The 72,089-nt window shown below is 37.6% G+C and overlaps 2 protein-coding genes and 1 long non-coding RNA gene across 6 annotated transcripts in view; all 3 read right to left on the bottom strand.

Moving 5' to 3' along the window:
- Window positions 1–12,743, bottom strand: part of LOC149818400 (cellulose synthase-like protein E6) — a 42,623-nt gene extending 29,880 nt beyond the window's left edge. For 3 of the 4 annotated variants that reach the window (XM_089984998.1, XM_089984995.1, XM_089984997.1), the window contains exons 1-2: window positions 12,350–12,743; window positions 548–860 (exon numbers count right to left, since the gene is read on the bottom strand). In XM_089984998.1, the coding sequence (XP_089841124.1) occupies window positions 548–860; window positions 12,350–12,603 (567 nt within the window). In that variant the 5' untranslated portion in view covers window positions 12,604–12,743. Of the gene's footprint in view, window positions 1–547; window positions 861–3,271; window positions 4,652–12,349 lie in introns of those variants that run through there. The other variant, XM_089984996.1, reaches the window with a different exon arrangement.
- Window positions 12,744–30,206: 17,463 nt separating this feature from the next.
- On the bottom strand, window positions 30,207–41,867 carry LOC149818399 (uncharacterized). Its single transcript, XR_016427049.1, has 3 exons — window positions 41,159–41,867; window positions 31,502–31,574; window positions 30,207–31,092 (listed from the first exon to the last, which is right to left on the bottom strand). It is a non-coding gene; the product is annotated as an uncharacterized LOC149818399 (long non-coding RNA).
- Window positions 41,868–55,702: 13,835 nt separating this feature from the next.
- On the bottom strand, window positions 55,703–68,702 carry LOC149818398 (indole-3-glycerol phosphate synthase, chloroplastic-like). Its single transcript, XM_089986502.1, has 10 exons — window positions 68,422–68,702; window positions 67,106–67,342; window positions 66,837–67,013; window positions 65,733–65,807; window positions 60,131–60,175; window positions 59,835–59,999; window positions 59,189–59,267; window positions 58,081–58,163; window positions 57,857–57,925; window positions 55,703–55,888 (listed from the first exon to the last, which is right to left on the bottom strand). Exons 1-10 carry the CDS (start codon window positions 68,578–68,580, stop codon window positions 55,805–55,807), a joined length of 1,173 nt encoding a protein of 390 aa, XP_089842628.1. The 5' UTR covers window positions 68,581–68,702; the 3' UTR covers window positions 55,703–55,804.
- Window positions 68,703–72,089: the final 3,387 nt, after the last annotated feature.

Genomic DNA, 72,089 nt, shown 5'->3' with positions numbered 1-72,089 from the left:
GGGAAGAAGATCAGGTCATGCTTGACATGAGCTTTTTGCTCATGCCAACATCGTGACCGTCTGTTTGCATTTTGGATGAATGCCACGTAGCATATAACTGTTTCGTTGACTTTTTAACTTTTCAAAATACAAAACGGACGATGTTGGCATGTTCAGCATGACCTGATCTGCTTCCCCTCAGAGGGGGCTTATATTGTTGTGCAATCGTGAATTTAGCTACGTTACCATAATTTGCAGCATCTCTGCTGCATGGAAAATGGTTTACCCACCCACTTTTGCATTTTAAATACATGCCACAATACCATGCAGCCACTTGGTTGGTCAAACGCGGCTCGGGATCAAGTGCAATCACATTTCACCAGGAACAACGTGACCCCCTTCCTGACTGCAAGGCTCGTGTTAATGAGCCCCACAAAAGTTAGTGGAACCCACAGACCAGACAAGTGCTACCAGGTTAGCAGAGTATCACATTTTATGTGAAACGTCGTCACACACACACACAGAGAGAGAGAGAGAGAGAGAGAGAGAGAGAGAGAGAGAGAGAGACCTTCACGTCCAGCCATTCATCTGAAGAAGAGAGCGGCTGAGGTTTCATGGAGAAAAAGGCAGCCGGGGACCTTGGCTCTATCTTAAACTTCCGGCAGAAGGGAAGCCAATGTTTGGAGAAAGCAGAGGCCTCCAGGAGAGCATACAGTGTCAAGTCCGAGCCACCGTCGTCGGATAGATAAACGCTCAGCTTCTCCGGCGGGTAGTCATAGGCCATGAGAGACAACACAGTGTTGATGACGAGCAATGGTGGCTCCTTTGATGGATCTGCAGTGCACACAAAGTTGTCCAGACCAGGCAGCTCTTCTTCAAACCTGTTTCCACCAAACAAAATCATGATATATATATATATATATATATATATATAATGTGAGAACTAATGTGAACCAAAATTTTGTTCCATCGTATTGCACCCTAACCGGACTTTCCTCTAATAACATGTAAGTTGTGTTTGGATGGATAGCTCGAACATAGTTGCAATGAAATGCTCCATGGCCTTTGAGTCTCTCATTTCAATAGTACCAGTTTCAAGTAATGATTCAAAGCCAGTTTTGGGAATGCTCATTTCTCATCCCATGCCCAAAAGAAATGGGTTTCTATTGCATAAGAAACTCGTTTCTAAGTATGTATAGGAAACAGATCGCTTATATGAGTGAAACCACTACCAACTTATATGAGTGAAACCACTACCAAACCCAATTTCCTTGTGTGGTGTGGTCAATTATTGTAATATGTTAGTTAAAGACCGCCCCACTCAACTTAAGAAAAATGTAAGAAATCTCAAAATTCTTGATATAGTAATAGGGAGAATGTGTTAGTTGCTAACCAGTATATTTATATAAAGTATATTATTTAGAAGGTGGTAGCTGCTAACTTCTTTTCTAGTTAACTGCCGGCTAACCTGGTTTGATGTTTTCTTTACATTTGACCACACAGAAGTGTTCCACATGATCAATTTTACTAAGAAACGATACTTGGATCATATTTTTTCAATATAAACATAATGTTTTAAGCCTTTCGTTTTTATGAAATTTTTGGACTCATGATTTTTTAAACCGTATAAAAACCTACTTACGTATCAGATCCAGTAGTCGATTCTTCTAAAATCAAGCATGGCGAACATATCTATATGGTCAGATTTAAGGAAAACGTGAAGAAAACCTATTAAAAGCCTAATTAACTCACGGTTAGCACAAAAGGAGTGGTTTTCCCGTCTAAAATTCTAACCTCTAAAACCAATGCTACACAAGAAAAGAAGAAGAAAGCTTGAGGGCATTGAACGGCCAGGCTGCCAAAGTCATGTATAACTGCATCAACCAGTTTTTCCATAATCTTCTTCATTGTATGAATAGTTTCGAAAATCGTTTAAAGAATTTTTGTACATTTTAATATATTGATTCAGGTAAATATGGTTATTAAATCTAACATTTATTATTTTGTATAGGGGCAGAAACGTTGCCTCTTGATTTGGAGTAGTTGAGAGTTGAGGAGAGTCTTACCAAAGCCTCAACCGTCCCCTTAAATAATTAAAAGGTTTAACACTTTAAAATATTAATTTTTTTGGTCTTTTCTTTTTAATCACTATTTGGCTGCTTAGGTAAAGCTACCTGTATGCCTACTTAAAACTAGTATCAAAAGTTTTAAAAACACATTTCAGTTAAATTGTATCTGAAACTTTTGAATGCCTTACATACCCATACCAGTACCAATCCCCGCCCTCATCTCTGGACCTAGAATATATGGCATTGAGAACATGGACCCGATAATTCAGTGGATTGGATTAAAGATAGAACAATGTGAAATTTTGACAGAATTCCAAGTTAAATATGAAATTGTGTGAAATTGGACGTCATTTATAGGTGGTAATTGATTTTTGGAAATTGTGAGGCCATATATTTTACTTAGGGATGTAAAGGGTTCGGATTCGGGTCAGATCTAGGCATTATAAAGTTATACTTGATCAAGTTTGGCCTAATCGGATTCGGATTTGAATGAAAAAAGATAAAACCAAACCCACATCCAACTAGCTTAAAACATGGTATTTACACTTAATCGGGTTGGGTTTTTAGTCGGATTTGGGTTCGGGTCTGAATGCAAAACTTAATACCAAACTCGAATCTGAATTAGAGACCTAGTCGTGCTAGCTCTGCCTGTCGTTCTTACAATCACTGTCCTGACGACATAAAACTATGTGGGCTTACCCCTGGCCCTCAAGGAGTTGTCACGCTTTGTTTTGCGCAAGGGATGATCTCCATGAAATTTGAACCTAAACTGCCTGCCTAGCGGCCTAGGACCCATCCCACTGTGTCATACCCCTTTGGGGCAAAACCAAATCTGATTATTAATTGGATCCAGATTTAGCTGTCAAACCCGCTTAATAGACTCGGTTTCAGGTCAATCGAACCGTTTACATCCCTATTGTATTTGTTATTAATTCCCATGACAAAAAATTTTAGAAAACTGTAATTAATGAGAATTTTTTTTACTGCTAATTCTCCTGACGTCCAAACACAATTATAAGAAAAAAATAATATGAAAATCAAGAATGATGCATCTTTTTCATCATGGGAAAGTTGGTTTGGAACATAAGATTCCTCATTTAACTTGATTATAATGTGTTGAATTCCTGATTAGGGAAATCATATTTCTTGATTCCTAAATTTTTTCATGCTAAATCATCAAAAAGATCAGAAATAAATAAATAAAATATAATGCAAAAGCGTACCCGAATCCATCGTTGCACCGGTAGATCTTGATGGGGTCTGATCATCCAAAACCTTTATAGATGACCTTTCCTTCTTATCTAAACCTAATGAGAGAGGGACAATTTTTTTTCATGATGAGCAGGCAAAAGAGAACAACCATTATATTTGCTTTTGGAGACCATAATCTAATTGTAACCACCCTATAGTCTTCTTTCCAATTTAGTCCATCATAAAATTAAAAATTGATATATGAGGGCACATAAGGTATCTACACATTATTATAACTATATTTATAAGATGTCATATGACCCAACCGTATAAGATCACTTTAAATGGACCTTCACCTTAGACAGTTTATAATGAGTGATTAATTACATATGTAGGCCCACATGAAATATCTAACAATCTCCCACTTAGGCTACATATGTTATCATACAATGGTGCATTATACAATATCTTTATGAGCTCAAAAATACTGTCTTACCATATGACATCTTCAACAATTTGGTTCATTGATCATGTTAAAATAAAACCAAAGCAATCTTCATTACATTCATCATAAATAGACCCATCAATGATCACATATATTGACATAACCAACAACATAGATCAAGTATGGATGTGAAGCATGAAAATTATATGTAATGTAATCTAAACATGCCTATTTCCAACTGGTCCTACCTTATTCTTTAGTGAGATCACAATAAATGAGTACAGAATAAAACTGAAACCTGAGCCTTATATTGAAGTAATAAAATGAAACTTTATTTTATCTAAGAACATCTGAATACAAACTCTCACTAAACCAACATATCATTACATGATATAACACCCATTCGAGTAGTATGCTCGTAAAAGACCTTGGGTGGTAAACCATTGGTAAGCGGATCCGCAATAATAGAGTTTGTGTCAATATGTTCAATAAATATCTGGTCATTCTGCACTCTTTCCTTAACAACAAGGAACTTCATGTCTATATGTTTTGAATTTGACAAGCTCCTGTTGTTGTTGAAATATAGTATTGATGAATTATTATCACAAAACAACTTTAACGGTCTTTCAATATTATCTAAAATTTGTATCCCAATGACAAAATTACGTAACCATATTCCATGATTGGATGCCTTATAACAAGCTACGAACTCTACCATCATAGTGAAAGATGCAATGAGTGTCTGCTTAGTACTCCTCCAAGAGATAGCTTATATGGTCAACAGATAAACATAACCTGGCGTTGATCTATGACTGTCTTGGCATCCAGCAAAGTCAGAATCAGAATACCTACTCATCTCTAACTGATTCAACTTTCTATATGTGAGCATGTAATCCTTTGTTCTTTATAAGTACTGCATAACCTGTTTTGTTACTTTCCAATGATCCATTCTGGGTTACTCAGATATCTGCCTAACATCCCAATAATGTATGTTATAACAAGATGTGTACACACTTGAGCATACATAAGACTCCCTACAACAGATGAATAAAAAATCTTTTTCATATTCTTAACTTCAAACTGGTGTTTGGGGCACTGAACAAGACTAAACTTGTCTCCCTTAGCAACAAGGGTGTCACCTGGTTTACAATTCTTCATGCCAAATCTATCAAGAATCATTTTGATATAGCTCTTTTGCGATAATCCAAGAATACCTTGAGAACAATCTTGATGTATCTAAATTTTTAATACAAAAGAGGTGTCACCAAGATTTTTTATTTCAATTTTTTTTGTCAGAAATTTCTTGATTTCATGCAATAAGCCTATATCATTACTGGAAAGTAGTATGTCATCGACATATAAAATCAGAAAATGTATTTACCCCTACTGAATTTATGGTATATATATTCATCAACCACATTCATCTCAAAACCAAATGAGATGACAATTTGATGAAATTTATGATATCATTGACGGAAAGCCTGCTTAAGTCCATAGATGGATTTCTTTAATTTGCAAATCATTTTCTTTACATCGCTTGAGACAAAATATTCCAGTTGCACCATATATATTGTATCATCAATGTCACCATTAAGGAATGCAATTTTTGCATCCATCTGATGTAGCTCCAAATCAAAATGAGCCACAAGTGCCATTATTATTCTGAAAGAGTCTTTCGTGAAAACTGAAAAGAAAGTCTCTGTATAGTCAATACCTACCATTTGAGTAAACCCTTTTGCAACAAGATGTGCCTTATATCTTTCCACATCACCCTTTGAATCCCTCTTGCTTTTAAATATCCATTTGCAACCAATGAGTTTCACACATTTAGGCAATGGAACAAGATCTCATATGTCATTGTCTTTCATAGATTTAAACTTTTTATGCATGACATCTATCCACTTTTGAAAGTTAAAACTATGTATAGCTTGCTGAAAGTTGATTGGATCATCTTTCTTTAAGCCAATATCACCCTCATGTTCTTGGAGAAAAAATAATATAATCATTTGAAAATGCCCTTCTCCTCTCTCTAGTGTTTCTTGAGGTTTTTGAGTTTGTACTCCAAGAGTAAAAACTTGATTTTGGATAGAAAAATATTGAACATTGCCTTGTTCTGGATTTGTTGGAATAATGTCAGAAATTGAAATCTGATCATTGTCAACAACAACTGTAGGAAGAGAAATAGATTATTCTTCAAAAGCAATATCTTTTACCTCATCACCTCCATCAAACTCAACATCCTCAAAGAAATAAGTGTTTTTTGTCTCAAAAAATGACTTATTCATATGGTCATAAAATTTATAACCCCTAAATCTTTCAAAATATCTAATAAAATAGCAACTAACCGTTCTTGAGTTCAATTTCTTTTCATGTGGCGTATATGGCCTTATCTCAGCTGGACATCCCCAAATATGAAAATGCTTCATACTAGGCTTTTTGTCTGTCCATATTTTATATGGGGTTTTGGTTACTGCTTTAGTTGGTACTTTGTTCAATACATATGTTGCACTCTTTAGTGCCTCTCTCCAAAAGGATTCTGGTAAAGTAGAATGACAAATCATACTCCTTACCATATCCTTTAAGGCTATGTTTCGTCTCTCAGTAATACCATTCATGATAGAAGTACATAGCATGGTGTACTGTGGGACGATACTGCATTCCTCTAAAAATTTAGTAAATGACCCTGGACGTTGTTCACCTGATCTATCATATCTACTATAGTATTCACCACCACGGTCAGATCTGACGACTTTAATCCTTTTGCCAAGTTGAGTTTTAACTTCAGCCTTAAATGATTTTAACACATCTAGTGACTGAGACTTTTTATGAATCAAATATAGGTACCCATAACATTAATAGTCATTTATGAATGTAATAAAATATTGTTGATCATTCCAAGAAGCTGTACGAAATGACCCACAAATATCTGTATGAATAAGTTCTAAGAGGTTTGTTCTTTTATCGGTACCTATTTTCTTTATATTTTTTTGTTTTCCTTTTATGCACTCAACACAAATCTGAAAGTCAGTGAAATCAAGGGAATCAAGAATTTCACTTGTCATAAGCTTTTTAATTCTTTGTTTAGAAATGTGACCTAAGCGCTTGTGCCATAATAAACCAGAATTATCTTTGGCTAATTTTTGTTTTATATCATGTCATGAACTTGAATGCAATATTTCATGATATGAGACAACAATATTAAGTAAATATAGGTTATTGACCACAGATAAAGAACCAATTATAATTAGATTTGAATTAAGAAACAACTTAAACTGTCTATTTTTAAATAAATAAGAATAACCAAATTTGCCTAATGTGAAAATAGAAACCAAATTCTATCTAAATGATGGTACAATGTATGTCTCTTTCAAATCTAATAACAACTAATCTTTAATAATGACCTAAAAGTCCCTATTGCCTCAGCTTAAACTAATTCGCCATCGCCCACATAGATGAATCTTTCTGCGTCAATTGACGTTCGGTAACTTAGGTAACCTTATATAGACACATGTATGCGAGTGGTAGCACCAGAATTCATCCACCAAGTGTGCTTGGGTACAAAAGTTAAATTAACCTCAGAACAAACCAAGATAAGGAGGGTACTTTTCTTTTCAAGCCAAGCATGATATTTGATACAATCCTTCTTCATATGACCCTCACTCTTACAAAAGAAACAACTGAACTTTGTATCCTGATATTTCTTCAGTTTCTTCTGTGATGGAGAGTTTACTGTAGCTTTTTTATCTTTTTTTCTTTTCTTAAATTTGTCTTTAGAGGTAACTGCCAAGTGAGCACTTTCTATATTTTCTTGTTCCATCCTTTCTTCTTCTTGCATATAATGTTAAATGAGCTTATTTAGAGTTTATTTATCCTTTTGACAGTTATAACTAACCTTAAATTGACTATATTGTACATGAAGAGATATCAGAACTAAATGCACGAGTAAGTCCTCAGACAACTCTCACTTTAGTGCATTTAGTTTTGAAGCAAGATGAAACATTTTCATAATGTACTCCCTTATGTTCTCTTTACCTACATACTTCATTGAAAAAAGACTCGAAAGGAGAGTGCTTGTCTCAACCTTTTCATTTTTAGCAAAACGTTTTTTAATTTCCTCAAAGAACTTCTTGGCATTAATCTCTTTTGACATAGCGCCCCTGAAGGTTTTCGGAATTGCACATTTCATGATCATAAGACTCATGTGATTGGATCAATCACACTTCTCATAGTTCCTTTTATCTTCAGTGAAACTCCTATCTGTGAAAGCAGTGACTTCATCCTCTCGAAGTACAAGATCCAAATTCATACACCCGAGAACAATCATAATGTTCTTTTTACAACTTTTGAAGTTTGTGCTATTCAAAGCAGATATTGAATTGATATTTGCAGATATTATAGAAGCAGAAGAATTTACTGAATCAAGAACAAAATAAACTACAACAAGCTCACAATAAATATACATATTCACATGCATTAACATTAATTGACATATTCAAAATATGGTGAACCCCATCACAAGATACGCAACACAATATTGACATTTAGTCTTTGAAAAGAAATGTCAACTTGTAAGTAATACTCTTATTACAGTAATCAAATATAGATAATTAATCATGTCAAACAATAAGCCTTTCTTTAGACCGACTCATTATTTACATAAAAAACTGATAATCATCCTATATTTATTACTGAAAGTATATTTGAGCTCGGCCAAATATTAATCTTCCTTTGGGTTGATCACTATTCGCATGAATCTCAAATATATAAACATCTTAATATTCCAAACAAGTCAATCTTCACAAGAGATGTTATTTTGGTAACATGTTGTTTCAATCAACTCATTTTAGAATATTAGACCCTTATTCTGAAAAGAATACCATACTTCAAATTTAATATGCGATTACATACATATAAACAAAAAAAAATAAAGTCATAATCCAAATATGGTAAAAAATATATCTGAAGTCAACCTTCTAAAGGGACCCAAAATGCATACTTAATGGCTTGGACCTCAAAAAAAATTTATGAGTCTATAGCACATGCAAAGGGGTCTGGCCCATCGGGTCAGGTCAGACCAGACCTGACCCGACGTGGGCCAGATCTAATCTGTGGGTCAGACCACACCCGACCCGGGTTGGTCCCCTCAAACCAGATGGGTACTGAACCAGGCCGACTGCCTCACCCTGGTCACCCGGCGGTGGCTGGGGCGAACCAAAGGCCTCAGATCATTGTTGTCGGACGCCAATCGAGGGCGACTAGCCCCCCCCCCCCTCCTAGTCGATTGAAAGCACAGGGGAGGTCCAGATCAACCCTACCTCCATCCGGGGGCAGCCAAATAGTGTGAGGAGGGTCGTTCGGCCCTCCTCCACTTGCACCCTAACGCCGAACAAAAAAGGGGGGGGATCCCCCCCCCCAAACGAAACTGATGAAAGGTCGGGGAGGACCGTTCGGTCCTCCCCTCTTCCTTGTTTTCTGTGTAGGCATCCGACGATACCTATGCAAAAGACTGAACGATGTCCAGTGGCCTACGAGCACCGAAGGGGTGCGTCACCCCCACTGTTGGTCGTGGGTCCCAGCAAACCCCAAACCACACCGTCGGTTGCGATGGAAAATAAATTTTTTTTATTAACGACCCCTAATGTCGGCTGTCAAAACGGAAAACCAAATCCGATGGGATTTCGACGACCTAACAAAAATACAATGGCAAAATCAAATATTTTAACGATTTAACAAGAACAAAAGGCTTTGATACCAATTTTTGAATTCCCTATTAAGGAAATCATATTTCTTGATTCCTGAATTTGTTCATGCTAAATCATTGAAAAGATCATAAATAAACAAATAAAACATAATGTGAAAGTGTACCCGAATCCATCATTGCACTGATAGATCTTGATGAGGCTTGATCTTTCAAAACCTCTATAGGTGACATTTCCTTCTTCTCTAAACCTAATGAGAGAGGGATAATTTTTTTCTTGATGGAGAGGCAAAAAAGAACAACTACTATATATGGTTTTGGGAACCATAGCCTAATTGTAACCACCCTATAGTCTTTTTTCCAATTTAGCCTATCATAAAATCAAAAATTGACATATGATGACACATAAGGTATCTACACATTATTATAACTATACTTTATAAGATGTCATATGACTCAACCGTATAAGTTTACTTTAAATGGGCCTTCACCTTAGACAGTTTATAATGACTAATTAATTACATATGTAGGCCCATATGAAATATCTAACATAATGTACCAGCTCAAATCAATTTTTCCACGAGAAATTTAGAGGAAACAAATCCATATCCCTGATGGCATTGGTTTTTTGCTTAAACTTGGTGGTCAGCGAGATATTGTTTTCTCTAACATAGCTCCCATGCATAGTGATATGTGAAAATCTCACGATAATATTGAGAGAAATTGTTTGAAAGTTTAAAACACGAGATTTTCAAAATATTGTGAGATTTATGAAAAAACATAAATAATGTGATTTAAAAATGATATTTATATTTTAAATGGCTATTTATTATAAAAAAACCATGTATTTTTATTTTTAAATATTTTTTTAATATTTTATTATAAAAATATTTTTTATATTTTTAAAAAAAAATTTATTGCCAAGATTTTGCCAAAAATGCGAGATTTATGAAATATTTTCAATTTCTCATGAGTTTTTGAAAAACAAGATTTTGCCAAAAAAAAAAAACGTTTGTCACTATAGTCCCATGGCATTGGTTTTCAGCTGCCGTTGTAGGTTACCTACAGCTTTCGCCCAGATTGCCACTATTCGATCAACAGAGGCAATTTTTCAAATTGCTCGCTGTACAAACTGCGGCTGTTTCCTCTTTTTTGTTCTAGTGCCACAAGTTATTATTCAACATACCATTGGGTTTTGAATCTGCAACGTCCCACCACAAGAAGACGTGCACTGACAGCACCTACCAACCACGCAGAGCCCCGTTGGTACATAGGTCTCATAGCTACCAACATAGAAAACTCATGTTTGATTTAGTGGGCAATCAGATCTCCATTTTCATGTAAAACCCTGTTTGGAAACTTTTATAATCCCCAAAATTTGTGGTTTTAGCAAAACCACATGGTTGTTTGAGATAAATGGAACGATTCAGTTGCGGATTTACCGCTTCCACTTATGCCGAAAATGGAGTTTTTGAATTTCTCATGAGTTTTTGAAAAACAAGATTTTGCCGAAAAAAAAGCTGAAATTATTACTGGAAGCGCATTGGGAAGGTCATCAAATAGGCACCGGTACAAGAACTGGTGTAGTAATTGGCAACTACCACCTCATTTAGTTGGGAAGTGATGGAGGTGTCAAATATCACCCCAGTTCCATCATTTCCTGCAACTGCACCCATCCCAAACGACTTTGGCACTGAGTATTTTTCACTTCCCACTCCGGCTACCTCCGACTGCCTAGTTTTCATACAGGGCCTAACATGAAAATGGAGATCGAGAATAAACTCATTTGCCTAACACATAAGGCCTGTTTGAATGCCATGGATCTAAATTAGAGATCCGTGGACATGTTGATCAAGGACAGATTTTGGTGTGGGGTCCATATAGCCGATCTGACCTTCCCATAAACTGTCCTCAAAATGGCCTGAAATCCATTGATTTAGGTCGGATTGGGAGGGAATGGAGCCACACCAGAGATCCTAGAATAGAGCTTTGGTGGGCTTGAGATTTGGATCTCAAATTCTCAATTCTCGATAATAATCGGATCCTTGGATCTCCTTTCAAGCACACCCTATGCTAAAATGGTGGGTTGGGTTACAATGTTAATGGCCAACACAAGACGTGACGTGATCCCTGTCGAGTTTGAAAGTAGCTGTGGGTCCCATGAGATGGGATTATGTGATATTGGAATCATCATTGATGGTGGTGATTTTCAATATCAGCCACACATCTTGGTGGATCATTTGATCCAAAACCGGGTCCCACGGCACAGACATGTGTTGCTTCTTCTATCAGTCATTTTTACATAAAACGTTTTACCTCATCTTGCCCATAGGGGAAGACTGTAGATGAGGATCATCTTATTTGTAAGAAAAATGTTAAAAGCAAGGGATGAATTAAATTAATGGGGTGGTTGGATATTGTTCTTTAGTTTTTTTTATCATTGCCGGTTGTAAAGTCATCCTGATCCATCTCCAAAGCAGATCTAGTGATCGAGGCCGAACATTTTATAAGTGTTTGGCACCCAACCACTGGTTGCAGCGCGGACATTCCCCTGTTAAAAAGGGGTGACCCATGCTTTTCCTTCCTGTTAAAATGGACACACTTTTTTTGGATTTATAACCCTAAGAAACTGCACTCGCACAAAGACCTGATCGTGCTGGCTCAGCCTGCCATTGTGCCGGCAGCGTAAAACTCCGAGGCTACACAAGCACTTTAGAAATATTCATCTCGATCACCTATCCACGCCTAGCTATGTGGGTCTTACAGTGTCCAATATGAAGGATGGTACAAGTTGGACTGGTGCATACGTCTTTGGAAGCAAGGGCAAAGCTGTCAGTCTCCATTAGATTCACACCTATCCTGATCCCAGCCGATGATAACCAGGCTTTCACTTGGCTTAGTTTAACAAAAATAGTGACTATTAACAATCCCCATCGAGCATTAAGTATAGAACGTGAAAGAGTGTACCTCTGTGAGAGTCGATCTTTGAAGGTGCATCGATAGATGGGATCCCATCTGACGGTTTGATTGAGAAGCCAATAGAAAGCAAACCAGAGTTCAGAGAGGGTGATGGATGCCCACACCAACCTTCCACTGTCTGCAGGGATGTTGGTCATTCTGTAGTAGAGGATGGCCAGGATCCCTGATAGATTGGAGGCAGCAAACAGCTTGTAGATGGCTCTACTCCTTGATCCTCTGCTGCTGGGTAGAGGGAGATCCATCTTGCCTCTCTCTCTCTCTCTCTCTCTCTCTCTATATATATATATATATATATATATATATATATAATTACCAAGTTGCAAGCAAATCTGCTCTCTTTGCAAAATACTACTCTCTTTCTCTCTCTAAAATACTTCTCTGTAGAATCTGCCTCCCACTCTATGGGAATGCCAATACCATCTCTCTTTCTTATCTCTACGGGGACAAGGAAACGAATGATGGTTATTGGTTCCTTGTACGAATAAAAAAGATAAAATTGATGGAAGGTGACTCTGAATAGGGATGGCAGTGGAACGGGAAAATGGGGCCCCGCCCCATTTGGACGGGATGAAGGGCATGAAACGGGGATAAAGGTTAAAATCCATCCCCTTGCAGGGATGGACTTAGCTTTCCCCAGCCCCGCCCATCTCCGTTCCGATCCCCGCCCCATCCCCAATCCTTCTAAAGGATGACAATAGACCGAGGGAAAATGGGGCTCCACCCCGCCTTGCCCCTGTTTGGACCGGGGATGGAGGCATGGATGGAGGTTAAAATCCATCTTCGGAATGGAGGCGGGGATGGAAGTTCGGATTTTGAGACGGGGCAGGGGTGAAGACCTTGTCCCCCGCCCCGGTCCATTGTCATCCCTAACTCTGGAGTCACTTTCTAGACTCACCTTTGATTGCAGTTTGGTACAAACAAGGTAGGGGACAAGGTCTTCACTCATGCCCCATCTCAAAATCCTGCCCTTCATCCCCGAACACGTTTTGATTTTAACCTCCATCTTCGGTTCAAACAAGACGAGGCACGGCGGACCTCCGTTTCTCCTCGGTCCACTGTCATCCCTAAAGAAGGATTGGGGACAAAGCGGGGCGGAGACGGGGACGGGGAAAAGCATAAGTCCATCCCGCTTCAATCCTCAGTCTAAACGGGTGAGGCGCGGTGGGGCCCTATTTTCCCCCTGTCTACTGTCATCCTTACCAAACTCACAAGCCTTCAAGTTCAAGGTGGTACAAATTTTTAATGATGTGGGTTGAGGATGATCTGTTGCTTTCCCCTCAATGAGATCATGGCCATTTTCTACGTGTTCCAGCAAGCTTGGTGTACTTTTCAGTCATGTAACACTCTTTTAGGTTAATAAACAAGCTTACAATCCGAATTACCAAGTAGATTCCTGTAACTCCCTCCGGCGAGATCGTCGGAGGGGATAAGCGTTATACAAAAAAAATCAAAAAGAATAAAGTTGGTTTCCCAATTAAGGAAACTGCCTTTCCCACGAAAGATCAGGGGATGAAGATAAACCTCAACCCCCAAAATCCGTGAAGGGTGAGGCTTATCCTCACCCTGACCCTCACGCAGCCTCTCTCCACTGCACCTCAATGAGCGGCAGAGGGAGAGACAAAGAGAGGGCGATAGAGAGAGTGAGAGAGAAGAGGCGGCTTACCGGCAACGACGACGACGCCGCCGGCAAGGTGAGCACCCTCCTTCTTCATCGTCTTCTTCTTTCTTTTCTTTTCTGGTGAGTGAGGGTCGGCAGGCATGGCTGCCGGCGATTTGCAGAAAAAAAATAGAGAACGAGAGAGAGAGGGAGGGGGGGGGGGGGTCGGTCGACACCGATCGGCCGATGCCGGTGGCTAACCCCCTGCCAGAGAGAAGGACAAAAAGGACCGGCTTCGGAGACCAGCCCCTCTCTGTTTAAGAAGAAGAGGAAAGCAGAAGGGGTGATGCCTCTTCCCTCCCCCCCCCCCCCCGTTAGGATTTTATCGGGGGGAACCGGGTCGGTCCGACTGCGACCCGGCCTGAACCGGGTTGGTCTGGGTCACGCCCAGACCAAGGCAACCAAAAAAAAGAGGTTGGTTCGGCCTGGGTACGACCTAGACTAAACCGGGTCGGTCCGGGTCACACCCAGACCAAACCGAGCAAGTGAAAAAAAAAGGATTTGATTGGACCAATTCATGTGGAATTGGGTTTGGATCAACCCGAGTCAGACCGAACCGGTTTGATCTGACTGGATCTGAGTTCTTAGTTGGATCCAGTTTGATCTAGACATGTGCTGGATCCAGACTGATTGTTCTGGATCTGATTGGATCAGTCCTGGATCCATATCAGAACTGGGTCTAGATTAAACAGTTCTGGATCCAGTCAGACTGTTCTGGATCTAGTTAGATTGTCTTGGATCAAGTCAGACTATTCTGGATCCAGTCAGAATATTTTGAATCCAGTTAGAATATTCTGGATCCAGTCAGACCATTCTAGATCCAGATGAGTACAGGATCTGGATCCAATTGAACTATATTAGATCCAAATCATAGATGGATCTGGTTCGGGTAATTCTAGAATTATATCAAAATCCAAAATGACTAGAATACTCTTTTGGGTACCCAAGATCCATTTTAGTAAAATAGACATAACTTTGCACCCCAAACTCAAAATTGAGTGAGGTTTGATGCGTTGGACTCTTATCGAAGAGAGAAATCTACTTACTTAGTAGTTTTGGTTAAATTAATGACACAAAAATCAAGGTTTCATGACTCAATTTAGGAGGGGTATTTTGATAATTCTGCAAGAAGTTGTGTGCATTAATGCGAGCATATTTGTGTAATGACCAGATCCTACTGTTAGAGCACCTTGAGACTCGATTGCGATGAAAGCACAGTGTTTGCACTTGAGGTAAGTGATATTATAAGTAATTTTAGATATGAATAAACATTTTTGCGTTGCACGTTATTGTAATATTGTAAATGAATATGAGTAGCATGATAGCCTTCGAGTGAGATCACAACATGCATAAAAATTTTCATGCTTGACATTCTGAGTTGAATTCATATACATGTTATTGTGATATCCATATTAGTTGTGGTTTGTCATGCACGTTAGAAAGAGATTAGATTTGTGAACGCATATTTATGTGGTTATTAATATCATGCATTATGATGAGATTATGTTTAGATTAGAGTCTCATTTATTCTATTCATGTTTTATGAATAAAGATTTTAAGATCAGCATGCAGGACCCCTTAAATCTCGAAAGTGGCGACCTATGACAAGGGCTACCTGGTTCATGGTTAGAGTGCAGCCACCATGGAGAGTGGGCCGCTAGTGATTTAACGATGCATAGATACTACATCATTGCATGCTTAGTGAGAGATTTGTGTGAGTTCTAAGGTCATCATGAGATTTAAGAATGAGATTCGTTGTGATTAGTTCACGACATCACCTATAAGAGAATGAGTGAATTACGAGTTTAAAAATGTGGTTCAATGTGTTGAACTTAGTCATGACTTAGGGTTACACTCACACCGAGTTTGGGACTCTAGAGGACCATGGATAGTTGATAACTATCATGGTTAGGATATAACATAAACCCTACCGAGATTGAGAGCTTGACCTCCTGGCAGAATCCTCATGGTGGTTCACTATAGTGTCTGGTGGTATAGGGACCACTGAGAGTGTATGGTTCATTATCTGGCCAATATGTAGAATTGGGGTGTTCTATGAGGTTGTTATGCCCATAGACGGTTATAACTGGTATAGCCGACCTTGTTATAGTTGTTTTGAGAGAGTGTTGAGAAAGTTAATGAGGGTAATTAAAATATACCAACTTGTGTGGTGTATCGAAAACTAAACTAAGACTAGGGGCTTAGAGCTCACTACAGTTGTAAGTTTAAATGTTTATTTGCTTATAATTATTTTTTACTGGGTTGTAGACTCACTCACATGTTTAATTACAACTGTAGGTTGCAGGCATACTAGCACAGACAAAACTTGATCAACTTCTTCTTATTCAGCAAAGCATTTGGTAGATTTTATTTTTATGTCATTGAATAAATATATAATTTTGTTTCCTTTGTTATGAATGATGAACATTGTAAGAAAAAAGTTGATTATCAGAATAAAATGAAAAAAAAAATTTAACCACATTTTCTCTTTGTGAACTTTGAACTCTTTCGCTCTGGGAAGTAATACCAATCAAACTCGGACTCCCGAGGTCCCAGATCGGGGTGTTACAAAATGGTATCAGAGCCAGGTTCACATAAAGAAGTTCATCATTCATAACAAGTTTAATGACATAGAATTTGATTTAAGTCTCTGCTCGATAAGAACACGTTAGTAATTAGATTGTTTGTGATTAGAAAATGGCTAGCAAGCATAACAACCATGAAGACCCTAAAACACAAGATCATTCTAAGCCACCCATTGTAGGAAGAGGAGAATTTGTCGCTGCAATGGCAATGGCGACTGGAGTCATGACAAGCATGACTCAAATCGTTAGAGATCTTACGCCATGGCCTCCACCGATTCACATCGCAGCGAAAGACAAAGATGCTTGTCGTTATGACTACCCCTACAATGCTCAGAGGCAACAAATGCAGTCTTACGAGCGAGAAACTCACCAAAGAGCTCGATCAATACGTGCACAGAGGAGGAGAGATCAAATGACGACTCAAGAAGGAGTCGCAAGGAGAGAATCCCCTAGCGCAAACTTTGTGTCTCGGGGAGGGTCTCGTATGACTAATTTAAGGAAACAACATATGTCTTGAGGCATTTAGGTGGCTGCCATGAGTTTAGGCAATCGAGGAGTTCAAGAAGAGAACCAAGCTTTGAATGGATCAAAGAGTAATATGACAACATATTTAGGAATACTCAGATTTATTTAGTTTAGTTTGATCATTTCTTGTTTTGCTTTGTTTTCTTCTTGTTTGCTTAGTAATAATTTATTTATTTGTACTCGAATGATTAATAAAATAAAATAGATATTTTGATCAATGAGTGTCATAATTGTTTGTGTGTATTGAAATTCATATGAGTATAATTGAACCAAATAATGATAACCTCAATACGTGATAATTTCAACGCAGTATATATGGCTACTTGTAGGGAAACAATTGTTTGTTGCACCTTCACGATTGAGTGATTTTTACTTGATAGAAACACCTGTAGGCAAGTCCACTGTTGTGAACACAGTATATATCAATAGTATAGTGAATATAGAAAATCGTGAGTTGCCTGTGAACTTATTGCAACTCGATTTCAAAGACATAGACGTGGTTCTTGGCATGGAATGATTGTCAGACCATCATGCCACCATTGACTGTAGAAAGAAAAGTATCAGTTTTCAAAACCTCCAGACTCTAACTTTCACATATCAGGGTATTAGAAAACTACCAAAACCAATGATCATATCTCGCCTGAAGACCAACAGATACATTCAAGAAGGATGCATGGGATTTCTGGCATACATGAAGATCAAAGAGAGAGAAATTTTTATCATATGTGATGTGAACATAGTTCGAGAATATGCTGATATTTTTCTAGAAGATCTTTCAGGTGTCCTTCTCGATCGAGAAATTGAATTTCAAATTGATCTTGTTCCGGGAACAACATTCATCTCGAAGGCTCCCTATCGGATGGGACCCGCAAAATTTAAAGAACTTAAGGAGCAACTGCAAGAGTTACTGGAGAAAGGTTTTATTCGACCGTCAGTATCTCCTTGGGGTGCTCCAATTCTGTTCGTCAATAAGAAGAATGGATCACTGCCGATATGCATAGATTATCGATAGTTGAATGTAGTAACCATTAAGAATAAATATCCATTGCCACTGATTGATGATTTGTTTGATCAACTTTAAAAAGTTGTATGTTTCTCAAAGTTGGATATGAGATCGGGTTATCATCAGCTGAAAATTAAGAAGGAAGATGTAGCTAAGATGACTTTCAGATCAAGATATGGCCATTATGAATTTTTTGTCATGCCTTTTGGTCTAACTAATGCACCAGCAGCCTTCATGGATATAATGAATAGAGTTTTTAGATCATATTTGGATAAGTTCATGGTGGTATTTGTTGATGACATCCTCATCTATTTCACCACGAGGGAGCAGCACAAATAACACCTGAGGATAGTCTTGCAGACACTTATAGAACATCAACTCTATGTCAATTTCTCTAAGTGTACTTTTTGGTTGGAACAAGTGTCCTTCCTTGGACATATTGTTACTAAAGACGAAATTATGGTAGACCCTGCGAAGATTGAAGCAGTCACCAATTAGACTAGACCTAAGAATCCTACTGAGATTCGTAGTTTCTTGGGATTGGCTGGATACTACCAGTGATTCGTGGAAGGGTTTTCCCTATTAGCAGCTCCAATGACAAAGCTCACTAAGAAAGACGTAAAGTTCAAATGGAATGACAAGTGTGAGTAGAGTTTTCAGGAAATAAAGAAGCGTTTAACCACTGCTCCAGTGTTGATCTTACATTCGGGAACCAGAGGTCTCACTATTTATAGTGATGCCTCTCATAAGGGATTGGATTGTGTTCTAATGCAGCATGGTAAAGTGATAGCTTACGCATCTCGTCAACTAAAAATGCATGAAGTCAACTATCCGACGCATGACTTGGAGCTTGCAACAATTATTTTCACCTTCAAGATATAGAGACACTACTTATATAGTGAACAATTTGAGGTTTTTACCGACCATCAAAGCCTTAAATACTTATTTTCGCAAAGAGACTTGAACTTGAGACAGAGTAGATGGCTGGAATTTTTAAAAGATTATGATTTTGAGCTAAAGTATCATCCTGAAAAAGAAAATGTAATCGTTGATGCTCTTAGCAGGAAGTCTGGAGCATTAGCCAGACTCCCAGATTGGGATTTATTTTCTTCGATCGCGCATCAGAAAGCAGAAGCCCAATGCTTACCAGGTTGGTTATTGTTTGTGTAAACCACATTGATGTCTGAATTGTACGAGCAAATTATGGAAAAACAACCCTTAGATCCTGACTTGGCCTAAGTGAGGCAAAAGATTTCATAAAGTGAGGAGTCAGACTTCAAAGTTGATGATAAAGGACTTCTCAAATTTTATAATAGAGTATGCATTCTAAAGGATAATCAGCTCAGACATCAGTTATTGGACAAGGCACACCACTCCAGGTATGTCATCTACCCTAGCAGCACCAAAATGTATCAGGACTTGAATGATACATTTTGGTAGAGCGGTATGAAGAGGGATATCACTGAGTTTGTAAGCAAGTGTCTGGTGTGCCAGCAAGTGAAGATTGAACACCAGCGACCTAGTAGACTATTGCAACCACTCCCCATACCTGAATGAAAATGAACAGATATCATGATGGACTTTGTCTCAGGACTTTCAAAAACCAAGAATGGGATGAATTTAGTATGGGTGATTGTAGACAAGCTAACTAAGTCAGCTCACTTTTTGGCCTGTAAGACAACTCACTCTTGTGACCAGTTGACGCAGTTGTTCATCAAAAATATTGTTAGACTTTATGGAGTACCGGATTCGATTATTTTTTATAGAGACTCAAAGTTCACATCACGATTCTAGAAGAGTTTTCATAAAGCTATGGAGACACAATTAAAAATGAGTATAACTTTTCACCCCCAGTCTGATGAACAATCTGAATGAACCATTCAAACCCTGGAAGACATGCTACGGGCATCTATCTTAGAGTATAGTGACTCATAGAATGACATTCTACCTTTGATGGAGTTTGCCTATAATAATAGCTTTTAAGTCAGTCTAGGCATGACTCCATTTGAGGCATTGTATGGTCGACGGTGTCGAACACCTTTATATTGGGATGAGGTTGAAGAAAGAAGATTGTTATGGTCGAATTCAGTACAGTGAATGGCAGACCAAGTGAAATTTATTCCAAAATGTCTTTTGGCAGCTCAAAGTTGACAGAAAAGTTATGCAGACCAAAGACGTCGCGAGTTAGAATTTGAACAAGGTGATCATGTATTTCTGAAGATATCTCCTTTTAAGGGAGTGATGCATTTTGGTCGAAGAGGAAAATTGAATCCAAGATATATTAGACCCTTCGAGATACTCGCAATAGTTGGTCAGACAACATACATATTGGCTTTGCCACCTTGTCTTGAATTTACAACGTGTTTCACAAATCTATGCTGCAAAAGTATGTGGTTGATTTCTCCCATATACTAGATATTGTTGAGTCAGTACTGGAGATACAAGATGACTTAAGCTTGAATGAAAAGCCTATAGTGATTCTAGATACGAAAGTTCAAAAACTAAGAAGCAAAGAGTTATCTTTGGTATTGGTGTAAACACCCCAAATTTTCACCCTCATCCAGTGTTTGTCCATTTCATGTGTCATTGCATATCATTGCATGCATTCGGCATACCATCTCATTGCATTGCATAGCATTGCATGACATTGCATCTCATTCTTGAGATCCAACACTCCAGCTTTCAAAACATTCAATCCAGATTTGAATTTTAAAGCTTTTATTTCAAAAAAAAAAGTCAATTTCAAAACCTGGTTTTTATTCAATACTCCGTCATTTTCCAACCCCAGGACTTTATATTTCGAAATATTTTCTCAAAAAACAATATGGATTCATGTTAAATTCAAATTTCAATCGATTTCAATTCTCAGATGAGACCCATTGAGATGGTGTCGCTTCTGAATTTCTCTATTCATCAAATTTCTCAAATTTTTTAAAGTTTCAGTCCGATCAGGACTCTGTCTCAGAGTCCTAATCCGGTCAGGAGTCTGTTTTAAAGTCTGTTTTAAAGTCTGTTTTACTTCCATTTTCAATCTTTTCCGTTTGTTTTCGAAATTTAGGTCATTTTACAGAGTCCAGTTAGTTCAGGACTCTATTTTAGAGTTCGGTCGAGTTAGGAGTCTAACCCTGACTGTGTTTTCTGACTTATTTCATCATTTCTTGATAAAATCTTTCAAAAATTTTTACATTTGAATTCTAAAATTTAAAATCTCAGAGTCCTAAGAGTTCAGGACTCTAACTCGGAGTTCCAGTTCGCTTGAGACCCTATTTTCAGAAATCTTGAAGTTCAAATATCGATTTTAACCCCTTTTCAAAGCCATTTTCAGTGTTTATTTCAAAATTTCCAAAACTCGATGTGGGCCCACTCAGTTGGCACCATATTCAGAGGAATTCTAACTCAGTTAGAACCTTATGCCATTTCAAAAATTCTAGTTTTAAGATTGCTTTTGAAAAATCCTTTTGAAAACTCCTTCAATTTCAAGTTTTAAAATCGCTTTTTGAAAAAAACTCAAGTAGGGCCCACTCGGGGTGGTGCCATATTCGAGTCAGTCAGGGCTAGACTAGGGTTAGTTGATGTCTTGGTTAGTGTTAGAGGTTTAGAAGAGTCAAAACCATTTTGAAAAACTCATTTTTGAAAGTTAGTTTTTAAAACTAGTGTTTTTAAAAGGTTTTTAAAGGTGTTTTAAAAAGCCAAATGTAGAAAATGCCAAGTGGCATTACATTTGGGGATCTTTTAGGAAAGTCTAGGGGTTAATTAGGCACTAGTTTAGATAATTTAGGCTAGGGGTAGTTAGGTCTTTCCACCCAAAAATCGCCCCCCTTAGAAGAGTCCAATTTTTTTAAAACATTTGATTTTTAACCTAAATTTTTTTTATAAATAGAAGGCCATAGGGGGTCGATTTTTCCAACTTTCTCTCCTTGGGATTCTTGGAGCTTCTCTTTCCTATCCAGCCCTTCCTCCATTGCAGCCACCTCAAGGTAATTATTTTGTTTAATTTTTAGCTTTTATTTCATGTTTTTAATAGTTTTAAATCAATTTTAGCCATTAATACCTCCTATTTCATGGATTCAACCATGGTTTCACCTCAAGAATCATTAAGAATCAGCAAAAACGATCCAAGAAGCTGATCTAACCCTATTTTGGGTGATTTACAGGGATTTTAATCCATTAGAATTAATTTTAATATGATTCTTTATATTATTAACCAATAAAATACATGATTTACCCTTTTAATGGGTTAAATCTATGTTTTAAAGGTGATATCAAATTCCAGCCATTGATTCCCTGTTTTTATTTTATTTTCATGGTTTATTCATGTTTGTTTTACGTTATATAGCATAGAAATAATTTTTATTTATTGTTTTATAGTTTATTTTATGGATTTACATTAGTTAATGCATGGTTTTTCAAGTTTCTTAAATTTCTGTGTGTTTTAGGTTTAGAACAGTAAAGATAATGTTATTTCGGATTGAAGTACTCATTGTTTATTTCTGATTTTTTTATATGTGATGCATGCATGAGTTATTGAGTTACTGTAGAAAAATCAGAGGTTTTGGATCTCGGGAACCCTGTCAAAAAAATCAGACATCAAATCGGGTTTTTAAAGCTTTAAAATCGTGGTTAAAATCAAGAAGGTAACTTGCTGTTATAATATTTCTCTCATCTTATATCCGATTTTAGATCTGTAAAGTGCTATGGATTCACATTGAGTAGATCTGTCTGCTGTGAAATTTTAGGATTTTTTTATCACTGTTTAGTATTTTTCCTCTTTCAGAGAATCTGTTTTTAAATTTAAAACTCGTTAGGGTTTACCCAAACCCTAATCAGACTTGTGTTAGTCATAAATCCCAAACCACAGATCCGATTCATGATCTGTAAAAAGTGAGTATTGCTATTTTTCTGTTTTATATTCACCACTAAAATTGCAGAGATTTTTGTTTAGAATTGATATTTATTTCTGTATTTTCAATCTGAAGTAGCCGTTTTAATCCCTGTTAAAAGTGATATATTTTAGCTCAGATTGCCGGAAGGGTTCCTCCCTAACCGGAGATGCTTTTTCCGATCTGTAAATTGGGAAATCTCTGTTTTTCTTCTTAGTTAGTCTCTATAAAATTTTATAAATTTCCATGGAGATTTGACCCATGGTTCGGGTCTTGTATTGAAACTGGTTGATAAATTAGGTAAAAAATAGCATATTTTTAGGGTTTGATGCAATTTTCGGGTTAATTTAATGTCAAAAAATTATTTTTATAATTCTAAGTCAAAACTAGGGTTATACCAAGTGCAGGTACCAATTTGTATGGATTTTGGAATCCATTTGATGTCTAAATTAATAAAATTGCAAAACAGGGTACCCGAAGAATTCCAAAAACACTGTTAAAATCATATTTTTTGTGATATTCTTGGATTTTCGTGCATAAGCATATATTTTTAGGGTTTAATCATGTTCATAATCATATTAGGATGCTTTAGGTTTAATTTGATGCTCATTTGATTTCATTTAGTGCATAAAACCTAAGTTTTTACCAAAATATTTTCTAAAAACCCTGATTTCAAGGCCATAGTCTTGCTATCGGGGGCAATTTTGTCATTTAACCTAAATTTCGAAATCCCTAACCCTAATTTTCATATTTTTAAGCATGTCATATCATATTTAGTTTAGTATATTTTTATTTGAACTTCAAAAACTTGCATTTTATCAAAATATCTTTCTGAAAACCCTAATTTCAAGGCCAGTCTTGTTATTAGGGGTATTTTGGTCATCTGAACCCCAATTTCGAAATTTCATATCTTATCTTTCTTATTTATTCAATTTTATTTCATACTTTATCATTTTGATTTAAGGAAATCATGGAAAAGGCTTATATCTAGCAAAATCCAGTAATTTCTAGATATTACTGGATAAACCTAGAAAAGCCAACATATATTCACTAACCAAGCTTTCTAGTTTTGCAGGTACATTGAAGATTTTATTTTTCATGTATTTAAATTTCAATAGTGATGTAAATTAAATGTAAACTTTGGAATAAGAATTTAAATTCCTGCATAGATTAGGATTTGCATTGCATATAGTTTATTTTTTTAAATAATGTTAATGTGTGATGGATGATGATTCATGCATATTCAAACTCACTATGGTCTACACGAATGGCACATACACTAGCTTTTATGAAGTTTATAAACTTGGTGGAATTCGTATTTATGGCCATAGTCAAAATATGAAGGATATCCAGATTTATGATCTTCACATTAGCCACATTCAGCCTACACTCTTAGGCTAATTTCAAAATGCACTGCATTTCTCAAAAATACAAAGAGTTTTTCCCAATTCCTCAAAATCATATTCATTCATTTCATGCATTTTCCAATTTCAATTCAAATTTCAATTCAGAGAAATCATTTTCTCAAAATTCTCTAAATCTTATTCAAAAATCGATTTTCTCAAAATATGGATTTGACAATGATATTTCAAGTATTTCCCAAGTTCCAAATTTGATTTTCCAAGTTATATATTCAATTTCAAAGTTTGAATTCAAAGAAATCAAGTTTTCCAAAGTTATTTCACATTTCTCAAAATCAATTTTCACAAAATCTCTAGATTCTTCAGAAATCGATTTTCACTTTCTCAAATACAGTATCTCAACCTTGATTCATGATTTTCAAAGAGTTTATTTTCCAATTATTTTAAATATTCAAAGCAAACATCATGTTTTCAAATATGCATTTTTAGAAAATTCATAGCACATGCCTGATTCTATGTGCATTTAGAAATTAGAATATGGTTTAGACAAGTTGAACAGAGCAGAGTATAAGATTGATCCTTGGTTCGATTACCCCTGTTAAAGGTGGCAGGAACGGTCGAACCTCGTACCGACAGGCGAGTCTCATTCTTCGGAATAATCCCGCATTTTAAAACGGAGGCGAGTTATTTTCAAAAACTATTTCAAAGGTCAGTTTGACTCGCAAAAGTTAAAAATTTTGCGATGATAACAATTGGTTAGATGGAGTCATCACAACAATAATGAGGCTACATGGAAGCATGAATCTGACATTCGTGAACAATTTCTACAATTGCTTCCAGGTAAGATTCTAGACGAATCTTATTTTAAGGGAGTAGAATTGTAACTCCCTCCGATGAGATCGCCAGAGGGGATAAGCGTTATACGAAAAAAAATCAAAAAGAGAAAAGTCAGTTTTCTAATTAGGGAAGCCGCCTTTCCCATGAAAGATCGGGGGATGAGGATAAACCTCACCCCCCAAAATCCATGAAGGGTGAGGCTTATCCTCACCCTACGTGACAGCCTCCCTCCACCGTACCTTAATGAGCGGCAGAGGGAGAGACACAAAGAGGGCGACAGAGAGAGTGAGAGAGAAGAAGTAGCTTACCGGCAACGACGACGGCAAGGTGAGCACCCTCCTTCTCTTATCTTTCTTCATCGTCTTCTTTTTTCTTTTCTTTTCTTTTCTTTTCCGGTGAGTGAAGGCCGGCAACCATGGCTGCCGACGATTTGCAAAAAAAAAAATAGATAACAAGAGAGAGAGGGAGGGAGGGGCGGTCGGCCGACGCCAGTGGTTGGCCCCCTGCCATAGAGAAGGATAGAGAGGGCCAGCTTCGATGGTTGACCCCTCTCTGTTTAAGAAGAAGAGGAAAGCGAAAGGGGTGATGCCTCTTTTTTGCCCCTGGTAGGGTTTTATCAGGGGGATTGGGTCAGTCTGGGTGCGTCCCAGACCAAACCCGTCAGTCTAGGTTGCACTCAGACCGAGGCAACCAAAAAAAAAGAGTCCAGTTTGGCCTGGGTGCGACCCAGATCGAACCAAGCAAGTGAAAAAAAAGTGATTCGATTGGACCGGTTTGGATTAAACTGGTTCATGTGGAGTTGAGTTTTGATCAACCTAAGTCAGACCGAACCGGTTCAATCTGACTGGATCTGGGTTCTTAGTTAGATCCAATTTGATCTGGACCTATGCTGGATCCAGACTGATTATTCTGGATCTGATTACATCAGTCTTAGATCCATATCAGAACTGGGTCTAGATCATACTGTTCTGGATCCAGTCAGACAGTTCTGGATCCAGTCATAGTGTATGGATCTAGTCAGATTATTCTAGATCCAGTCAGAGTATATAGATCCAGTTAGACTATTCTGGATCCAGTCAGACTATTCTGGATCCAGTCAGAATGTTCTGGATCTAGTTAGAATATTTTGGATCCAGTCAGACCATTCTGGATCCAGTCAGACAGTTCTCGACCCAGATGAGTACTGGATCTGGATTCAATTAAACTATATTAGATCCAAATCATAGTTGGATCTGGATCGGGTAATTATAGAATTATATCGAAATCCAAAATGACTAGAATACCATTTTGGGTACCCGAGATTCATTTTAGTAAAATAGACATAACTTTGCACCCCAAACTCAGAATCGAGTAAGGTTTGGTGCGTTGGACTCGTATTAAAGAGAGGAATCTACTTATTTAGTAGTTTTGGTTAAATTAATGACACAAAAATCAAGGTTTCATGAGTCAATTCAGGAGGAGTATTTTGATAATTTTGCAAGAAGTTTTGTGTATTAATGCGAGCATATTTATGTAATGACCAGATCCTACTGTTAGAGCACCTTGAGACTCAATTGCAGTGAAAGCACAGTATTTGCACTTGAGGTAACGTATATTATAAGTAATTTTAGATATGAATAAATATTTTTGCATTGTATGTTATTGTAATATTGTAAATGAATATGAGTAGCATGATAGCCTTCGAGTGACATCATGACATGCATAAAAAATTTTATGCTTGACATTCTGAGTTGAATTCATATACATGTTGTTGTGATATCCATGTTAGTTGTGGTTTGTCATGCATGTTAGAAAGATATTAGATTTGTGAACGCATATTTATGTGGTTATTAATATCATGCATTGTGATGAGATTATGTTTAGATTGGAGTCTCATTTATTCTATTCATGTTTTATGAATAAAGATTTTGAGATCAGCATGCAGGACCTCTTAAATCTCGGAAGTGGCGACCTGTGGCAAGGGCTACCTGGTTCGCGGCCAGAGTGCAGCCACCATGGATAGTGAGTCACCGTTGATTTAACGATGTAGATACACTATATCATTGTGTGCTTAGTGAGAGATTTGTGTGAGTCCTAAGGTCATCATGAGATTTAAAATGAGATTCGTTGTGATTAATTCACGACATCACCCGTGAGAGAACGAGTGAATTACGAGTTTGAGAATGTAGTTCAATATGTTGAACTTAGTCATTACTTAGGGTTACACTCACACCGGGTTTGGAACTCTAGAAAACCATGGATGGTTGATAATTAGCATAGTTAATATGTAGCATAAACCATACCGAGATTGAGAGCTTGATCTCTCGGCTAGCTACCGGTGAGGTCCTTGTGGTGGTTTACTGTAGTGCTTGATGGTTCGAGGACCACTGAGAGTGTATGGTTCATTGTCTGACCAACATATAGAATTAGGGTGTTCTACGGGGTTGCTACACTCATAGACGGCTATGACTGGTATAGCCGACCTAGTTATAGTTGTTTTGAGAGAGTATTGAGAAAGTTAATGGGGGTAATTAAAATATATCAACTTGTGTGATATGTTGAAAACTAAACTAAGACTAGGGGGTTAAAGTCCACTACAGTTGTAAGTTTAAATGTTTATTTGCTTATAATTATTCTTTACTAGGTTGGAGACTCACCCCCATATTTAATTACAACAGTAGGTTGCAGGCACACTAGTACAGACAGAACTTGATCAACTTCTTCTTCTTCAGCAAAGCATTTGGTAGATTTTATTTTTATGTCATTGAATAAATATATAATTGTTTTACCTTAGTTATGAATGATGAACATTATAATAAAAAAGTTGATTATGAGAATAAAATGAAAAAAAAATAATCATATTTTCTATGTGTAAACTTTGAACTATTTCTCTCTGGAAAGTAATATCAATCGAACTCAGACTCCCAAGATCTCAGATCGGAGTGTTACAATTCCAGCAGTTGATAAACTGAACGGTTGATCAAGTGCAATAACATTGCACACTTTGGAGTGTGTCGCCCGACCCGAATGCCCTTTATCTTTGGGATACTGACAGTCTGTAAGGCCCAACAGCAGATGGAGGGCGGTCAGAGCGCACTCAAAGTGTGCAATGTGATTGCACCTGATCTGCACTTGATAAACAACAACAAAAGTTGTATACCAAAGATGAGGAAAACTAGGCGGAATAATATGCTTGCAGTCGTATTCAACAAAACATGATACAAAATTATCAAAAGCAAGAAACAACCTATAACTCATTAATCATTATGACTTACAACCAAATGAATAACATTCATGAGTATGAATTTGACTAGTCACTAATCAGAGACGATGCCCTAATCAGAGTTCCTAATACTAAGCCATAATTACTGATCAATCCCTAACAAAACCCAACATTATTTAGCTGTAAACCAGGCTCTATCAAACCCTAATCCAGTTGCCGAAGGTGACCATGGCCTGTGAAATGCCGTTGGAGATGCTGCGATCAAGCCCAAACTCTAGATTTGATGGACAGAAGGCTTGTGTGGCTGAAAATAGACGGATTCGATGGCTCTTCTTAGGGTTTCTTCGAACATTTGCAATCCTACCATGTTCGGGTCACCAAGAAACCCAACCAGATTAGGACACTCCCCTAGCTGGAAACAACCTCTACTATGCTCAGGATATCATCGAGTGGCAAGGACTTTCCGATCACCAAGAGTGACCCCTGCTTAGGTTGGTTAGCTATCAGAAACAAGGGGGTGTACCTTGCGCAATCTCTCCGACCTTTGATTCAACTACATTTTTTTTTCCTTTGACGTTTGCTCCTCAGGTTTTTCACTTTTTTATTATGATTTTGTAGGCTTTCCGAGGAGGGCGCTCGTCAAATCCGCCAATTGCACTTACATGCATGTAAATTCATATCGCACATGTCTTCCCTCAATTCGCCGAGGGTTTCATTTGTACAATCATGTTTTTTGTTTGATTCGCACATACTGCTCACTAATCGCTGAACATGTGCTTCTTCCATGGATCTTTCCTCAAACTTCGCAAGAAGGCAATGATTGAGGGAAACAACTAAAGCTCTGATACAAAGTCAGCTGTAGTGATCAAGAGAATCATTCCTGAACCCCACATATCGATACTAAAACTAGGAAAAAATATGATCTATTAAATAAAATCAAGAACAATAAAATAGGGTTTCTCAATATCTGAACTATTCTCTCAAAACAAATATATACTCTTAAAGATGGACCTGGATCTGGATTCAGTGGTACGTCTAATGCACCCAACGAACCAAATTAGATTTGAATCCACATAAAAATTGTCGTTGCAGTTATAATGACTAGTCCATGCAGCTGCAATGAGGCCACATAAAACACAGAAAGTTGCTGCAATTATAACCATATTTCAAGCAGTGATTTTTTGTTCTCAAGAAAATCACTGCACGTGAAGAGATTTTTTGTGTTTTATGTGGCCTCACTGCAACAGCCAGGTCCAGCCTTTCTAAAGTACTTGGGCCTGATCACTGGATCTGATCCGATCAAAGGATGGCATATCTGGCGCACTTGGGGGAGCAAAAATTTCAAGTGCACAATATATAGATAGGTTTCTTTTTCAGTTATGCTAGGTTGAGAAAATGAGAACACAAACCCGGCCTCTATAATTTGAGGAGTGTGACATATGTATTAAATAGTATCATCAGGTCAACCAGATAATATAAGGCGACCACACACACATACAGGCGAAGGTTGGATAACCGATGCATAATCAACACATTGATAGTCCTACTGAAAACTTAAGATATAGAGCAAGACCACCATGAAAATATGCAAGCATCAAAGAGAAGCATGCAACATGAAGAGTGTGAAATATGTAATGAATAATATCATCAGGTCAACCAGATAATATAGGGCGACCACACACATACAGGCGAAGGTTGGATAACCGATGCAGAATCAACACATTGATAGTCCTACTGAAAACTTAAGATATAGATCAAAACCACCATGAAAATATGCAAGCATCAAAGATAAGCATGCAGCATGAAAGGTGTCAATATTCATGACTCAATAATCACTTCATTCAGTCAACATTTCATTCCCACACCCTGAACTTGAGCACCAGACTTACACTGGGAGTATGGCATCAGCAGAACACAAGTGAATTAAGAGCAGGAAATAACTTGTCTAATCCAGTGATACTTGGTCCATGCTCAGATTTTGGACACTAACATTTCCAAAGCCTGAATTCTATGGCCCCAATTCCCTTTCAAAGTTTCTGTGTCAGTAGTAATTCACTCCCAGCATAGGCTCCAGTTGCTTTCTATTCTCTTGTTTGCTTTTGAGAACTATACAAGCCAAAAAAAAAACCTTGTCTGTATGATACATAAGTTTGATTACTGGAGAGAGGACGTCGCATCAGTGCAAGCTCATCCCACGCGCCAAATTGAGTCCATATCCATATAATCCATGCCAAGATGAATGCCAATATTCCCAAGTGTTGAAGTATCGCATTACCCAAAAAGTTCCACAAAATCTAAACCAAAATGCAAAAAACCTAGTCAATATGACTACAGCACTTGCATTTGGGATGGCATAAGCTACGTTTAACAAGAGGTCTGACACTGAAGCATGTGAATCATGGACTGTCAATGAAGAATGAGAAAGTAATACCGGTGTGCAGCTACATCCAACCAAACATTGGTGCGAGTTTGGGCATGATCTTTTCTTCCTTGTTTTCAGCCTTTACAATCTGAAAGTCGGCGTACCTTTCCTCCAGAGACTTATGGAGGCCTTCAAGTTGGCGCTGGAACTCAATGGATAGTTTTTTTTGTTTTAAACCAACCGCATACTCCAAAGTTCCTTTCATTGATACCTTTAAACTTTTGGGAAGTCGTTCACTTTTGTACAGAATATTTCTCTCCTGCCATCACAACATGAAAAGAAGTCACAATCAACAAAAACAAAATACTTGAAGATTGTTTCTTGTTTAGGCAGTACAAAACACAATCTTTGATAGCTGAAGAAGATTCAAGCATTGAATATCTCAGGACACAGGTTAGAAATGACCTAGAAAAGAGAGGAATCCAAGACTTGTGTTTGATGAGAAAATGCATTAATATACATCAAGGTTTGAAGCATAACTAGATAACAGTAGAATATAATAAATGCAGTTCATCTCCAAATGTTGTTTCTCACCATGAACATGTATCTTCACAAGAATGTAGATTTAAAGCTGATCTAAAAAGAAAAGCTTGATACAGAACCTTCTACAGGAATTGTAAAAGCACGAATCAAAGTGTAATGCCCAAATAGCGAACAACAAACCTAACCTTCAAATTTAGCCCTAGGGAGCCATGGATCATATTTAATGTACCGGATCTGCATTCTGCTATCACCCATGGTCTGCAAAAGATATCATCATCGTGATGCTTATAGACAAAGAACAAATCATAGACAAAGAAATATTTTAAGTGACAAAAAAAATGGGAGAGTTTTATGAATTTCATTAAAATATACAACAAAGACTTCTTTTTAGTGAAAGTGATACAACAAAGACTTCTACATGAGAACTAAAGATCATAAATAGACCGGGCTGAGAATAACTTTTTGACTGTCTTGCCAGCATCTACAAGTATGCCAACATGTAGAGGACCTATAATGAGTTAATTGTTATTTGATATATCTAGAATTACAACACTTTCAGGGGCTAAAACTCAAAAAAAAAAACCCTACATGAAGCATGTCATAAGGTGAATGGCTAACAGATGCTACAAACAATATGCAAAACTCTTAATCTCTTTTATCTCACCTTTAATTTTGTTTATAGCATCAAGGCAGCAAGGGTGAGAACCTATATCAACAAGATCAATTTTTTTTATACCATGCACCCATTCAAATCCCGAATTACCATACTCCTTGTCCCTTCTCTTCTCCTTATCATCCCTAGCACTACCTCTAATCTTTTCCCTGCACCTTTTCATTTGTGATCATTCTGAATATTTCTCTTTATAATGCAACTTTTTAACTAAACCAATATGAAGTTTGCACCTAGTTCTCCATTTTTCCAAAAACTATTCCATTATTTTCCTTGTATGGTGGCTTTTTTTTCTTTCATTTTCTTCTCTTCAACCCTTTTCATGTGCATAGTTGATCTCAAACATGCATCTTTAAATCCAAGTCAGACCAAGATGGATCCAGATCTGTCTACAACCTTGCCTATCCTTTGTCAAAACCTCTCCAATTTCCAATGCCATTAGATCAAGGATCCAGCAGGGTAGGAGTTTAATCTGGGATGGGAGTCTAACCATTTCATTATGTAAAAACAGGTGCAAATCCAATCAGTTAAGCATACCAGAGACCAAAATTGACCCTCTTAGAGGTCTGAATAGCAGAAGAGAACCAACCACAGGTCCAAATGGAGGCATGGTATGCCAGATCTGGTGAGCAGCCAATTGATCTAAGGCCGCAATTGTTGTAATTCTTATATCATGTTAGGTACGAACACCCACATTCAGTCAACTCTCAGTGTATATAGGACCCCAATGCATGTATCAGCCATCACCTTGATCTTTGAGGTTAAATGTTCCAAGTAGAATAACACATCTTTTGTAAGTTTTCTCCAAAATCAATGATCAGGAAACTGCAGAGAGGAAAGAGAATGAGGCTGCAACTAATCACGTTTTTCCATAATGGTGTCCAATATATGTTGGACATGTTACTCAAAAGTAGTTTGGATCCGGATTCAGATCCAAACTTAAATACAAATACAAATGCCCGATATTTGCTCTGTCTAACAGTCCCCCTCAAGTTGTGCATGATTTTGAATCATGGACAACTTGCTCTTTAGGAACAAAAAATGACACTCTGTGAGTCCCTTAGTGAACAAATTAGCCACTTGGTCTTCTGTTCTAACATAATGAGGCTCAATCTCTTTTTCTCAATCTTCTGCCTAATAAAATGCTGATCAATCTCAATGTGTTTGGTCTTGCTGTGATGAATAGGATTAAGAGATATTTGAATAGCACTTTGGTTGTCACAAAGAAGAAAGCAACTAACGATCGGCTCCTTTAACTCTGTTAATAAATATCTAGTCCATGTTACTTCTGCCGTAGCAGCAACCATCGCCCTATATTCGACTTCCGTGCTAGATCTAGCCACTGCCTTCTGTTTTCTACTACTCCAGAAAACAAGATTGGCACCAATGAAAACCTCGTATCCTGAAACTAACTTTCAATCATCAGGATCTCCGGCCCAGTCTGCATCTGAATAAGCAATGATGTCATGAGCAGTACTTATGGATCTGCTTTTAGTGTACAAAAGTCTATCTCCAACAGTACTCTTCAAGTATCTCAGAATCCTTTTCACTGCATCCATGTGTCCCGTTCTTGGCTTATGCATGAATTGAGAAACTTGATTGACTGAATATGTGATATCAGGCCTGGTAAATGTGAGATATTGAAGCATCCCCACTAAACTCCGATATTTGGTGGGATCATGATACAAGTCTCTGTCTTGCGTACTTAATTTCTGGTTAAGCACACTAGGAGTAGCAAGAGGTTTGCAGTCCTTCATTCCAGCCTTTTCTAACAGATCCAGGGCAGTGTTATTAAAAACGCGCCTCAAGGCACAAAAAGCGTGCCTCGCCTCAAGGCGAGGGCCTTTGTGCCTTGAGGCGCAGGTATAAAGTGCAATACCCCTGAGGTGTGCACCTCATAGGCCTTGAGGCGAGGTGCGCCTCGGACTGAGGCGCACACGCCTCGATTTATTTGGCTTCCAAGCCCTTATCTCACACCGTTTTCAAGGGAAAGGCTTAAAGGCTTCCATATTAGTGATATCTCTATGTATCTCTATAGCAATAAGGGTGAAACACGTTGCATTTCACAATCGTTGTGGGCCGACATACTTCCAAGATCGTTAACCTCTGTAACGGTTTGAATGCTAGAACGTTGGAGCCGATTCTCAATGATATGGAGCACGACCCAGGGTCTGGCCCAACACTGCCAAGTGGGTATTCAAAAGTCCAAAATTGGTTCATTGGATAAGGCTCTCATGGACAAAATATGAAGGAACTGCAATTATGTGGTGCGTCTAGCAATAGGTAGGGCAGAGGGAATTATAATGGTCTGGCACGAGGATTTGGTTGGTCTGTGGTGAATTTGGGAGATTTCTCAATTTTCATTCTTTTCTTGAATGGTGATCCCTTATCGTTCATCTTAACGGCAATCTATGAACAGTGCATAATTGCCCATAAAGAACTTTTTTGGAGGGAGATTGAAGAGGTTGCTCGAGTATTCACCCCCACAAACTTTGAACTATTGGTGTGGAGGGTGACTTCAACTCACTCTTGATAGTTGACGATTCCAATGGTGTGCAGCAATATAAGGAATATGCGGAGGTTTGCTAAATTTTTTAGATTTCAAGCTAAGTCACACGGACTCGGCTAGGGAGGCACCGCACCCGAGTCGACACGCCCCGACACGGGTGTGGACATGGATGTGGCTTAGGACACAGCCCAGACTCGGTCAACGATGAGTCGGACTCAGTCAACAAATTGAGGCCGAGTTCGTCCTCATTTTGGACTTGGTCAATGTTGACCGAGTCCAAAAAAGTCCATTTTAGGTCAAAAAAACAAAAAAGTGATCTTTTTATATATTTTTTAAAATATATATATATAGTATGAGTCTCAAACATAAGCCCCAGAAGAAGAAGAAATTCGGGGGGCGCTGCCCCCCTACAGCCCCCCGCCAGGGGCGGCCCCCCTTGGACCCTTGCCCGCTGACTGCACAGCGAGACCCACGCCGAGGGGAGCCCCCGGACCCCCCTTTCTGCAAGGGCAAAAGTACATTTTGCAAAGTTTATAAAAACACTCATGCTAGTGCCAAACTTTAGAGGACAATATCCACATATATGCACACACTGGATATATTATTATTATTATTATTATTATTATTATTATATTATATATATATGTAGTCGTGTCCCCGTGTCTAAAATTTTTGAAATTGCGCTGCACTCGTGTCGCACCCGCACCCATGTGACATAGATTTCAAGTCTATCTGATATGCCTTTCCAGCATTAAAAAAAATATAGGCTTAATAATCTGATACGTGTGCTTGACAAAAAGAATAATTATGTATAAATCCCTACTTTGCATGTTTTCGGTTTTGATGAATTTTTGTATTAAGGATATTGACAGAAATTTATTTATGTTAAGTTCTATAACAGGATATAGATGTATTAAGCCTAATGACAGTTTTGACTTTTTGTATTAAGCACATTGACAGATAGTGATCTATGTGTTAAGTTCCAGGGCAGTTTTGATTCTTTTTAGAAAAGAATAATTCGTTTGTTTTTTGTCCACAAGGATGCTTATTGATATTCTATGTTGCAGTTCATGCGTAGAATAATTCATTTGTTTTTCTCATATTTTTTCAGTATTTATTTGAGATTTTTTATTTCCTGTTGGTTGTTGCTTCATCAATAAAGAATTTTTATTTATTTATAATTTTAGATATTTTTTTAAGTTTTTTTTAAAAAAAACTTTAAGGCTTACGCTTTACGCCACAAGGCTTACGCTTTACGCCTCAAGGCTTACGCTTTACGCCTCAAGGCTTACGCCTAGCCTTAGATTTTGGTGGAGCGCCTCGCTACGCCTCAATGCTTTTCACAACACTGATCCAGGGTGTACTTATGTTGGGTCAAAGTAAGCTTATTTTCTTGATTATCCACCTCTACTCCAAGAAAATACCAAAGATTTCCAAGGTCCTTCATTTTGAATCTTTGGCACAGAAGATCTTTAGTCTCTTGAACATGGTTCTCACTACTTCCGGTAATAATTATATCATCTACATATATCAATAAGAAGGTAGTAAACTCCTTACCTCGATGAATAAAAAGAGAATGATCCAATTGCGATCAATAAAAAACATGTCTTTGAATTTCTAGGGAGAAACTTTCAAACCAAGATCGAGACGCTTGTTTCAGGCCATAGAGTGCTCGATTTAATCTGAAGACATACTCCTTTGAATCTCCTTTTGTATATCCTGGCGGTTGTTCCATGTATACTTCTTCCTTCAAATCCCCATAAAGAAAAGCATTCTTCACATCTAGCTGGCTTATTCAACAACCATAATCTACAGCCAATGAAAGAACAATGCGAATTGTGCCCATTTTCACGACTGGACTAAAGGTTTCATCATAATTTTGTCCAAATTCTTGGGTGAATCCCTTTGCTACGAGACGAGCTTTGTATCGCTCAACACTCCCATTCGGTTTGTATTTGATCTTATAAACCCATCGCGACCCAACAACATTCTTATCTGAAGGTCGAAGAACAACTGTCCATGTTTGACATTGGTACAAAGCTTACATCTCTTCATTCATGGCTTGAATCCATTTCTTGGAGTTAATAGCTTGATGAAAATGTCTAAGCTCGGTCTCTTTCTCAATCTATGACAAAAATAACTGAAAATCCATGGTGAAATTCTCATAACTAACCCACCTTTCAATAGGATGTCGGGCTCTTTCTGATCGTCTGATCGAAAGTGCCACTGTATTAGAAACTGGAGAAGTAGTGGTATCATTGGGCGAATAAGATGTAAGAGCTTCTTGTTCAATATCATTCGGGGTCAAAAGATACCTTTCTCTTCTCCTATAAACTTGCCCAACAAACTTATTAATCTCTAGAGGATTGTCTATTTCAAGTTCCTGTATTCTATTGTTTCCATCTTGACAGGATATCCCTTGAGCACAGGAGGAAGAGCACCCATTGCTCGTTTAAGGAAAAAGCTCTGCACTGAGCCATGGATCATCAAAAAGCGCATTCATATTGGTTTGGGCAGAAACATATTCTCCATTTTCAAAATCATTTTCATCAAAAACTATATTTCTAGATATCTTGATTCGCCTGCTGTCAAGATCATAACATTTGTACCCTTTATGGTGATTTGCATATCCAACAAATCTGCACTTTGATGCCTTAGTCTGAAACTTATTTCGCAGAGAAGAGTCAATATGAACATAACACATGCAGCCAAAAAAATTTAGTTCATCATAATTAGGATGCTTCCCAAATAAAACAAAATAAGGTGATTTATTTTCTAAAATCTTCATGGGCAGGCGATTAATAATGTGAACAGCAGAATGAAAAGCCTCTGTCAATAATCCTATGGAAACACGACTTCCGTGCATCATGCTCATAGTGCTCTCCACAATGTGACAGTGTTTTCGTTCTGCAACTCCATTCTGTTGAGGTGTATGCGGGCAAGATACTCTACGATTTATTCCACTATCTTGGAGGTAATTGATAAATTCCCTAGAGAAGTATCCCCCCCCCCCCCATCACCATCACATTGGAAATGTAAAATATTACAAGAAAAATGAGTTTTAATAAACGCATGAAAACAACAAAAAATATAGAAGACTTCCGATTTATTCTTCATGGAGTATATCTAGGTGAAACGAGAGAAATTATCGATAAAAATAACATAATATTTGCTGCCAGAATTAGAGGAATCAGGGGCCGGTCCCCACACAGTAGAACAAATGATTTCAAAAGGCATTGAAGCGCTCTCATTTATTAAATGGAAAGGAAGAACATGACTCTTACACAGTTGACAACTGGAACATATTTTATCATCTGATCTAGGAATCAAGCTAGATTCAGGAATAAACCCATTAGATATCAGTCGTTCAACAAAGACTCGACCACAATGACCAAGACGAGAATGCCAAAAATCAGGCTTATTACATTTATTTGAAGATTGCAAACTAAACACACGAATACTCTTTGACGACATAGACTGAGGAGACTTCAAGGTAGGTCAGACACAAGTAGAAGGATCCTCCTGGAAGACATACATATTTCTCGGGCGTTCCCCTCTAGCGAACATCTCCTTTATTTGTAGATCTTTGACATAAACAAAAGATGGAGTAAATTCAACGAAAGAATTGGTATGATCAACAAGCTTAGAAACAGAAACTATATTTTTCTTAATATTTGGGGCATGAAGGACATTGGAAAGATGAAGTGAGGATTTAGACAATGGAATAGAAACATTTCCAATGTGAGTGATGGGATGGTGTGACCCATCTTCAGTGACGTTACTTTTTCCAAAATAGGGGGTTAAAGTAGAGAATTTACCCGCATTACCTATGACATGAGTAGCTGCCCCTGAATCAATGTACCACACTCCTTTATCATCGCACTTCAAATCAAGTTCAGACAACGTGGCCAAGAGAAGTTCTTTCATGTCTCCACCAAACGTTGAAGAGTTCTCTTTTTGTCCTGACGAGCTCTCACCCTTTTGGAACTTTCCTTTGTTCTATGGATTATGCCAACAATTGGCTTTGATGTGACCTCGCTTGTTGCAGAGATAACATGTGGGTACATTTTTCACATTATAAATAGGTGTAACATTCAGAGTAGGAAGTAACCCACGCCCCCCTGGAGTACCTCGTTCTTGTCCTCTGCCCCCTCCAAAGTTACTATCCTCACGTTCCTGACCAAAAGAAATGTCAGTAGCAATAACCTGTCCACCAGACTCATGTGACATCCCCTTCAAAGTCATCTCATATTGAAGTAGTTTTGCTTGCAAGTTCTCAAATGACGGTAAGTCGGGTAGACACAGCAGTGAAGTCGAAAGGACATGAAATTTCGATCCCAAGCCATTCAAGGTTTGCCTGACTTTGTCTTTATCTGTCACTTTATACCCTACAACGGCTAGTTGATCATTAATGCTCTTAACCTTGTTCAAGTACTTCATGACGGACATGGAGCCCTTAGTCAGTTGTTGAAATTCACACTGAAGAAAAGAAATTCTAGCCGTTGATACCTGAGAGTATGTCTTTACCAGTTTGTCCCACAATTCCTTTGTTGAGCACTCGTCTGGAATTCCCACCAATACTTCTTGAGAGATAGTAGAAATAATAAAAGAAACTGCAGCTTGATCACGCTTCATCCAAATCTCGTATTGGAGATTTGGAATTTGTTGTATAAAATCAGCCTCATTTCCATCCTTAGTTTCTTGTATGATAAATTCTGGAGGAGCTGAAATTGATCCATTTAGATGTCCAGAGAGACCTTGGCTTTTAATGAATGGAAGAATTTGTCTTTTCCAGATAAAAAAATTGAAATTGGTAAGTTTTTCAAAAATGAGTTGGCCAAGGAAATTAGATGAGAGAAATGAATGAGAAGAAGAATCCATGACTAAAAAAAAATGGCGTGTGCAATTAGTATGTAAAATTGTCACAGATCAAGATGCAACAAATAAGACTCGTCTCCTTTTTTTTTTAAGGAGAATGCTCGAGTATTCAACGTGAAAGTGAAAAGTCAGATCTGATACACAAATCTAATTTGATTGTAGCAAGGAAGTGACAAATATGAATTTTTTTTATATGTGAGATTGCACACAGCAGTAATGAATACGAAGAGTAACAGGTGAAACCGAGACTGAAGGCTGATTCTAACCAATCGTCAGATTTAATGCACAGATCTGGGAAATACCGTGAGGTTTCAGATCAGTCACACAGATCTGGTGAACAATGAGAATGAGTTTGACGCAAAACTGAAAAGGAATATTGTGAAACTGGTTTGGGTAAAAAAGTACTCGACCCAAAACGCAAATCTGATACCAAAAAGCTGTGAAACTGATTTGGGAATAAAAAGGGTTGTCGTGAAACTGATTTGACGCAAACCCAAATCAGTTTCAGGAAAAGAGGAAGATCTGAACCTGATTTGACGCAAACCAGATCTGAATGGAAAGATGTCAGACGTCAGATCTGATCTGTGTATCAGATTTGAATGAAAAGATTAATAAGAACGAGAATCTAGAGAAGAAGAAAGAGAAAACAGAATATTAAAGATGAGGTGCAGAATGAAAAAACGCAGAACAGTAGAAGATTAGAGAGGAGATAGAAAAGGGAATAAGATCTCTTAGAGACACACCTGCTGGAAAAACTTTCAGCCTTCGGATCAGACTTGCTCTGATACCATGTAAGTTTTCTCCAAAATCAATGATCAGAAAATTGCAGAGAGGAAAGAGAATGAGGCTGCAACTGATCACGTTTTTCCATAATGGAAAAATCGTGATCTCTTCCTTTTAATATATGAAACAAAACCTAATACACGGTCTTTTACAAGTAACCCTAATAAGTTACAAGTATTTACAAGTATGTCCAATATATGCTAGACATGTTACACAAAAGTAGTTTGGATTTGTTCAGGATCCGGATCTGGATCCAGATCCAAACTTAAATACAAATACAAATACAAATGCTCGATATCTGCCCTGTCTAACAATTAGATCAAGGATCCAGCAGGGTAGGAGTTTAACCTGGGATGGGAGTCTAACCATTTCATTATGTAAAAACAGGTGCAAATCCAATTAGTTAAGCATACCAGTGACTAAAATTGACCCTCTTAGAGGTCTAAATAGCAGAAGAGAACCAACCACAGGTCCAAATGGAGGCACGGCAGGCCAGATCTGGTGAGCAGCCAATTGATCTAAGGCTGCAATTGTTGTAATTTTTCTATCATGTCAGGTACGAACACCCACATTCAGTCAATTCTCAGTGTATATAGGACCCCAATGCATGTATCAGCCATCACCTTGATCTTTGAGGTTAAATGTCCAAAGTAGAATAACACATCTTTTGTACTCAATTACCTATCAAGTTTTTTGTGATACCAACAAATTATCTATCATTCACCAATACAAGATATAAAGCTTTAAATAAATGTGATTGGAGAGTGTCATATCAAGATTGTGCGGGATCCATACATCAAAAGTATGGATATACTAAAAATTTGAGATTGTACTTCCAAGATCGGAACATAAGGACATTGCATGATACATGACAACAACTATTTGCATTAACACCCAAAATGACATTAATTGGTTAGTTGATAATTTCAACACCAAGAAATGATCACCATTTACAGTTTCCCACACTTGACAGGAAACAACATATCTGTTGATGGTAGATACCTGCCAGTAGAAGACATGATAAGCTCACTTGGATCCTCCAGAAAACGTTATACCTTCCTGTGACTTCCTTGGCCTTCTAAAAGGATAATTCCTCTAGCATAAGATTCAGTTGATAACTTCGGCATTACAATTGCTTTGCACAGGACAGATGTTTGATGATATATGAAGTTGATAATGTCCACTAAAGATAAATGTGGTTCCAAATTTTCAATTATGAAATAATTACATACAACCATTATTTCTGATCTTCTGTGTACTTCGCTTCCAAGGACAGTGTCTCTGTCTACCTCGCGTGGACTAGTGTAGTTGTTGTCTCTGTTTTTAGTGATGCCAGTACTAGTACAACTTACTGAAAATTGAAACTTTGAATGAGAAGGTGAGGGCCTCTTATAAACACAATCTTCACCAACCACACCGGGAGAAGATTTATGTGAAACAGCACGGCCATATGAAAACCCACACTCATAGTTGAAATGTGACTGCATTCTTTGATCAATCTTCGTGTGCGACATATTTACAAAGGCATCCAATAGGGGATGAATTTGAGCATTTCCATGTTGTAGCAAGCAAATGTTTGTAATGTTGGCATAGGTTGTTGAACCAGGACTAGGACCATGTTGCCAAAGCAACACAAATGTGCATAAGCATACTTCTTCTCCATCAACAACTTCATGTTCTGTGCACAAGGAAACAACCAAAATAATCAGAACTGACTAAAGTGGCTTCAATCATTTTGATAAACCAAGGAAAAGCCTAAATCATGAATGGAAGCCAACCAGTAGATATATTTGACAGATTCTTGACTAAGAGACCAACATTATACACCTGCTTCTCATCAGCCCATCAGTCTAATGAGCGTTACATCCTAAGAATTATTATTCGAATAGTATACAAAATTTATAAAACTGCCCCATTCTAATTAGTCATAAATGCAAACAGGCAATGAGATTTGACATTGTTTTTCGATCATTGAACTAATTACAGATTTCTTAATCAAGAATGGCCCTTTTCCACCAACGGGGGCTCCGCGTGGTTGGTAGGAGTTGTCAGTGCACGTCTCTTTGTTGTGGGACGTTGCAGGTTCAAACCCCAGTGGTGTACATTGAATAATAACTGGTGGGGGCCTACCTAACCCTAGCTTTCCTTTAAAAAAAAAAGAATTTCCCTTTTCCATTGAAATATCCACTTGGGTCATGCAAGAAAACCAGCATTGAAGATAAGGAAGCCTTCTTTTCCGCAATCACTAGAGGCAAAAACACCACCTCCCTTGTGATCAACTGTTTCTTCTCACCTTTTCATTTTTTCTATCTTAAGCCCAATTCCTTGTTGGATTTTTCAGATTAGCAACCCATACTTACAAGTTACAACACCAAACTGGAAAAAAATCAAATTTCGCGAATCCCAATAAACGATTCCATCAATCTCCAAGATTCAAGATTTCCAAACCACCATCTTCTTCTCTATCGATTCGGCAACCAATTCCACCACAGAAAAGAATGCACTCGAACAGGAGATGAAGATCCACAGAAACATAGTAAGGGAAAAAAAAGAAAGAAACTCTAAAACCCAAGAAGCCAAAGACCCTAAGCTTGAAAACAAACAAAAAAAATAGAAAAAATCTTCCTTTCTGCCTACCTTCTCGATGACGGCATCGTAGAAGCGGACGTTGTCTTCCCCGGCCCAGTGTGCGGCGCACACCGTCATCCCCTCGACGATCCAGCGACACTGCTGTGATCATCGCAAAATTTTTCCTCTTGTATTTTCTCTCTCTTCCTTTCCAACCTATATTTCCTCTTTTTTGAAGGGAGAAAATAAAAGGCAGAAAAGAAGAGAGAAGAGAAAAGAAAGAAAAAAAGAGAGAGAGGAACTCTTTTGCGAAGGTCTCACTTGACCTTGATTTGAAAATATTTAGAAAATTACTCACCTTCGTTTTAAAAATATTGCGGGAAAAATTGGGAGACAGGATTCGCTCGTCGGTACGAGGTTCGACCGTTCCTGGCGCCTTTACCAGGGGTAATCAAACCAAGGGTCGAATTTATGCCTTTTGCTTTGCTAAAAGATTATCTAAGAATTTATCCTAAATCTAAATGCACAAAGAATCATGCTTGTGTGATGCGAGAATGTATGCTCTTTTTGAAAAATGATTTGGAAATCTCCAAGTTTTTCTGAGATGAATTTGATAATAGAGTGAATAAATGACTTCTGAATGGATTGAATTGGATTTTAGATTTTGAATCCAACTCAGGATTTGAAATAGATCCGGAAGAAGATACTTGAATTTCCAAGTTTTGGAATGATTAGGATCTTTGGAGAGATAAATCTGTGGAGGAAATTTTGAAATAAAATGATTTTTTAAAGTCATAATGGACTTTGAATTGGGATTGATTTTCAAGAATCGAATTTGGATTAAATATCTAAACAGGAATTGAATTTGGATTTTAGACTTGAGAAATAAATTTGAATTTGGCTTTGAAAATTGGAAATGAAATTAGATTTGAAAATGAAATTTTGATTTGAAATATCCAAGATGGAACTGGATCTGAGATTCGAGATGGGGTTGGATCTGGGTTCTGGAATTCTAAGTGGAATTGGATCTGAAGTCTAAGATCCAAGATAAAGTTGAATTCTGGAGTCCTAAATGGATCTGGATCCAAAGTCTAAGATCCAAGATAAAGTTGAATTCTGGATCCTAAATGAATTTGGATCCGAAGTCTAAGATCCAAGATAGAGTTGAATTCTAGATCCTAAATGGAATTTGGATTTGAAGTCTGAGATCCGAAATGAAGTTGAGTTCTAGGATTCTAAATGGAATTTTGATCTAAAGTCTGAGATCCAAAAATGAAGTTGAATCTGTTGATCTGGAATTGATTGAGATTTTTTAAGTTTAAATTTAGAAAAAATGAATCAAATTTTCAAAGTTTAAATTGAGCTTTGAATTTTGATCTGAGATGTTAATTAGAATTCGAATTTGAATTCTTGAAAATGAATTTAGAATTTCAAAGTTTGGGTTTGAATTTTGATTAGAATTTAGAAATTGAATGTACAAATGAATTCCAAAGTCAAATTGGACTTTGAATTTAAAGCTTGAATTTGGAATCAGAAGATGAATCAGAAATTTCAAAGTTAAATTGAACTTTGAAATTTGATTTGAATTAGAATTTGAATGTTGGATATACAAATGAATTTCAAAGTCAAATTGGACTTCGAATTTTAAAGTTTAGAATCTGAAGATGGTATTTGAATTTACAAGAGTTGAAAATTTGATTTGAGAAGTGAAGAAGATATTTGAAGGAAATCACTTGGATTTTGAGAAAAAGAAATTTTGAAAACATGATGTAATTCTATCCTAAATGATGAATGAATTTAAAGAATTTGAAATTGGATTTGAAAATCTTATTTTTATTCTTTAAGTGAATTAAAATAAGATTGAAGATATAATACATCCCTGAATATGGTCATTGAATGTATTATGTAATAATCATATTTAAATTCAGGTGAAGAATAAAACATATTTTGGTGCTTTTATAGAGTTTAGAATGAAATTAACTCTCAATATATCCTGACTATGGCCATTGATATATATCTTGAGTTAATTTTAAGTTAAACCTTGATAAAAGAAGAAAATATTTAAGAATATGATGATTTTTGAAGAGGAGATCCAGTGTGGATCCAATGTTATTCCATAAAAGATAAAAATCATAAGTTTTGTTTACATCCTGACTATGGCCATTGATGCAAATCATCAACTTATGATTTAATTACCTTTTATAAAATGGTGCATGTGCCATTCGTGTTTTCATTTGTAAATTTTTAGAAATAAAAGAGAATAATGAAACAACCGATGTTCATATGCTCATTCATTCTATCTAAGGCTGGAAATATAAGGTTTTTCATTAATGTCTAGCTTATTACAACACTGAAATTAAAAATATCAAAAGCTTTCAGCTCGGCTTTTTCACATATTCTTGCAAAAAGAGGGGGTTAGTACAATGCCAAGATGAAAGAAAATGGAAGAAATTAGGCTATGAATGCAAAATGTAGATGGTTTATTCTAACTTGTACTCATGCTAAATGAAAAGATGCACATGGAATATTATGAAAAAATATACATGTATATGTATGTATATATATGTATACATACATATGTATATAGGCAATGCCATAAGCAAACGAAAACCTATATGTGAGAGGGTATATGCAATAGATGAAAGCAAGAGCCAAGATGGTCCAAGGTGAACCATCATGAAATGTGGTAGTTCCTGATGGACCGCCATAGATAGGAAGAAAACACGGTGGCTCATTATGAACCACAGTGAAACAGGGCAGCTATGGTAGTTCTTGATGAACTACCATAGAACATAGTGGTTCATTGTGAACCACGGTGAATACATGGTGGCTCTGGTAGTTCTTGATGAACTACCATAGAAGAAAGGGGAACACAGTGGTTCATTGTGAACCACTGTGAACACATAGCAATTGTTGGGTTGCTGTGTTGGGCAATCATAAGGGGCCACTGCCGGTGGTATGAGGAATGGATATAGCAGTGGGGTGGTGAAATGAAAGCATGACGCTTATATAAATGCTATTGAACTGAATCACTATTTACTAAAATATAAACTAATCAACAGCAAGTAAATTTAAACATATCGAAAATGCAAGTGCAGAAAATCAAGAATTTTATGTGATAACTAAAAAATTGCTTGGATATGTAAATAAAGGAAAACAGGAATTTTGCTGAAGATACATATTAGGAGATGGTGCAAGAAAGTATAGAGAAATGATGGCAGTTAGTGTTGAAGTAGTGACCTTATTGAGGAGAAGTGTGATGGCTATTGTTGCAGTAGCAGCAGATGACACCTCAAATGATGGTGAATACCATCTTTTGCAGACAGTCTTTCAACAATAGCATATTTTGGAACTTTGTGTCTTCAAGAGTGGAGCAAGATTGAGAACGAATGTTCTTATCTGCATTTCGAGAGAAAGAGAGAGCACTTTTATCACACAATTCGTAGTTTGTTGCCTCAATCGAACTGCATTGGCTTGTATATGATACTCCATGGCAGAGACAAGGGTTGTGTCTGGTAACGTAGTAGCCGCAGGCTGGAACACTGGAGCCTCAACATACTGGAGCCTCAAACATTGAAGAAAAAAATGGACAGGCAACACAGAACGCCTTTGTCGTGAAATATCATAACTCAGATTCCGGGAGACGCCAAATAAAAGGGGTTTACATGTTGCCGGTATATGTAGAAACTCTGTGGCTCCATAGTGAAACGAATGTGAATCTTACCGATTTGATCATCTGTATAGATCAAAGTTAAATTTTCGACCAATTCCAGTTTATACTATGTACCAACCGCCATTCATATTGCATTATAGGACCTGTAGGGGATTCATCATTTCCATTAAATCCAGACAATACACAAAATGCGTGAGGTTCTCAATCTGGAATTGATGTCATATACTGCCACGAATCAATTGCCAATCACCATTCACGAGGCTAGCAGATCTAGCTAATTGATGCCAGGAAGACATGAATAGGCAACTCATGTAAGTAAAAGTCATAATGTAACACCGTGAATGCAGAAAACTAGATAACTCAGAGGCATAGTTACAACTAAGAATAAAAATGGCATATGATGTTGTAATAAAATAAGGATGAAGCCACGATACTGAATCAAAACGACCAAATTATAGTTGGGAAATGATAGAAAAATCATGTTGAACCGGTAAACCACCAAAATCAAAAGGAATGCGTGGAATATAGAGATAGATGATAAAGAAAAACAGAAAATGGTGATGCGGATAACAAATCGAAACAAAGTGGATGAACGTTGAGATGCCGATAATGTCACACAAATGAAATGATTCCATAAGCTAGATACAAATAAAGACCTACAGATGAAGTGCGTTACAGAATTGAAGAACGATGATGAAATGCCAGACAGTAGGCATAAACAAGTATTCAAGGTAAGAGAATCCAGAAATAAATTACAAAGAAAGAAAAAGAAAAAAGAAAAGAAAAGAGAATGTTGGAATCTATGTATTCCATTGATGTTGCCAAATGTAGGTCGATCTTGTTATTCGCAGATCGGTGCTTACAAAGAGGCTTTTGCTTGAAGAACAATTTAGAAATTCATAATAGAAAAACAGAAAAGAAAGAAAATAAGTAAGTAAAAAAAAAACAGAAGGAAGCACCTTGGATTCTTAAGGTATTGAGATCGAGAAGAGGTGATTCCTCTACTTGTTACTACCAGATATGGTTTTCTTCCCCCAACAGGAGGAAAGTGAAAACAGAGAAAGGAGAAGGAAAAAAAGAATCGGGAGGAAGAGGAGGATGCATTGAAATGAAGAGGTGAAAACGAGTCGTGTGAAGAACAGAGGGATGCTGGGGTGAAAACGGGGTGCGGTGGTGAAGAGGGATCCCTTGCTTCCCCTGCGTGCTCCCCTTTTAAAGAGGAAGAGGAGAGTTCTAGAAGGGAAGACGGTTGATGAAGGCTCAACCGAAGGATGGAAGGCTGATGATCCGCGGAGATGGGTGGCACATGGGGGAGGCAAATGGCGGATGAAGATGGAATCGCCGTTGGAGATGAATGGAAGAGGGATAGAGGAAGAGGATCGGAGGGTTTGCGAAAGGGAGCGAGAGTCTGCGAAAAGAGAGAGAGAGGAAGCTCCTGTAACCCTAAAAAACATTTTCTTTTGTTAAAACCCTCCCATTTTTTTTAAAGATTTTAAAAAGGGCGGTTGTTTTTAAAAGAGTTTTCTCCAAAGAGGGTTTTAACTAACAAAAATTTCCAAAAGGGGTTTCTAAACTAAATTTTTTTTTGTATTTTTCGTTTCTATTTTGATTTTTTTGCTCTTTTTCTTTGTATTTTCTATTTTTTTGGAGTTTTTGAAATAGAAATTCTAAAACTAAGGGATTTTTAAACTAAATTTACAAATATTTACAAAAGAAGGGTTTTCTTGAGAAATTGAGGTTTGATTTCTTCAGAAAATGGGTTTAGATCCAAGTTTTGAGAAAATATTCGAGTTTTAAACCTCAAATCGAGGAATATAACGTGATGGATCCAAACGGATACCGAACGAACTGTCTGAGTCTTTCAAAAGGTTATTTTGGTAATTTTGAGAATTTGATTTAAAAATTGGATGACAAAGCTCAGATTTGGATTCTGACATCAGATCCGGATCCGAAATCGAATCAGATATATAAAATAAATTTAATTTCAGTAAAATTTGAGAAATAAGCTAGAATTTAGATTTAAGACTGACTCAATTACTCAGAAAATGGGGCCAAGGGCAAAAAGGGAATATTTATAAACTTTTGAAAAATTTGGGGTGTTCACAACTGCCTGTCCTGAAGTTGCACGGCCGGCGGCCGGAACCTCTCCCGGAATTCCTCCGGCTCACCGGAGTCCCGGAATGAATCGGCCGCAAATCGCTCTCCCGGTTCGGCCGGAAAGTCGACGTAGCTCATGGCGAGCGACTCGCCGTCGAGGCACAGCCGAGCGGAGTACAACGCATCGTCTTCTGTCGACCGTTATTCGATCACTAGCAGGATATCGCCGGAATCAGGCGTCAGCTTCCGTTTTTTGGTGACCATCTCGCCCGAGCGATCCCTCTTCCCTGATGAGAGTCGGTGGGTTTGCCGGATTGTGGAAGTAGCACGGTTTTCCCTTTCCCATGGAGTCACGATATTACCCCTTCATTTTCTAAACCTAACGACATTGCCACCATTCGAACTCCAGATATAAGAGTCATGATCCTATGCTTTATCGTGGGCAGGGGTACATTCGTAAATTAAAATAATTTTTGCAACTCTATCACAGCCCGCGTCTGATCGATCGGAAAATTGTAAATTTTTCAAAATGATTTTTTTTCTACACGAAGAACGGGGAAACCAGTCTTGTCAGAAACGTATCGGACCCTGAATGATCGATTCAGGGAATCGGACCGATTCCGACTCTGAGCCGAATCGAGTTGAATCGGCTAATTTTTAATCAGCAAATGATACGTTTAAAAAAAATAAAAAAATATTCAAAAAACATTTTAAAATTTTGCTTAAAAATATGTCAAATCATCTCAGTTTCTTACCAACTAGGAATGGCAGTGGACCGATCCATCTCAAAATCTGGACCTCCCACCCCGCCTCCATTCATGCACGGGTTTGGATTTTAACTTTCATCCCCGTTTCTCCCGTCCAAACTGGACGCGGCAAGGCGAGCCCGTTTCCCCCGTTCACTGTTAACCAGTCATGTTGAACTACTGTTATCAGTAATTCTAAAAAAAAAAAATCTAAAAATGATTAAAAATATTTTTAATTATTATTTTAATTTTCAGATCGATTCACCTGAATCGTTTGGAAAACAATTGTGACGTTAACCTCTATGGATAATAATTTGTCAGCAAGCTAAAAAGAACATTGTATTCTTCCTGTTTGGATAATTTTATAAGAAAATATTTTTAAAAGCCACACCCAACTTTTTGGCGATAATAAAAAAAGTACCTAAAGCACCTTTGATTTTAAAAAACATACTTAAAACGTTTCTAGGTTAATTAAAAAGCTCTAATGCCTTAAACCGTCAGTAATACAGTCAAATTCATGTTTTCATGATAATAAAAATGTGCTAATTGTAAATGTCACTGTAGGGGCAATTTCATAGTGCTGTTATTGATGATCTACAGTGCAGTTATAATTGCCGCTATAGATCGAAAAAATGACACTGTTACCAAACAGCGACATTACCTACAGTGTTGGCGACGAATTGCTGCTGTTGGATCCAGTGGCATTCACATAAGGCTATAGTGGCAGTTTTTGGCTGCGCTATAGCTATGTTTTGTTATAGTGAGAGAGAGTTTTAAAGTAAATGGAAAGTAGCAAAACGGCTACTGTTGAAAAAAGTATTGAAAACTAAAATAACTAAATTTTAAAAAGAAAATGCATGATGAAAGAATATAACATGCACCTAGAAAGTAGGCTCAAATTTTCATTCGATTATTCTATTTTAATATTGAATAACGTGGTAAGATTTATGCACATATTATCAAACCTATCCAATATGAACATGATTGATGTTTTTATAGCATTTTTACCCTTCTAATAAATTCATCTCTCTCTCTCTTCTTTTTAAACCATAATCATGTTCTTCATTTTATACCATTGTTCACCACTTTTTTTTTTTTAATTTACACAGAAAAACCACCCCAGGATCAAAGACCTAGTCGCGCCTGCCGTATTTATGATCATTGTCCTGACAATATAAAACTTTGTGGGCTTACCATCGCTCCCAAAAGCGTTGCCATGCTTCATGAAATTTGAAGTAACACTACCTCTTTGCATCTCATTCTTTCACACCAACTACTAGGCCACCCATACTTCCCCTTTCATCTCGCCTTTTACCACCCAGTTTTTCTTGTATCACTGCTCATATGAATTTTATTCCCATACTCCCCTCTCACAGATACATCAATCACCATTATCAAGGGCGGATTCAGGGGCTAGAGCTCCTCTTAAAGTTTTGAAAACTTTCATTATTTTATTATAAAAAATTATGTTGCCCCCTTTTATATTTTATTTTATTATAAAGTTTTTTTTCCCCCCTTTAAGAAAAATCCTGAATATATTTTAGTTTTATATTTTAGTTTTATATTTTATTTTATTATAAAAAATTGTACCCCTTTTAAGAAAGTTTTGAAGACTTTTTATTTTATTATAAAAATTTATATTGCCCCCTTATATTTTAGTTTTGTATTATATTTTATGATAAAAATTGTTGCCCCTTTAAGCAAAATCTTTGATATATTTTATTTTATTATAAAAAAATTTTACCCCACCCTTAAGCAAAATCCTGGATCACCCACTGACCATTATTAACATACTTCTACTGCCATTATCACAGCAACGCCAGCATCTACCTCTTTTTATCATTTACCACTATCAACATTTGCTCTTGACCTTTCTTTTATTTTTTGTGTAAACACAGACTTGATAGTGACTAGGAAACTCCAATGGCAGGTAGAACATATTAAGGGTAAAGAAATTAATTTAAGATCTTAACCGTGGTTGAGTAGATAGAAACTGTAGTTAAACCTCTCTACAGTTTGTTGTTTATTAAATGACAATAGTTTAAGTGTATTTTTAACAATCTAAAAAACTTTAAGTGTGTTTTTTATTGTGCATCTTTTAGGTGCCATTTTAAAAAAATCTTTTTATAAATAGCTCAGTACTATTTATTGTTTTTAATAGTAATTTTTGGTGTTTAGTTCAAGTCACCAAAAGCTTCTTGCTGCATGGGAAAGCTCACTTCTTCAGAAGTTCGCTTTGGAAGTGGGAAACTCTTTGCTTCCATAAAAAGAGGGAAAGCTCACTTCTTCAGAAGTTCGCTTTGGAAGTGGGAAACTCTTTGCTTCCATAAAAAGAGGGAAAGCTTTAGGAAACCTGTTTTCGAAATATGAAAAACTATTCCTTTTAATGAAAAGCATGCTTCTTTTCTCGTTTCCCAAATCAATTCTCTTTTGCTTTCTTAATGTCTCCCCCTCACTTCTTGCCACTTTCTACTCGCTTCCTCTCATGTTTTATTTGTTCATATTAAACCATTATTTGCTTTTTTCACATTTCTCAAAAAAAAAAAAAACCTTACCTTCCCCTGTTTTATGGGCCCATAAACAAATTCATCCCTACTTACATGTATTTTTTTAAAATTTATAACCTAAAGAAATCGCACCTGGCATGAAGACTTCGCTGTGCTAGCCCAGTCTGCCATACCTACTGTCATTGTGCTGGCAGCCTAAAACTCTGAGGCTAGGACCCCTACCCTCGGGGTTTAAGCTACGTGTTGGCTTGCGTAGAGGGGCGACGCCTATGAGAATAGAACCTTGACTGTCTGTCTAGCAGCCAAGGCCCTACCTTGGGGCATACTTACGTGCTTATGCATATGTATCCATGTATGTTCATGAATGTATATTTGTGTGTATTTTTACATGTATTTGTTTGCATATGTTCATACATATCATGTATATGTGTTCATGCATGTATTGCTTGTATATCTCCCTGCATGAGCATGTATTTATCCATGTGTATGTGTGGATGCATAGATTTTTTCATGTATGTATTCTTGTTTGTATTTGCATGAGCATGTATATTTGTCATGCATGTTTTGTGCATGAGTATGTGTTTATGCATGTGTCCATGCATTGTGGTTGTGGTTGCTGAGTTCGTCCATTAATTGGAGCAGATGCCAAGGATGGTGTTGATTCATGGATTCCACAAAACTCACCTCAGGAGGTGAGTGTTATATATATATATATATATATTACTGCATTGGGGAGGGTGTTGGAGGTGCCAATGTCATTTTTTTTTTGGTAAAATACTTTTATCTTGCTCAAGCCGAAGCATGGCGACTCCCTGAGGATAAGGAGTAAGTCAGCAGAGTTTTATGCTGGCAGCAGGATAGTGATTGTAAGTACTGTAGGAAGAGTCAGCACGGCTAGGTCTCTGATCCTAGGAGAGGTTTCTCAGTGTAAATATCAGGAAAACAACATGGTTGTGTCAGGGTTTCTACAACCCTGCTCTAATGCAAATAGAGGTGTCAACGGGTCAGGTTTGGTTCGGACCCAGGTGGAACCAGACCTGGCCCCAATTTTTAAGTATGGTATCTTCGTATCTAATTGGACACACCATAAGAGAAACCATACCAGGACCCGATAAGAACTACATGAACCAGACCCAGCTCATACCCGGTAAAACCATATTTTTTATCATTTTTACATTGAAAATTTGCAGATCTTAATCAAAACTCGGGTTGCACCCAGGTCTGATATAAAATTTCACAAACTATACCTGGGTCCATGTATTAATCCGACCTTCGGGTCCGGACCCGGTTCTTAATCAGGTCTTCTTATTTATCACCATACCCAGACCCTATAAGGTTTGGTTCAGGTCAGGCCCGGGTAAACCCGGCCTGTTGACACCCCTAAATGCAAAGCTCCCAAATACAGCCTCAAAGTTGTGCACTTTGGAAGTAGTACCAGCTTTCATCGTGATTCATAGGCCTGCCAAAAAGTCGGATATAACCCAATTCTCGAAGTTCAGATCCTCTAGGACCCAATTAGGTGATAATAAAATAGGTCTGATTAGCCATTTGGGTCAGACAAACATGGTTCAAGTAGTACATGCATGGACCCGGTCTGAACGAAATTCCATGCCAGAGCTGGGTTCCAGTCAAGTTTCAATTAAGATCCGCATTTTCCAATGTATAAATCATAAAAAAGTAATATTTTGCCGGTTCTGGTTTATGTTATCCATATACAGCCTCAAGTATGGTTCTGGATATGAAGTCTACTCTGTCTCTGGCCCAGACCAGGTATCAGCACTATCAAGTAAGATATAAATTGAACCCATCAGTGACCTAAAAAGGTCCGACCCATTGGCAGCCCTACTGATTCAGTTTATCATAACCAAACTAGACCCGGTAAAAGCTTTCGGATCTAGATATTTGAACCCCAATATGGCAAAGCCACCTTATGTATCCTATGACTTTCTTATCTTATCTTATTGGAACACTTTCATCATGCCCCTCCAAGCCAAGCATCCTTGACTGTTTTACAGTGTTATCACATCCAACCTTTAATCGTTTTGAAAACTGGTTCAGCTGAATGGTCCGATTCCGAGTCGGAACTGAATTGAACATAATCGGCCACTTTTATCCAGAAAACGACACTTCACAAAAATATTAAAAATAATTAACCACTTTTTAAAATTTTATAAAAATAAGCCAAATACGATATGAATTGACCGATTTAAGCTGATTCGACAATCAGAACCGTTGATCAACTCGCAAGAAATTGATTTTTTTCATTTTTTAAATTATTTTATTATCTTTACATCGACTTTTTTTTTTTGAAAGGCAAACTGGGGTTAGCCAGACCCCTACCAGATATCTCTTAAGCCCCATGTGACAGAGGGATTCGAACCTGGGTCCTTCAGCTTGGCACAGGACCCCGCTTACCACATGGGATAACTTGTTGCCGATACTTTGCCAAGAAAAATGCAGAGAAATATAAAATTTCATTTTTTCATTAATTTTGGCTACCGATATTTGCCGTTCAAAACATTTTGTCATTGCAACTAGTTGTAAAGTATGGTGAGGCCGGCCAAAAATCTGTATTAGCGACACAGGAGCAGGAGCACAATTCTACCGGGTTCATAGGGTCCATTTAAATCTATTTTGATTAAGGGTGGCAAAATCTGACCCAACCCGCCAACCCACTTCTTAGCCGGGTTAGGGTTTGGCTTAAACAGGTTTGTGTCGTAATCGGGTCGACCCGCCTAACCCGTTTATTAAACGGTTCGTGTTCGTGTTAGGGGTATGCCAACCCGCCAACCCGTTTGACCCGTTTAATAAACGGGTTAGGCGGGCGGGTCAACCCGTTTACACAAACCTGTCAACCCGCAACCCATTTATATATATATATTAACTTTTCTAACCCTAAATATATAATATGTATTTTTTTTGTGTTTCTAATTGTTTTATTCGGGTTAGACAGGTTATTCGGGTTACTCGGGTCGGTTAACGTGTCTATGTTATCGGGTCAGGTCGTTGTGTCGTGTTGACCTAATCTTTTAGTAAATGGGTTAACCGTGTCGTGTCGGGTTACCCATTTAATAAATGAGTCGTGTTTGTGTTTGCCACATCCGACCCGTATAATAAATGGGTCGTGTTCGTGTTGAGGTATTCTGACCCGCCAACCCGTTAACCCGACCCGATTGCCACCCGTAATTTTGATTCTTTATGGTCTTTTGTAATGACTTAGCTTGAATTTTAGTTTAAAGTCATTTTTTGGGACTTAGTTGGCATCGAATCTATCTTACATCCATAGTAATATTAGGGTTTTCAAGGTTTCTCGTTGCTATAAATATTACTCGTAGTGAGCGAGATGAATGATTATTGATGGTTTTAGTTAATTTTCTTTCAATTTTTTGTGTTTTGTAGTTGCATTAGGGTATCGATTTTGCAGGTTCAGAAGCGATCCACTTGAGTACTGCATCAATCATCAACCTAACATCCACATTTTTGTCACAAAAAGGATCCCATCCTTTATCTAGGATGAGTTTCATCCTATGTCAATCCTAGCCATCAAGCTGAAGCATCTGGACGGCTAGGATCAGTATACATCAAGTGAAAACGTGGACCAATCCTAGCCCTTGAATGGACAGTTAGGATTGAATGTAGGATGAAACCCATCCTATGTCAAATGATGGGATCCGTTTTCTTTTTGTCAAACTAGACCAATTTGGATGCCAGGTTAACTTGGTTCTTACACCGAGGAAGGCAGCAACTCAACTCTATGAACTACAAGTCACTAGAAATTAAACAGCATATTCCTTTTTCTTTTTTTTGAAAGGCAAGCTGGGGTTAGGCGGACCCCTACCAGAACAACAGCCGCCCCATATGACAGAGGGATTCGATCCTGGGCATTCAGCTTGACACAGGACCCCGCTTACCACATGGGAGACCACCTCGGTGGTTAAACTGCATATTCTGGTTATAAGACAAAAACCAACAAAATTTATTGATATGATATTGCTTGATTCCACATGATGCAACTGAGGACCTTATCACAATGGATATATGAAAACCATAACTGAAATCATAGAGAAATATCTTTCCCAAAAAGCCCTGCAATTCCCTTGGTTGGATCAGCCTGCTTCACGATTGATTCCCCAACCAAAACCTGCAAGTTCAAAGTACATCTAATTTTTAGGCATTCGCAACTGGTGATACCATACTTGTGCATTTTTTCATGTGGCTGCACAGAAGTCAGGCTCCACGCCTTTGTCTGTGACTGTAGGTTGGCATACATGGGTGTGCTTAGGGATGCATTTGAGCCGAGCCTGGGCTGTTCAAGCTCTGCTCCGCCAGAAGTATCAATGCTCGGCTTGAGCTCGAAGTTGATCTTGAACAGCACTGTTCAACCTTGGCTCAACTCCAAGCTCGAGCTTGACTGAAATCCACAACAAGATTTTGTTTTATCATTTCTGAAGTGAGCGGGATTTGATACTGCCACCTTCAAAAAAAATGGTAGAAGGCCTCACCACGAGGGTAGGCCATTTTTTTCTGTTATAAAGGACGCAGAAAACACATACATCTTAAATGGGTGGCTGGACTGTCAAAAATAAAAGAAGTTTTTGGTTAGCTGCAGGGGTTGGAACCTGTCACCTTCTAAAAAAAATGTGTAATGCCTACCCATTAAAGCCATAATGGCTTTCGTGTCGCATGGTAAACAAAAATTATACATAATACTTAGCTGAGCCTAATTGAGCTTAATCGAGTTCAGCGACTTGATGAAGCTCAGCTAGTTTATCTAAGCCGAGTTTGGTCATGTGTTTAAGCTCGGCTGATTTATTTTCATGGACAAGCTCAAGCTGTCAGGCTAGCTTGGCTCATTATGCAACCATAAATGTGCTATATGTGCGTATTCATATGCATCCTGGAGAACGTGAGAATTGACAAGGGAAAATATTCAAACAGCATGAGCACTACATCCAAAATATTGATATATTCTGTGTTTTGCACCTAAATGGTCTAACTAGACCACTAGAGTCCTGTCAAGAGATATCAAAAGGGTTGAAGGGCTGGTGAAAATCTGTCGCTTGCAGACTTGTAGGCTTGGTTAAGATGAAAGACGTGCCTAAGAAATGAGTTCCTATAGACTTACAGGTAAGAGGGTTCCACACACCAGCATAGTGTAGGAACTTCAGTGGTGGCACAGACAGAGGTTTAGATATGACCGGTTGGGACTTTGTTGGAGGCAGGTTCTGCCCTTGGTAATCTGAAAATTGTGGGGGAATCAGAAGCAGAATTATTGACGAAGATCAAAAGTACTGGGTGGGCAGGCTTAAGATGGAGTTATGGGTTTGTTGTGAAGAGAACTTGCAAAATTAAACTGGGATCCACAGGAGGAGAGAGTGGTCAGGTGTTGGATGTGATTTGGAATCATTCCTGATGGGTGGCCTCCACCAAGTATAAAAGAGCTACACCTGCAAGTGGCATCTAGGCACAAGAGTTGGAACCCTCGAGTCTCATATGTGCTCTGATGAAAGGAAGGCTTTTATACGTGCAGGAGTATATTAGGTTTCCAATGATATGCTCTTTCTGGAGAACCTAGAGATGGAATGGGTGCAGGATGCTATTCAAGACAGCAATTGTGGCATCTCACTATCCTGCTACAACAAAAGCTGGATGACCAAAATCAAGGCAGTGACGGTAAACTAAGGTCGGGAACAGTACACCAGAGATCACTTGATCTGATAAAAAGGTTTTTTGTTGTTTCATTCTGTACAAAATGGGGAGCTTATCTCATGGAAAGATAAGCCTCCAGATGCAGCTAAAATCTATTGATTTTGCCCTCCAAGTGTGTACATTTTGTAACTAGAAATTTTGTTCAATAAAAGGAAGGGGGCCTCACCCCCAGCTGATCACTATTCAAAAAAAAAACATCCCACGTTGGTGGGATCCTTGAAAGTATTAAATGACACTGCTGTGGACATGACTAATGAAACCAAGAAATCTTTGTTTACTCAAGATAGTAATCTGATGTTCATAACTAGTATAGATACGGTTTTCAAAATTTTGAGTCAAACCCTCTGATTTCAAAATTTAATAAAGAAAAGGCAGATAAAACAGATGCAGAAGTACCTACCGATTTAACCCCAGCATTCCGCACATATGCAATATCATCAGGTGTAAACAGTCCAGACTCCCCAACAACCTACAAGATGACCAGAAAAAAATTTAGCAGATTGGTACATTTCTTCACAAAATCAAAGTATTTTTCCCTTCAGTTGCATCCATTCCAAATTGCTAGAATGCACACATGTTTATCAGACTTAACTAAAGCATATGAATACTCATAACACAACTCACAATTATATCCTTCTGACCAATGACTTCACCACGTTCTCCCTCTAGAAGTTTTTTTGTATTACTGATATCAACCCGAAACGTTTCTGCAGGTAAAAATCATAAACATGAGAACTTTAGGTGTAGCTTAATTTTTAGCCCATCTTAGACTCGACTAAAAATTTAACTTGGCAAAAAAACTCCAAAGCTCCAGACATATACAGCCAAAAAAATCAGCGTGAAAGGAAACAATGCAGTCAGGATTCTCGGATTGGAGGTGAATAATATCAGTAGTGCCAAAAACAATCAAAGAGTCATGCCCAACACTAAGAATTAGATCATGTTTAGATAACATCTCAGGGTTCAAAATTAAGCTGGTGTGCATAGGAGCCAGAGTGGGCCATTCCAAAAGAGAAAGTGCACAAGGATGTTGTACACTGTGGAGATACCAGTTTCAACCTGAAGCCCTCCATCACAGTACTACTATGACACTCTTTATCATCCAAGGATAAACTTATGCCTCCAAGTTTCCCTAGCCAGCTAGAGTGATTGAGGAACATTCAGCATTCTTGTTTCCCAAGTGATGAAGGGAATGGTAAGAGAAGCCAGTCTGTCCTGGGAAAATCTATCAGAGCAGAAAATACCCAAAGGAGTGGCTACCACACAAAAGATTGCTATATTTTGGGCTGGACAAAGGAAGCCAGCAGCTATAGTTTAATGGTAACTTGGTAAGATAACCAAAACTTAGCCACCTTGGATGAAGAGATAGTTCAAGGGAAGGATTTCTCTTATTAATAGAATCTACGTTAATTTCTTAAGATCACATCAAAAATAAAAAATTCTAGTTAATTATGCAAGACTTTATTCTGCTTTGACAACAGGAGATAGTCTCGTATGGAACTTCCCTTCTTACCAGTTCCTTGTAGATTCTTATTAGCTGTTCTTTTCCTTTATTTTAGCTCATCTTTCATATACTTAGCAAGATGTTTTTTCAAGTTCCAACCTTACATTAACTTTTGTGATTAAACAAAAGTTGTATTTTGTCAAAAAACAAAGAGAGGGCCTTATGAAATGCACAAAAATTTAATCATATATATAGTTTACTACTTTAGGCAGACAAAGATGCACATACCAAGGTCACGGTTATTGATACCAATGAGTTGAATTCCTTCTATTCCCAAAACACGATCCATTTCCCTTTCATTGTGCACCTAAAAAAAGATAGAGAAGTACTTTGTTAGCTATCATTCTCAAGGGCTGAGATTATGCTAACTGTGCACATATACATTGAGTCAAAAACTACCATTAGCCCAAAATAACAATTTTAACTTAACAGTAACAAGTGACAATTTGCTGAACAACTGATCCAACTAATAAGACACAAAGACATCACAAGAAACAAAAACCAGAGTGAACCACAAATAGTTTGTGCAGTTTCATCCACTCTTTTGAAATCACATCCATATTTAAATACTCACACTAGTGTTTGGTTTGGAAACATCACTTTCCAACACATGATGAAATTTCATCCATATTTCGACCAAAACTATTTAACTCATCATCATGGTCAACAAAATTTAATTTGAAACTACAATAATGAAACAAAAGAAAAAATATTTTTTTTTGTACTTGATGAAACACGGGTCAAGTTAGTTTCAGAAGCAGCTCAGATACTCCCAAATCAATATTTATAAAACACTATTTAGTGTTTAAAAAAATTTACACACTTTAAGAAGGGACATCACAAAATGAAAAAGACCAGGGAATACCATACAAACCTCTACTATTGCTGACATGCCAAGTAACTTGCATATTTTAGTCATATATTTGATATCCAGATCAGGCAACACAGCCGCAATCAACAGAACAGCATCTGCACCTTTTACTCGAGCATTATAAATTTGCCAAGTGTCAATGATAAATTCTTTGCAGAGGAGGGGGCACTGTCAGTTCTTGTTCACGTTAGCAATGTGGAAATAAACTCACACTGGTGTTACATAAAATTCTGAACATGGTTGAGGTATAGATATGAAACTTTATAATAAGCAAGGAGAGACATTCGTGTAAGACAGACCTTTATACCCGCATTGCGTATGGCCTCGAGATTATCAAAGCTTCCCTTCAGAAAGAACAACTTCAATCAGTACATGGAATAGTGAATAATGTTAAAATGTAAACTGCAATATATATATATATATATATATATATATATATTATTTAATATTATTATATTTTCTTTTATTATTTTCTTTTTCTATTTTTTTATTTTCTTTTTTAGCATCTAGTTCAATAGAAACTAGATATTTTGATCCAGTCAAGTTCCTGTTGGAACTTGACTGTGCAAGTAGAAATGCTGTTGGACTATAGTCCAACAGCTATAATAATAAATGCTGTTGGACTGTAGTCCAACAGCTATATTAAGAGACGTTGGAATCCAACGTCTCTATTTGGAGAGCTCAAAATGAGCTCTCCTCTCTCTCCCATTTTTTTGTATATATAGGGGTGAACCCCTTCAATGTAAATAACCATGCTTCTTAAGCATTTTGTTCATGAATAAAGTATTATTTATTTTTCAAGTGTTCTTCCCTTTATACCCTTTCAAGGGTCATGCTTGTAGTGTCTCCAATAGACACTTGTTTGTGAGTTATTTGTGCATTTGTTGAAGACCACCATTTCATTACATGGTATCAAAGCTACGAAATCCTTAGATCTTGAAGTGCTTCCGCCTCGATTTCCGTGCCACATTTACAAAAGGTGTTTCATCACCTTGTTCTTGGCTCAAGAAGATTTGTTTGAAGAAAGGCGAACTTGTGCTACAAAAAAAAATTGGTTTTGTATCCTCTCTTATTCCTTTGTCTACTCTTTTTCTTTTCTTTTTATTTTTCTCTCTCTCTCCTCCTATTTATTCCTCTCTTACCCTTGTAAAAGATGGATGACAATGATAAGATCACCATCATTCCTATGAAGCTAAATGATACTAACTATGTAATGTGGGCTTCGATTATGAAGCACCACATTTGGGGAAAAGGTTTATGGGGTATAGTGGATGGTTCCGATTTGGAACCTAAACTATCTCTTACCAAGAAAGAGGGTGATAAAGAGGTACCTCTAACGGAAGAAGAGAAGAGTAAGGCGTTAGCCACTTATGAAAAGAAATGGAAAGAATGGAGGATAGGGCATGCAAAAATTATGTCATGGCTCATCAATAGCATAGACATTAAAAAATGCTCTAGTCTAGCTAAGTTTGAGCATGCCGATAAGGCTTGGGAATACCTCAAAAACATGTATTCCCTTAAAGATATTGCACATGTATGCAATTTACAAGATAAAGTTCGGACAATGACTCAAAAAGATAAAACTATTCGAGAATATTATAATGAGTTGTCCGAACTTTGGGAAGAGTTGGCTCTTCTTGAGCCCAAATGGCATTGTGCCGAAGACATCGAGCTTCGCCAAAAGCAACTCGATATGGAACATTTCTATCAATTTGTGAATGGTCTAAGGCCGGAGTTTGAATCCACCAAATCGGCCCTTTTACATCGTGGAAAAATTCCTTCTATTGTTGATACTATAGAAGAGCTCACTATGGAGGAAAATAGACTTAGAAAAAGTACTCCAAAAGTTGATGATGGCTCCGTTTTAGCTGTATCTAGACCGGGGAATCATACTCGTACTTACAAGCCGCCTCATTTTGGAAGGCAAAACAGCGACTTTGATAAAAGAAAAGTTATTTGTCATCATTGTCATGAACCGGGGCACTATAGGCCTCAATGTCCAAAGTTAAAAAGAAGAGAAGAAAAAAAAGTTGCATCTGTTGAATCTGAGTCAAAAGATCAAGATGCACCTGTGTCTATGGCTCAACTGATGGAAATCCTTCAACCTCTTCTCAAAGGGGTATCCTCCTCAACCGAAGCCTCAACTGGAGCGACAGTTGCATCTTTCTCCGGTCCAGGTAACTTTCCTTGGCTTTTAGATTCTGGTGCTTCTTTTCATATGACCCCAAATGTTAATAGTCTATCCGAATGTCTTAAAAATGACTCAAGTGTGTCAAAGGTTTTTACAGCCGATGGCACATCTCTCGAAGTAAAAGGAATAGGATGTTTTGAAAATCTTCAAAAATCCAAAAGATTTTTTATCCCAAAAGTTAGATATATCCCTAAACTTAATTTGAATCTCTTATCTGTCTCGCAAATATTTGATTATGGATGTAATATCTCCTTCTCTTCTCATGGTTGTTGGGTACAGGATCGCCAGTCAGGGAAGCTGATTGGGGAAGGCCATAGAGAAGGAGGACTTTATTACATGGACTTTTTGGAATTACCCAAGAATGCATTTTGTTATAATATTCATAAATTAGAATTGGATTTATGGCACAAAAGGCTTGGTCATCCTCATATGTCTAAAATTCAATATTTTCCAAGTTTGGAAAAATTTTGTAATTCTGAAAATTTTTCTTGTAAAGACTGCATTCTTGGCAAAATGAAAAGGTTACCATTTCTTAGTAGAACTTTTGTTTCCTCACGACCACTTGAGTTAATACATTCGGATGTTTGGGGCCCCGCACCAGTTATTTCCAAAGGTGGTTATACATATTATGTCATTTTTTTTTATGACTTTTCTAGACATACTTGGATTTATTTTCTTAAACATAAATCTGATGTCTTTGCTAACTTTCAAATATTTCATAAAATGGTTAAAAATAAGTTTCAAAATGATATTTCTGTTTTTCGCACTGATTCAGGGGGAGAATTTATGTCCAACGAATTCAAAGACTATCTCAATTTACATGGTATTACACATCAAAGATCATGTCCACACACTCCACAACAGAATGGCCTAGCCGAACGCAAACATCGGCACATTATGGAAACTACTAGGACATTGCTAATTGCAAATCAAGTTCCAAAAAGTTTTTGGGCTGAAGCGGTCCTAACTGCCACCTACCTCATTAATAGGATGCCATCTTCCTCATTAAAGAATACAACTCCAATAGAAAAGCTTGTTAATTTAACTCCAGATTATTCTAGATTAAGAGTCTTTGGATGCAAATGTTTTGTTTTCACCAACAGAAATGATAAACTCTCTCCTCGTGCAATCCCATGTGCCTTTTTAGGATATGCTGATAATCAAAAAGGCTACAGGTGTTTCGATTTTCAAAATGACAAATTATATGTGTCAAGAAATGTATCTTTTTTGGAAAAAGAAAGCTTCTTTGAATTTGAAAAATCCAAGGATGTCACTGAATACTCGTTTTTAATTGATCCAACTTCAAAATCCAATGAATGTGATGTTGGATGTGACCTTGACAATGATCAAAGTCCTATTGTTGTTGAAAATTATGATAATGAAGAGCAAATCCATAGGGATGTTAGTCTACAATATTCAAGACGTAGAGAGCAAAATCTTCCATGTGCATTACAAAAATACTCTGAAGTCTCACATAGAAGAACGTCTAGAATCTCTAAACCTCCAAAAAAATTTGTGTCTTATGAATCTTTTTCACCCACGTATAGGGCTGCCATTACATTAATACAATCATATGTTGAACCATCATCCTATTCTCAAGCAAAAAATCATATAGAATGGATAGAAGCCATGAAAATAGAATTGGATGCACTAGAAAAGGCCAATACTTGGACGATACAAGATATTCCTCCGGGTAAGAAACTTATAGGTTGTAGGTGGGTATACAAAGTCAAAACCAAAAGTGATGGGACCCTGGAAAGATATAAGGCCCGTTTAGTAGCAAAAGGATATGCCCAAGAGTATGGCATCGATTATGAAGAAACATTTGCTCCTGTGGCCCGTATGACCACTGTTAGAACTTTAATAGCCTTGGCCTCCATTAGAACATGACCTATCTTTCAATTAGATGTCAAAAATGCTTTCCTGAATGGGAATCTCGTTGAAGAAGTATACATGGAAGCCCCACCTGGTATTAGTATCCCTAAGGGTAAAGCTCTTCGTCTAGAAAAAGCTCTTTATGGTCTTAAACAGGCTCCAAAAGCCTGGTATGACCGATTTAGTCATGTTATGCTTGATATTGGTTTTCAACCTTGTTTAACTGACACTGCTTTGTTTGTTAAGAAATCTGATGCAGGCATCATTATTCTTCTTCTCTATGTGGACGATATGATCATCACCGGAGGCGACAAACAGGGAGTTGCGAATATCAAATTTCTTCTTAAAACTCACTTTGAAATGACTGACTTAGGTTTATTAAGATATTTTTTAGGCATTGAAGTTGCTTATTCCCCTCGGGGGTATTTGATATCTCAATCTAAATTTGCTCTTGATATCGTTTCCAGGTCTGGAATTACAGATGATAAGAAAGTAGACACTCCAGAAGTTGTCAATGTTAAAATGAAAATTGATGATGGAGAACTTCTTGATGATCCTACTCCTTATAGACAACTTGTTGGAGCTCTTTCTTATCTTTCCATTACTATGCCAGATATAACTCATGCGGTTCATACAGTCAGTCAGTTTCAGCATGCTCCCACCTCCGTGCACATGGGAGCGATTTTGCGTATTATTAGATACTTAAAATTCTCTCTTTCACGAGGACTCTTCTTGTCTGCTTCATCTTCATTAAATTTAATTGCATATACTGATGCTGACTGGGGAGGTGATCCCAATAATAGACACTCAACTACTGGTTTTTGTGTGTTCCTAGGTGAAACCTTAATTTCGTGGAGATGCAAGAAGCAGCAGAAAGTCTCTCTTTCCTCCACCGAAGCTGAATACAGAGCCATGGCAACCACCACTATGGAGGTTGTTTGGCTCAGACGATTGCTAGCGGATATGGGAGCTAAAGCAACGCAAGCTTCAAAGATGTGCTGTGACAACAAAAGTGCGATCTACATTGCAAGCAACCGGACATTCCATGAGCGCACTAAACACATTGAGATGGACTGTCACTATGTCAGAGAGGAATACTTACATGGAACCATTAATCTGCCATATGTTACATCAGAATATCAATTAGCAGACTTCTTCACCAAGCCTCTCGCTGCTCCCAGATTTCACTTCCTCTTAGACAAACTTTCGCTCATTGTACCGTAAGTACCGTAAGTTTGAAGGGGAGTGTTAAAATGTAAACTGCAATATATATATATATATATTATTTAATATTATTATATTTTCTTTTATTATTTTCTTTTTCTATTTTTTATTTTCTTTTTTAGCATCTAGTTCAATAGAAACTAGATATTTTGATCCAGTCAAGTTCCTGTTGGAACTTGACTATGCAAGTAGCTGTTGGACTGTAGTCCAACAGCTATAATAAATGTTGTTGGACTATAGTCCAACAGCTATAATAATAAATGTTGTTGGACTGTAGTCCAACAGCTATATTAAGAGACGTTGGAATCCAACGTCTCTTTTTGGAGAGCTCAAAATGAGCTATCCTCTCTCTCCCATTTTTTTGTATATATAGGGGTGAACCCCTTCAATGTAAATAACCATGCTTCTTAAGCATTTTGTTCATGAATAAAGTATTATTTATTTTTCAAGTGTTCTTCCCTTTATACCCTTTCAAGGGTCATGCTTGTAGTGTCTCCAATAGACACTTGTTTGTGAGTTATTTGTGCATTTGTTGAAGACCACCATTTCATTACAAATAATAGTATGAACAATTTATTCTTCTTCATACAAATAGTGCTAAACACATTTACCTGGAAATACTTCTCATCTGTCAGGACACTGAGGCATGATGCACCGCCTGCTTCATAAGCTTGTGCTATTTTCACCTATAACAAATATATTCAGAATCAATGGATAAAAAAGAAACGAAGGAACACTATGCCACATGGAGCCAAAACTATCAGCCTTGCCAGTGGATTCACTTCAATAAACAAGACAACATAGTAAGACTATAGACTGCAAGTAATGGACCACTATTTGAAACAAAAGTATCACTCTGCATTCTACAAATCTACATGCACATTCAGCTGAAGACAATATGAATCAAACTTTGCAAAAGCAACACATTTTAGAAGCCATACAATCACTGAGATCCAATCAATTCAGAACTCCTAAATGTATGGTTAAGAGTCAAGACTCTCAAAACTAAAAATTAGAAAGAAATACGATCACACAAGTGCAAGGTGAGTACACTAGACCCAAACAGTGCAGGTTGTCTATGGTGGTCTGCAACGCAAATAGCTGGCTTATATACTTGTTGGTAGGAAAGGGCATGAGGACTGGGACCAGCCTGAGCACAGATTCAACGTGCAAGAGCCAGCAGGGCAGAAAACCCATGCCTATGGCCAGCTTGATTGTGATCAGGCCTCCAACTTGAAACCAAGTTTTTATGTTACCAGATAAGGCCAGGCCTCTTATATGAAATTTGGAATGCTTGAGCTCATCGTGTTATTCACAAGGCTGGGCATAGGGTTTCGTCTGACAGGAGTCGGCCTTGGTGTAAACCGAGCTCATTCTGGAGAGGTATCGGCGGCCTATCAGATAGACTAGCCTGATGCCCTTATCACTATCAAGACTTACCAAACTAAGTCCAGAAAGTAAGACAACCCAAAACAGCCATCAGAGGAGGGAAGTGGCACCTGAAACAATTGTAATTTGTAAACTAATTGGTTTAGCCTGTTGTCACTAAGTTGCAACTTGCAACAGCATAGCGCCATGATAAATATAATAGACATCCTTAAGGGAAACAATGAACTCTTTTGAATCATTAAATTGAATCGTAGCTTCAAAACTCAAAAGAAGATCTATAAGGTGCAAGTAGACCAAAGGTGAAAAGACAAATATTACAATTTTACCGGGTCAAAATCCTCTCGCAGCACTCCTCTGCTAGGAGATGCCTTCTTCACTTCAGCTATCAAAGCTGGCAATCCTGTACGCAGATGGGATGCCTTCAGAGCACCTACGAAATCTCTAGCAGGTGGTGCATTCCCAAGAGCCTTCTTTAAAGTCCCCAAAGGCCTAGTCTCCTTTAACTGGAAAAAGAAGATAAAGAAGACGATAACTACAACTCAGCAGAACACATAAATCAAATACTTTCTTTGCAGAAACAGAACGAGAGACATGCCTGTGATACTTCCATGTCCTTGTTCCAGATAATCTCCTCCAGAATGTTCCTCGGAGTATTTTCCTCATTCTGCAGACCCACATAATGAAATGGACCAGTTGGCGGATGCCTTCTAATTCTGATTCCCTGGTTGGCATACACATCACATAGCTCGGAACTCTCTTGCCACTCTTTTATTTCTGCAGGGGTCAATTCAAAGTCACCAGCCGAAGTAAGAGTTGCATGTCCAGCCTTAGACTGCAAAATACCAAGCAAAAAATTATCAATATCAGAGATGATAACGAGCAACACCAGTGGGTTTAATTGCTTTAAGACCCTTTACAATGGTTGTATCAAGCTAAACACGCAAGGACCCACCACCAAGTTCGAATTGAACAATTCAAAGACCAAACCCGAAGCAAAACTAATATAAGCCTATCCAACCCCAAACTGGAATCAGACATGTAGTCGGTTCCATGGGTGTAGCAGCAAGGGGTTCTTTAAAGTCAACCTCCATTCAGCGCGACGGTACCAAGCTACCAACAAATGAATGAATCATACCATTTAATCCCCTTTTGAAGTTCCAAATCTTCAATGTTTCGTTCAGAAATTATCACAGATACCAACTGACTCGGTGAGGGTTACAAATTATTCAAAATTATAGTCGGACACCAAAGTATGTGAAATTCATACACAAAATAGCAGCCCAAAAGAATGAATAAGATATCTATAACCAAAGGAAACGGCATTATAACGAGCAATACTAATATCAAACTCATAACAGTATGTAACTAAAACAACTCAAAATTGACCCTTTCAACAAGCAGATGATAGCTCAAAATCCTGTAAGACTACGGATATACAAAATCTACAAGAAAAAAAACTTACACAAAGGAGAATGCATACAATAAAGCCAGTTATCAAAAACCATGCAAAGTACATAAGCTACAGAAGATACTAACAAACTAAAACCCATATCAGTGAAAAAACTAAACATGCAAAATCCATCACAAACTGCAAAAAACACAAAATTCATTCCTCGGAACAAACCTCCAAATCTCAACACCCACAAGAATCAGCCAATTTATCAAAAAGAATCAAACTCCAAATAAGCTGCAATTTCGAAAATGGGAAAAAACTCAATTTAAATTACGATTTACAAAGTGAAAAAGAGTAACAAAAAGCCATTTTGACGAGAACCCGATAAAAATCCACACTTAAGAAACCTAAAAAATACACCAATTCAACAAATTCCACAACAACAACGGCAACCACCAAAGTAAAACACACACGCATTTAAACTCACTAAAATTTTCAGTTTTTTTCTCTTCACTCACCTGCTGAGCCCGTACATTCGAGAGAGACAGCTTCCTGAAATCGGCTGCCATCAAACCTCCGGAGATAAGCCTCTTCTGGTTGCGAACCTCACGAGATTTAACGGCTGATCCCTTCAAGAAGCGAAGGCCAACTGCAGGCTTCACGCCTATCCCCTCCATTCTATGGTTTCTTCCCCAATTTGTCTGCCCCTAGGAAGGGGAAGAAGACGAAGGTCGTTTCTTTTTCTAGACGACGGTTCTCTCTCTCTCTCTCTCTGAAATAGAGGGTAGTAGCAGTGGCAGAGACACTGAATCCATTGTGGAGAGACACGATAAAATTGGGGCCGTTAATAAATGCGTAATCTTCATTGGGAAATGAATTTCTTTAACGGTACCTCCATTTATTTCCTTCCCTTTTTGCGCGATGGCCGTGATCATGTCATCTCAGTTTCACACTGATACGGATACGGATACGAGACACAAACGTTTTGCTCGTCATATTCAACGCACAAGATCACGTGTACGTAAAGCTTCTGGCATACCACCGGGGACTCCGCTTGTCTGGCAGGAATAGTTAGGGCACGTCACCTTGTGTTGGAACGTTGCAAGTTCGAACCCCAAATGGTCTAGTAGGGGTCTGCCTAACCCAGCTTTCTCTAAAAAAAAAAAAAACTTCTGGCCTCATCTGGATAATCATTTTCTAAGAGTTAATATTTTTTTTAATGACACAGATATACTATCCTGACGTCAGATTTTTTATTTTTAAATGCAAGCTGGGTAAGCCGACCCCTACCAGTTATACAATTATATCATTGGGTTTTGAACCTTCAACCTCTCAATACAAAGTGACGTGCACTAACTGCTCCTAGACAAATGGGCCCCTAGAGACTTAATCACGCTGGACTTAGCCTTTCCTGCTTACGGTCACCATTCCCATAGTGTAAAACTCTGTGGGTGCATCTCTCGCTCCCAGGAAGCCATCTTGCTTCGACTTGCCCAGGGTTCGGTGAGATTTGAACCTAGACTATGAACATCCCTATTAAGTATGAATTCTTTGATATACCGAGTGTGGGCACACCCAGGCTCAGCTCATTTACTCTATCAGAAGAGTGGGGCAACTAGTATGTTGCAGCTAGTATGTTGCAGCTAGTTGTTTAAAATTTTAAATAAATATCATTATTGCTAGTAACAGTCGACCAACATGAATTTTGTTTTTCTTCGTTGTTATGTTATCTTTCTTTAGCATTTTTTCATAAATGCAAACTTTTGAAAGAACTTCTTTTTTTTTTAATTTTGTCTGCTTTATCATAGTATATTATAGAATCATAGATCTTTCACCTCCTTAAATGATGTTTATTTATTTGTTTTAGTAATTGGTAAATTATGAGTAATGATTTGTGTTCTTCACTCTCCATCATTTACTGTTAATAATAGCTTTTTTAAAGTGTTTTAGGCTGATTCTTATACTTTTATGATGCAGATATATTTTCATGTTCTTTGCTTCATTAATGACCATCTCAACAAGCTATGATCACGATAATTCTGATGACGATGACGATTCTTTGTACAATTTGGAGCATGAATCATCTAGTGCTGTTGGGAAGGGCAAGAAGAGGTCTTCCGCTTGTCCATATCAGTTTGAGGACAGAAACGAAAATTGTTTTGATGAGGAAGATGAAGAAGAATATAACTTGGATGACTACTATTCTGAAGATGACCAAGATGATGAACCACCTAGCATGCATAAAACAACAATGCTATGACGCCATGTATTGAAACAAAAGAAGAGTGGGCAAGGAAAGCAAGGTGGAACCCAAGTTTTTATGTGTAGGCACTGCAAAAATATTTATCATGGGTCATATACTCGAGTTTTTGCACATCTCATGGGATCTCCAAAGGGACAAAGTGTTGGGATTGCCTTTTGCCCTGTAGTTGCAAAAAATGCAGAATTGGCAAAAAAAATTAAGAGGCAAGTTCGTCGAGTGGAGGTTTCATCAAGTGCATTTGAGTTGAGGAGATCAAGAATTGATACTTCGAAGAAGCCTATTAGTATGACTACGTCATCTAGTGGAAGTCGAAAAACAATTGATATTCGTGATACCTTTAAAAAGGTAGAAAGACATTATGTAGATCACAAAATTATCAGATTTTTGTGTGCAAATGGCATACCTTTCAATGTGCTTCGATCACCATATTGGGAAGAGATGATATCTGCAGTTAGTAAAGTGCCCGGATATAAACCCCCATCATATGAAAAAGCGCGAACAACGTTGCTTGACAGTGAGAAAGAGTGTGTTCACAGGGAGTTAAATGAATTTCGAGAAAAGTTTGAGGAGTTTGGAGTTTCCATTGTCTCAGACGGTTAGACAAATATCAAGAACAAACACTTGATAAATATACTTGCCTCAAACTGTTTTGGCTTGATGCTCTTATATGCAAGCGATTTTTCTAATGTGCAACAGTCAGCTGCAAATATTGTCGAGTTTTTGAAGACGGGATTTAAACTTGTGGGGCCTTCTAATGTAGTGCAAGTGATTACAGACAATGCAGCAAATTGCAAGTTAGCAGGTGAAGAATTAAAACAAACGTACAAGTATATTTTTTGGTCACCTTGTATTGTGCACACACTTAATTTGATCTTCAAGGATTTGGCACATGAGTTTCATTAGTTGAGAGAAACATATTTGCAGAGTAAAGAAATTGTGAAGTATATCACAAATCATTCAAAAGCACTAGCAATTTTTAGAAGCAATGAAAAATTAGAATTAATAAATATTGCAAAAACAAGGTTTGTTTCACATTATACTACTTTGAAACGCTTGCTTGATGTGAGGGAGAGCTTAAGGCTCACAGTAATTTCAGATAGATGGAGCGATTGGAAGCAATCATGCACGGATGAAACTATGAAAAAAAAGGTTGTTACAACAGAAACAACTGTTCTTGATGAAGAATATTGGGATTTTGTACATTTAGCATTATTGATTACAAAACCCATCTATAAGATGATTAAATTTTGTGATCAGGAAGGCCCTATAATTGGTGAAGTGTATGAAGGCATGGACAACATGTTGGGGGAAATCAAAGACAATCTAAAAGGACAACCATATTTATATAAAAAGATTCATAAGATTGTCTCAAATAGATGGGATAGAATGAATGTGCCTCTCCATAGTCTAGCCCACATGCTTACTCCAAAATATTACGAGTCGGAGTATCTCAAAATCCCAGCAGTAGGAGGGGTCAAACGAGTTTCTCCTGGTAAAAATTTTATTCTATCTATTTAATAAAGTTTAAAGTTTAATGATTTAATTATTTTATTATTTCATTTGCATTTTCTTGTTATAGTTACTAAACTTTTTTTTTTTGCAGAAAAGGATAATGCCCACAAGGGTTGTGATCATCTAGTAGGAGAAACTCACGAAAATCACCAAGAGTGTGTTTGATAAACGGGACACACCCATGAGGGACCAACCAATCCCTGCCAGGGGCTGTCCAGTATGAGCGTTCATGACAGCCCAAATGACATTCTATGCAAGCCCTTTATAAAGTGCAACACAGGACTTGCCAATGGCACCCCTAGGGGTATGTTTGATAGTTCGTTCTGTGCATTGCACGAGACAAAATAGATGTTAAGAACATGTTTTTTAATAAACATTGGATGTGGCAGACAAAGTTCCGTGCATCTGCCA

This window comes from Nuphar pumila, chromosome 13 (genome assembly GCF_984573655.1).
Source record: "Nuphar pumila chromosome 13, dmNupPumi1.hap1.1, whole genome shotgun sequence".
Taxonomy (NCBI): domain Eukaryota; kingdom Viridiplantae; phylum Streptophyta; class Magnoliopsida; order Nymphaeales; family Nymphaeaceae; genus Nuphar; species Nuphar pumila.
This window is presented reverse-complemented; position numbering and strand designations above follow the sequence as displayed.

Coding starts and splice junctions, on each gene's coding strand:
- LOC149818398 (XM_089986502.1), bottom strand. CDS start 68,580: ATGGAGGGGATAGGCGTGAAGCCTGCAGTTGGCCTTCGCTTCTTGAAG. Junction 67,014..67,105: donor AGGACATGGAAGTATCACAG/GCATGTCTCTCG, acceptor TTCTTTTTCCAG/TTAAAGGAGACTAGGCCTTT. Junction 60,000..60,130: donor TACGCAATGCGGGTATAAAG/GTCTGTCTTACA, acceptor AAGAACTGACAG/TGCCCCCTCCTCTGCAAAGA.